The sequence below is a fragment of the Poecile atricapillus genome, chromosome 5 (genome assembly GCF_030490865.1).
Source record: "Poecile atricapillus isolate bPoeAtr1 chromosome 5, bPoeAtr1.hap1, whole genome shotgun sequence".
Classification (NCBI taxonomy): domain Eukaryota; kingdom Metazoa; phylum Chordata; class Aves; order Passeriformes; family Paridae; genus Poecile; species Poecile atricapillus.
The window spans coordinates 25,992,114-26,046,253 of NC_081253.1; the positions used below are offsets into that span (position 1 = coordinate 25,992,114).

The 54,140-nt window shown below is 44.5% G+C and overlaps 1 protein-coding gene across 1 annotated transcript; it reads right to left on the bottom strand.

Annotated features, from left to right (window-relative positions):
* Window positions 1-1,594: 1,594 nt before the first annotated feature.
* Window positions 1,595-41,602, bottom strand: KLF7 (KLF transcription factor 7). Its single transcript, XM_058840511.1, has 4 exons — window positions 41,579-41,602; window positions 41,042-41,295; window positions 10,153-10,765; window positions 1,595-1,728 (listed from the first exon to the last, which is right to left on the bottom strand). The coding sequence occupies exons 2-4, from the start codon at window positions 41,141-41,143 to the stop codon at window positions 1,595-1,597; spliced, it is 849 nt and encodes a 282-aa protein (XP_058696494.1). The 5' UTR covers window positions 41,144-41,295; window positions 41,579-41,602.
* Between the last annotated feature and the right edge of the window lie 12,538 nt (window positions 41,603-54,140).

Here is a 54,140-nt window from a genome sequence, read left to right on the forward strand (position 1 = left end):
CTTGGCAATGCTGCTGGGCAACCCTTCGTGAACCAGGCAAACCAATCTCAAGAGCACAAGGCAACAAGTAAAGATAATTAATTTTACCAGCTAGGAAGCTTCCCCACCTGGATTCGGGAAAGAAGGAATCTTTTTCCAAAAAGGCAACGAAGGATTACCTGTCCTTAGCTCTACGGGGGTTATATGCAACCAGCTGGAAACCACCCACATCATTTATAACATTCCATTCTGGGTAACACTGTGTCTTCAGGGAGAAAAAAAAAATAAATAAAGAGATTTTCTGTATGAAACATGTTTACTAACACACATTCAAAGCCAAACAAAGCCCAAGAAAAAATGACCTTTGGGATTCTACAGGTCTCACAAAAAAATAATGATAAAATATCACTCATATGGAAGTCAGTTTACAACTGAGCATAGCTTAATCTATGCAAGTTAATTTTTACCCAGATATTCACAGCTAGAAGTCTTCTATTATTTTCAACTACATGGGCCAAGTTTTTAGCTAAAATTGTTACACTGCACGGAGTTCTTTTCTCCCTGCCTCTATCCAACACACATACTCCAATTTCTAAAATAACAAACAACCACCATACTGGAAAAAAACACAAATATGGAAAATTTCACTCTGAAGAAGGAGAGGCTTTGCAAACTTTACAGGTGACCAACAAGATGTACAAATGGAAGTTTATATTAAGTAAACTATTAAGATCTCTCTGCGTGTCCAGATGTACAGGAGGAAGGAATAAATCCCTGCTAAGTCCCCAAATGTGCAGGACCATACAGCTGAATACACCTTTCTTTCAGAACTCAGCTGGGCATCAGCTTTTATCGTCTAACTCATGTTTGCAATCATTAGCTTAGCTAGCATGCCTGCAAATGTTTTTTCAACATTCAGTTTTTGCAGCCACAATTTTCAGTTCTGAGTTTTGAAAGCCAGACATCGTCGGGAACAAATCTACCTAACACAACATTTGTGTGCTTATCTGCAAATGGGGACTTCTGGGATTGCAAACCAGCCTGCAGTGTTTTAAAGACTTTGATTCTTATTAAGCCTTCTTATCATGTCTAAAGCTGACCAGTGGAAAGATTTTGGCTCTGCAGTCATTGTCTTGAAGCAGGTGGCTTCACCCACTGTGCAAGAAGTTGATCCACACACAAAGTTGATGTATTTCTTTACAGTTCTGTGCAGAAAGGGGTGCTGGGTGGCAAATCCACAAAGGTGAGTGTAGATATGTTGCCTATTGCTTTAGTGAGAATCTGAATTACTGCACATGTTATGAAGGGAGTAAGTCCCTTTGAAATTTTATATGGTAGACTGTATTCAACTGACATTGTGGTGGTAAAAGTTGATTAAACACATGTGAAAGGCAATGGTATGTTGAGAATGATCTGTTATTCCTTTTACAGGTCAGTTTGTCCAAGACCCTGCTCAAGAGGGGTTAAGATCTTTTGTCAAAATGCATGAATTTTTTGCTTTCCTCTTAACATGGGTTGTCACTTTGCCCTCAAGAGGATTTTGTGTGGAAACATATCATGGCTGCCCAGCTGGGGCACAGCACTGAATGCAGCTTGGATGGAGTCTGGGCACAGCTCACAGTGCAAATCCTGTGGGACACAGTGCCACTCCGCTGCTGGGCTCAGCACCTGCCAGCAGGCATAGCAGTGGGACAGGCTTCAAAATCCATCTTCCCAGGTCCTTCCCAGCTCCATTTTGGCCTTCACTGCCTGTTGGCAAGACAGAAAACATGTCGTGACATCACAGAGCCCTGTGCGACAGCAGCCCATGATGTCACATTGCCAACATGTGCAAGCACAGAGAGACTGGGCAGCCGCTCAGCCCGGAATATCCCAGCCTGAACTCTGACCAGCATGGCAGGCCGAGGCAGCGCACGTGTCAAGATGTCATCCTTGCAAAAGACCAGAATGAGGCTCATCCTGTTGGTCTTGCTGACCATAGTGCTCCACAGGCTGTCTCTGTCCTTCATCGCTGCCACGTATACAGCCGAAGAATGGTCCAGCAGCCTCGACCCTTGCAATCCCAAAGACTGGGTAAGGTTCAGGATGGACATCATTCCCAAGGGTGCAAAGAAACCGCCTGGTGTCACCAAGAGCATGACTGCTGAAAGGACCAGCACCACCGGCCTTTGCAATTCCCAGGACCAGGTCAGGGAGAGGCTGGACATCACTCCTGAGTGACTGAAGCAATCATCCACTATCCCAGAGAGTGCAGCCTTTAGCATGTCCCACCCTTTGTGCCAGTTTTGGAGCCACCTTGCCCCTTGACATGACCTGGTTGCTCTGTACAGCCTGGCAACCTGTGGGGCTGCTCAAGATGGCTTGTATTGCCTTCTGTATCTGGAGAAATGTTGAAGAAACTTCAGGGTCAGGGAAGGTGATGGATGTCCTCATCTTCAGTAGGGACAGACTGCTGGGAAAAGAGCACCTTGAGGTGATTTAAATAGTTCTACAGGGTAGAGGCCAAAACTAGCCTGCCACACAGGACCATGAGGATTTTCTACCACTTCCACATGAAAGAGCTCTTCTAAACTGAGGAACCAAAGACAATTGACAAAACAACCAAGATAAAACCAGATTACAAGGGAAAAACAATGCCAGCTCATCAAACTAGGGAAAGGGCAATTTTGGCAGAGGGAGATTATGACCCATCGACTCATGGCGTACTGATTCAAGAACTCAAAAGACGAAGAAGACTGAGCAAAAGGAGGAAATAATTTAACCAAAAGATTGAATAATTGTTAATGAATTAATAATATGGACTATGACTTGTAGCCAAGGAATATTAATGCCTTTGTTCCTGTCAAATATTCTGTGGGACTGGCTAGACTAATTGGCAGTGCAGAGATAAACCCATGTAGGCTGCTGAATTGTGGCAAGACATTGCCACAGGTAGAGAAGTTGGCTATAAAAGTACACCTTGGAGATGCCCACATACCCAAGAGTCAGGCTACTGAAGAACACTACAACAACAAACAGGTGGATCGGGCTGCTAAGATGAAAGTGTCTCAGATGGATCTGGACTGGCAACATAAAGGTGAATTTTTTTTGGCATGGCGGGTCCATGACAGCTCATCATGTCAGGTCATCAGGGAAGAGATGCAACGTGATGGGTCATCATCTAGGGGTGGACTTAACCACAGGCAGTATCTTCCAGGTCATCCATAACTGTGAAACATGTGCTGCAATCATGCAGGCCAAGCATAAAACCTTTGTGATAAGGGGACAATGGCTGATATATGAGAGGCCTGGCAGATCAGTTACATCACACTCCCACAAACCCACCAAGCCAGGCACTACATGCTGACAATGGTGGACACAACACTGGATGGCTGGAGATGTGCCCCGTGCCTCACGCCACTGCCCAGAACACCATCCTGGGCATTGAAAAGCAAGTCCTGTGGTGACATGGAACTTGAATCAGACAATGGAACTTATTTCAAAAATAGCCTCACAGACACCTGGGCCAGAGAGCATGGGACTGAATAGGTGTCTCATATTCCCTATCCCCATCAGGCCAGTCTCCCTACCTGTGGATGCTTTTTGCTATAAGGCGGGCTCTGCTTATGCCATTCTTCCCATGGTTTTATTTGGGATCTCCACCACCTATGCAAAAGCATGGCCACCTCTGCTGTATTTAGGTCAGCTTCCATGAAGCCTTGTAGTTCATCTGCTCCTGCTTTCAAGTTGCTGCTGCTGGTATGTAGGTATGTGGGACTGTGTCCACATGGGGTGTGAAAGACAGGCTCTGGATTAGGAGAGGTCCCTCCGGGCTGACGGCTACTGCCTGCCCAGATATGACCCAGACTCAAACACCCACACTGTGCTTAGGAAAAGCCTCTAACCCAGCATGTGCCTTTAAGATGAGAGGTGGTGCACCTGGCTTTTCCTGCCCAGAGCACTTGAGGTCTCCCAGTCGTGCCCACCTCAGCCTAAAACAGCATTTCTGAGCACACATCTCAAATTCATCCCTGGCGTGACCTCAAATACTTTAGAAATGACAGTGGTTTTGGACAAATGGACATGAAAATCATAGCTTCTTGTTGTTAACTTGCCAATTCTATCCAGTGTGGGACAGCAACAACACAAAGGGAAACTGGCAGAAGACAAATGGGTGGGTTCTTGTTTGAGACTCTGTTATCTCTATCATTTGCCCACTGGTTGAGTGCTTCACAGGGGCTCAGGAGTGGATGGACAGGCATAAAGAAAACACTAAATTACAAACTCAAGAAGGCTCCCCTGTGCCTTACCAAGGCAGACTGCTGTAACACTTGGAGGCACCTGCACTTGCCCTCCTTCAGCCGCTGAACAGACAGAAAACATCAGTCTCTAGATCCACCTTGTGCCAGAAATCGTCTCACATGGCAAACAAACAAAGAAATAACACCTATTTACATTTTCAAGTCCAAACAGTAAGACTGTCCCATGCTATTGATTTGGAAAATGATGGAGCAGAAACACAGGACTGATAATTCAGGTATTGACAACTAAGCTACGGATGAACACTACTGGTATTTTAAATGGCAAGGGCTGCTTTTGGCAGGGGTCATCCTCCTGCTGCCTGGGTGGTTCTTAAAGATCATTTCCTAAGTCTAAGCCCTTGCTGTAATAATGAAGTGAGGCTATAACTCTCCACAATGAAATCACAACACTCCCCTCCAAACTTGCCAAATGGCTAAAAGGCTTCAAGATCAGAAAATTATAAGGAGCTCAGGATCAAACTGGGCTTATTTTAATCAGCTTTGATAAAGACTTATTCTGTTTTTACACAAAAAACTTCTTAAAAGTCCAACATCACAACAAAACCACATCTTTCCAAATGGCTAACTCACAAAGAAATGCAGCCCTAAATGAAGGTCTTTCATATACCCTTCCTCCTTCAATTCCCTGGCTCTTATTTCCAACAGTGTATTCATCTGTTGCTTCAGCTGCTGCCAGTGGAGCTTCAGGATTCTCTATGTCTCTCCATGTCCCCTTGGCAGGTTTCAGTCCTGCACACAGAGCTGTGGACTCACCACAAAGCTATGGGTCTCTGTACTGCAAAACATCTTGGGCTTTGACTTTCTCCTATGCTACCAATACTGTTCTCCCACATGCTTTTCCCTAAGTCATTATTCAGTCTTGCATCCTGCAGAATTGGGGCTGTGCTTGGCTACTTGCTTTTTCCTTCTCTTCATTGGCTTTCTGTTCACAGATGCTACTACGCTAAAACAATACAGCAATGAAGCTTCCCATTCATGTGCTGCCACTGACACAGAATCTTTATTTTCTCTGTATTCCTTTACTTTGTATTAATCTTCTTTATCTGTCATCCAGCCTAGTCTCCTCAGCTTTGTCCCGTTCAATAATTTCCAGATATTTTCTCTTTCATCTCCAACACTTGGGGAAAGTTTTCTCTATTATTTTATATGCCATCTCAAAAACCTTCCGTTGGTTAATGCTCTTTCTAATCTCTCATGTGTCTCATCTTTTTTTTGCAAATGTAGTACTTTGTTTTCCTGTAGGATGGATTTGTTTGTTTCAGTTACTCTCACCCAGCATTTTGGATCAAAGAACGATATAATTTAAAATAAGATGTCCTGACAATGTGAAACAAACCCCACTTGAAGAAGTGCTATCTTAAGATCTCATGTAGACTAGCAACATCTATTTACATTGGTATTTCCCACTTGTTTAGCCCTTAGAAACCTAAAGATAGATGTGAGGTGCCCAACTGTTGTTTCTCAGACTTGAGCTTCAGTTGATTCCGATTCTGGTTTTGGATGGATAAAATAAAATAAAATAAAATTTAAGAAAAAAAAAAACAAACAAGGCAAATCTTCTGATACTCACAAAATGCAAATCCTAGCAGAACCTCATAAAGGTATTTTTTTAATCACTGTCCCAATCTTAAGGATTTCCTGGGCAATTTTCATGTGATGCATCATGCCCAGTCAGAAAGTATCCATGCCATCTTATACCTTCCCCTGCACATTATTGCAAGGAAGGCTGATAGGAATGGTTTTGTCAGGAGATAGAAATCTCCAGCAGTCTTTGATCTGGGAGACACAGTCACATCCCATGACTAATCTTTCCATAGGTCACAGGCCAGCTCACCCTTAGACTTATTTGCATTCAGACACTCTCCAGCAATATCCTGTTTTCTAATTTAGGAAGTACTGATGATTATACATGGGGTTTGGCTCATTGGAATTCCTTCCCTCTCCACTCTCCATTACATTGACAATTCATCTCCATGCATGTGTGAAGGCAGGATGAAAATTTTCCTCTCTCAAAAGAGAGAAAATACCATTGTTTGCACTGATGTCTGCTCCACGAATAACTGTGAGAGAATGTGCCAGGGTTGAATTACCATGCCAGTCCTGGTTGCTCCTTCTTTAGATGTTTTTACCTTACCCTCACACTGGCAGTGTGGTTTTTCCAAACCTACAGCTCACCTTTTCCTCCTGGTTACAGGCCCAGCTGCTATTTCTTCCCTGAGGGGATTCTTCGCTGCACTCTGACAGTCAGTCCCACCACTGCTCTTAGGTCCTTTACACACCCTTAACTTTAGATGCCCCAGATTGCTTTGAGTTCAGTCAAATATTTTCATTTCCCTTTCCATACAGACAGTGTTTTTCCCTTTCCCTTCCAGATTAAATTCTCTCCCACACAGATGATTGTTTTTCCCTCTCCAAAGGTCATCCAGAAGGTGGTTTCATAACCAGTTCGACCACTGATGGGCCTTATAGTGCTGTCCTGATTCTCTAGCAGATGAGAAGTGGGACAGTAATGTGGAAGATGCCCCAAGTGTAATGTGGGGGTCCCTGGGCTTCCCAGCAAAGTAAAACCCCAAGAGAGGATTGTTTCCAATCTAGCAAGCTGCTATCAGCCTGCATTGCCTGCAGCCCAGCCTGGCTCATCACGCAGCAGCGAGGAACAGCAGCCAGCGTCTGTCTGGTCAGCCTTACATATGAACGAAAGGAATGCAGCCTCCTTCCGCTGCCTTCCACCCCTCACCCGCGCCCCAGCCCATGGTTTCTTGTTTTCATGCACTGCAGTAAATCCCTTTGATCCTGCAAGTGGACTTTGCACGTGCAAGCTGAGTGACCAGCCCACATCTGCCTCTCTGCCTGTGAACCCCACACTGGGAGCTCTTTGTCTGTCGGGGCACTCACACCCGTTTACAGAGCCCACGCTGGCAGACTGCTCTCGCACGACACACTAACAAACCACCAGCCAAAGGAAAATATCTTGCAATCATTTCTGACCCTCTGGCTCAGCCACGGACTAAGCCAAGTGGCTACTAGCCATTGGCACTGCTGGATGCATTCGCAACCCACAGCACATTTAGTTCAGGCATGAAAAAAACAAAGCACCCATGGAGAAAAGGGCTCCTTGTCCCATGCCCTGAAGTCTGCATGGGAAAGCACACAGCCCTGACATTTATAATTCAGTCCCAAATATCCATAGCTACTCCTCTCTGTCCCGTATTTTTACCAGAGGCAGGAGATCCCTGTGGGGAGCCCCACTGAAGAGGTCAGTGTGAACCCATTAAATGTCTTGATTGTACCAGCTCTCATTCAAGGCATCCAACGGTCAGTGTGTTTTTAGGGAACTGAGCATGTAAGCAGTGTGAAGAGCTCTGAATGACTTTGTGCTCCAGACTCAAATAAGCTGTTTAGGTAAGCCTAAACTGCCCTTGATTTACTCAGGTTGCTCCCAGGATGTAAATGTTCACAGGTATTTAAACTACCTGCTTTCCACAGACAAAAATGAGAGACAGGTTTCCTGCTCCTAGGTTCTGCATCAAAGATGTGTTTTAACAAGAATGCTGTATTCAGTCCTCATCACAAAGAGAAACCATGCCTTCTACAAAACTGTGCACAGCTAGGACATGGCAGGGGCAGGGTGGTTTTGCAGCTGTTAGAACAGGAGAGATAATCATTCCAAGTTTGTATTCCCTCTTGTTTTTTGCCTTCCTACCTTCCTAACAACCTATGCTATCTGCTCAGGACATGGTGAACGGAAACAGAAACACTCCCATAATTCAGGGATGTTTAAACCACTGATGGTTTAACAGGCAAGACCAGAGGAGTACTGAGCCCACTAGGTGAAGTGCTGGGAATGGTAGGTCTGGGCTCTGCACCCAGGCAGCTGCAGACACATCATTTGATAAAGGTCTTCCCTATCTGCCAGCAAAGCAGATGTGCCTTTCTCACCACGTCAAGCACTGCTATGGATGGGAAGGCTGAGCATGTCATGGCACCACACACAATCCAAGGCTCTTCAACAGAATGATCACAGGGCCAGTGAGAAACATTTCTCTTCATGGATTAATTGCAAAATGTAACATTCCACATGGCAATGTAGAGGGGAAAGGTTTTGGCCCCAGAAAATCCAACCAGGCCTAAGGCTGGGTTCAAAAGCATGCAAACTCTTCAAGATTTTGACACCAAAGGGTAAAGATGGAGAGATTAACAGTTTTTGCAAGTGCTCCTCGCAACTCCTCGTCCATATCCCATTTGAGTGATAACACCAGAAAAACTCTACAAGTTCACCCTTTCCAGGCTATTGTGTCCTATCCCTGACTAACTTCAGGAAAAGCAGTGTCAGATCCATCACTTCAAGACTGAGGATGAACATGGAGGTTATATCTGAACAGACAAGATCACTGGGTCAACAGCTCTCACACTCTTCATTTGTGCTTTCATGGAAGCTCCATTGTCTGCTGGAAGGCCTTGGATGGGATGTCCCACTTGCCAGCTCCAGCAGGGACAAGCCCTCACAGCAGCATTGGTGCTACAAGGAACCAACATTCTGACCGTGTTGATGCTGATTTTAAAATTACTGTACTACTTTCACTGGCTTTCAAATCACTGAATCACAGGTGAGGTCACTCCTGGCAAGGTGGCTATCCCCAGTAAAAGCACTAGAAAGCCCATATAAAAAGATCAATGCCTTTTATGTCTTACTGTGATTTATACTTCAGACCATGTAACTTTTACAGGGCTGCCCAGTATGTGATGGATGCAGCTCTCTTAACAACCCACATATTTATCTGATTTACTGCAATGGCCCAACGTGTTATTTTCTACCTTGCAAGAACTACCTTGCTTCTAGGAATCTGCCTGCATGATAAGATCGTGAACTAATTGTGCAGTTATTGTAAGAGACCACACATTTTACAGTAAAATTGAGAAAACTGATTATAGCAATCCCTCTGGAAACAAGAATAATCACATGATAAGACAGTGCTAATGGGAATTTATCATCTCTCATCACGTGTGAAGCTTAGAACAAAGCAGCAACGTGTGTGAACTGCATAGCTATTAATGCCAATGAATAGCAGCTGAAAAGCTGCTGGGGACTATGAAGAAATGAGAGGAGGGAACCTGAACAGCCAGCCTAAGCCAATTCCGTATGCTTCTACCAGCTTACACACATATATATATGCAGCATTTGTAAATGTTACCCAAAATAACAGCCTCACATTTATCCATACATCCTATTCCCTCTCTAACTACACCATTTCATTCAAACTCCATGTCATTCTTTTATTTGTTCTCACTATATTTTAGCACTGGAGAAGTCCAAGATCATGAGTATCTGAAGGGTATGTGTATATGAAGGTAAGACCCCTGCATGCCTACACGTCTGCATCTACACACGCTGCCTCATGCACAGATTATTCCTAAACCACATATCTAAAATCTGAAACACATTTCTCTTTCTCCCATACAAAAGGCACCAAAAACCTACCCACGCTATTTTCTATTTGAAGAAAATAACATTTGACTAAACCTTACATTTTTAAAGTCATCTTGGGGAAGTGAGTGCCAAAAACCCAAAGTGACACGCACATAGTTTTAACATGAATGATACATCTACATCTCTTAGGTATCCTAAAATTACACTGTATCAAACCACATAAGACATATGAAACCCCGACAGGTTAATGGTAGATGGTGAACTCCTCTGTTCTACTGAATAATGGGTACATTTGCTGGCCTACCATATTTTCCACGGCCCTATTTCACAGACAGAATCTTGGATTTTCAGAAGAGATTTTTGGTTTTTTCTAAAAGAATAAAAGGAGATGGTTACAGGTAGGTGTCAGGAAGACAAGATGAGAGAAGCATCCTACATAAGTACCTGTATGAGTCCTCTGGTGAGCCTTTAAGTGGGAGCTCTTTGTATAAACTTTCCGGCACCCATTAAATTGACAGCGATGAACCCTCTTCTTGTTTTCTGGGGATGCTTCTGTCCCTGTACCTCCTTGCTCACTGTCACTTTGCCCGCTTTTTATTGTCCCCGCAGTCGCTGTTGCTACACCCACTTTCACAGAGCTGAGTGAAGTTTTCTTGGCTACCAGTTTCAACGTCACTGTGCCATCCACCGCTGAGAGAGTCTGTGGGGTTTTTACAAGGTGGCGGCTGAGCTCCGGAGAGGAAGGGGGGGTTAATGAGGTCACTGCATTGAGCTGGGCCTGGTTGACGGCTGTGTAGCCTTCTGTGGAAGAGCTGGTGGACTGCGAGCTGAGGCACGTCTCAGACAGCAGTTTGTCACGGGAGAGGATAATGTCCATGTTGGCGCTTTTGTCACATGTACTGGTCTCCACTGGTAAAAGGATGGGGTCCAGCCGTCGTATATTGTCCTCTGCATCTGGGGCTGAGGAGGCATGAAGGAAGCAGTCCAAATCCTCACCAAAGGTCTCAGAGATCTTCCGCGGTTCAGTCTGAAGGTATCGCTCCAACTCCAGGCATGTCTGCAGAAGGGAAAGGGAGAGGGGAGGGAGAGAAACCTCTGTTAGAGAGACATTACAGCATAGCTGCCACCAAGGGGAGGAGAACATGGTCCAGAGGCATTCCAAGACAGCACTCATCAACACCAACATCTTCTCTTGAGATGGTCACACTTTGGGAGTCATGAGGATTTGGCACTTGTTTGAGGCTGCTCAGAGATAATCTGCGAAAACCCACATATGGTAGCAGATATTACACTAGAAGTGAAGATACAACAACCAGAAAGCATCCACTACATTTCCATTAAAGTCTGTACATTGTTCCATGAGTACTAGGGCCTTCTCAACTTTAAGTAATCTGTCCAATAATCACTTCCATATGAAACTATCCTAATACACTCATCATCTGGCCACATACAAACAAAAAGTCACCTCTCCAAATAACTGCTTCCTCTTCCTTCACAAACATTAACTTTCTCTCCAAATTTAACTTGGTGCAGTTGGTTGGGGCCCAATCTTCCTTAAACAGCACAAATCTGAAGCATGGCTTTTTAAGATAGGAGGAAGAAAAGCTTCCAGTGAGACCACAGCTTGTTTAAAGGACCTGAGAGAAGGAAAAGTGACAGAAAAAAAAGGATCTACTGTCAGTTTTAGAGGGAGTTTTGGCACATCTGGTCAAATGGAGCTTCCTATGTACAGGACACCAGACTTGTACACAAACATACACACACCTCTTTATTAAAAAGTAGGTGAAGTTGCAGTCAAAGAGGCTGCCATATAAAAATGTGCTCCTGCACCTCCACAGCAGTGATTATCAGCACAAGAATGGGATGAGCCTCCTACGTGAATGTACCTTAATATGAAGTGTCCTGAGCTTGCCCAAATAAAGCCTTCAGCCACCAAAGCACTGCCCCAGTGTCCTCCACAGCCAACATTATAAACTTTTATTGTTTATAGAGAATAATTTCCTGTAGTTGCAGCTTTTAATGGAGTTTATTAGCACTGTTTTTCATTTCTTGCAGCTTGAAAGGACGGCTGGTTTAATACCCACTGTGATTTCACAGGGCTTGGAGAAAGAGATATTCTAACTAATACATTTTAGAAACCTCTAAGAACTACTCCTCAGAGAACACTTCTACCAATATTAAGAAGGGGGTTTTAGTAAAAATTTTTTGATCTACAGGAGCTGGTGACCCAACTACCTCTCAATCTGGTGAGTCCAGCATCTGATGAAGAAATAAAAGCTTCAATATGACCAGAGGGGAGAGAATGACTTCTGCCTTCTGAGTATAAAGGTCCCATCAACAGGAATGTAAGGAGGCCTCACTCATGGCTCTCTAGGAACTGCCAGGTCATTTGAGATTACTTTCAAAGCTTCCAGGAAGCAGCACTGCTGGTTGCAGATACTGTGTGGTGGGATGACTTTCAAGTTCACAACAAAATCTGCCACACTGTTGTTCCTTTTTTAAATAATTGCTGATTAGAGATCTGAGCTGTAGAGATAGACAAAAAGCAGCAGAACAGAGTATGCGAAGGTGAGACATGCTATGCTTCAGCATGTATGTTATATTCAGAGGTACGAGACTGTCTGCACACAGGCCTGGGAGTGGGACACTTAATTGTACTTGCCTTAAGCAACTTTTCCATTTTCTTTATAAGGTGCATTTTTGGGACTATGAGAAACAGCTTTAGAAGGGAATCTGGTCTCTCCCTAAATAAATCCTAATGGGTTTTGGGAGAAGCTTTCCAACATGACACACAGTCTTTCAGTAATAACCCCCACCACCAGGAGAGGCAATGGTTTTCCGTTCTCCACATCATGTAATTTGGGCTTTCTGGTCCACTTAGCCTTCATGCAATGGGGCAGAAACAAGTTTAGGGGCCAAACAAAATAAAAGGCTCCCAAAGAGCAAGCATAATCACAAATTAGGGGTGGAAAGGTTGTGGGGGGTAGAGGGAGGGCAGCAGCAGGGAGACAAGGACTCAAGGCCATTAAATCTGATGACAGTGATGTGAAATTTCAATTGCTGTGGGATCAGAAAGCTGCAAGCCCAGCTCTGGGCTGCCCATGGAGGGGAAGCAAGCAGGAGGTGCTGCTCCTTTAAGGCATCACTACCCCATGACAACAATAGTGGGCCTGACAGTTTTTCCAGCTTCACCATTAATTTTCCATAAAGAGCAGTTTCTCGATGAGCCCTTTTCAGGCAAAGCCTGATGCTTCACAAACCTGTAATTATTCCTGGCTCCCCCCTCCCGCAGCCACTGCACCTGTGCCATTTCAAGACACCAGCTGGTCATGTCTTGCCTTCTGCCTCTGAAATCCAAAACCAGTGGATCAAGCCCATCTCCCCATAGAAGGGGGGAGAAAAACAACTCAAAGAAACAATGTAATGCAGTCCCTCCCACCCACCCCCCTCAGCCTCTCCACCAAGTCAATAGCAGGGAAGAGCCTAGCAACGCTGAGCCAGAAAAGCCCTGCACCTAATCTGCATGGCAGACAAAGCCTGGCGAGGGGTTATGGCCACAGCCCTTCCCTTACCTCCTGCCAGGGCCCTACCTGCTGCTGCACTTTTTCTTAGTGGCAGAAACAAAGCATCTTTCCCCATATGCACTTCCCAGCTTATGCCAAGTACCTTATGCGACCTTCACTCCTTGTGGTCCAAATCTCCCAGGGAGTGGTGAGGAAGGGTTTAGAAACCAGCCTGCTTTCTTCACTCCTGGCCCTGGCATGAAAATTTTTAGGCCAACTAAGCCCTCCACCTTGTCTTGAGCTCTGACCTGGAGAAACCAGTCAGGCTGAGACCACCAAGGTCCCCACTCCAAGCTGGTGGACCACCAGGAGGGGTAGGAAAGTTCTTTGATCTCCATTCCCACAAAGCTATTTGCCACTGAGCACATAAAAAAACTACTGGGGTTATTTTGTTGTTTTGTTTTGGGGTTTGTTTGTGAGAGGAGCAGGATATTGACCACTGTCTACAGAGATACGAATCCAAACTGCTGAATTCCAATGATGGTGAATCCCTCTAGATATCCCACTAACAGCCTCGTAGGAAAATAGTTCAAGAATATCTCAGACAGGAGTGAGCTGCTCTTGTCATGCTCTTATCAAAGTTCTGCTGGACATCCAGCTTCTCCTCATCCCTTGTGCAAGACAGGAAGCTTTGTGTAACAGATGGAGTATGTCACATGTGACACGAATCCCACTCCCCTTCACTTGCTACACTGCAGGCAACATGGTGGGTATTAAACTTTCTTATCCAGCGCCTGTACTATACACAGCAGTAAAGACTCTAAAAATTGAAAAGGGAAGAAGATGGCTCCCTTCAGGAGCAAAAGAAGAAGTTCCATTAGACTGCTGTTGGCTGTCAAGCCAGTTCCACTGGCTGGGGATAAGAAAGTGTGACCCACTAATTCAACCCATCTGTCCTGATTAATGAGGGCCATTCTCCTTGCACCTTGGTCCTCAATTTAACCAGTGAAAAGAAATGATGATTCATGGCAGACAAATAATAGGATGTGACTTTGTGAGACCCTACATACTTGAAGTAAGCCAGTTAGAAAAGGACAACAGTCTGGCACGTGGACAATCCTGTCTGTCAAAGCCTTCCTCTGATTTTTCATCCCCAGTTCTCCCTTCCCCAGCAGAGGAACGTTTCCATCACCTGCAAGAAATGCTGTGTTCCCTCCCAGTAACTCAACACATCTCTTTGCTCCCCATATTATTTTATCATCCAAGTCCTCTGGGGCACATGGAGTGTCAGAATACATGTAAACTGCACACCATGACACCTCCATGTGCAGTACCAGATCCTTCAGACAGTACAAGACAGCCACTGTAAAGCTGTTCTATGCCTGGTAAGGACCTACTTCTTGTTAGTCCTTTCAGAGTTTGAAGTAGCACTTGTCCAGGAAAATTCAGTGTTCGGTATGTTTGTCAACTGAGAAAGTTATGACCTCTAATCTAGTTGGATTCTTACCTCTAAAGCTCATTTACTGAAAGTAAAGATTATTTATGAAACACATTGAGTATGCTCACCACTATGAAATCAAACACAAGGAAAATCCAGCATGTGCCTCTGACAGCAAAGATGTGATACTTGTGTATCATTTTCAGCAGAGCTTAGTACTCATCTAACTCTACAGCCAGCAGAAATCAAGATAGTTTTACCACTAACTGCAACAACAAGACAAACCTCTGACTCTGCAATCCCCACCTAGACCTGCAGATACTTGATTTGGTTCAGAGTCTATATTTTAAGGTGTCTATCAGCTATCCAGGTTAAAGTTGACCCAAAACATTCAAAATCCAGACATGAAGGAGCTGGAGTCACCACTCATGATCCTGATGTTTGACTTCATCCCTCTCCCAGAGAGGAATCAGGAGGAAGGTTCTAGCTGGAACCACCACCATCATCAATGTGCCAGGCCTCAAAGCAGTGTATCTCCCCTTTAGAGAATGACAGGAAAGGCATGCCCAAAGGCCAGGAGCCTTTGCAGAGACACAGGTTTGGTATCTAGGCTCAGGTCCAGACAGCTCTGGAAAACCTAATTCCACCTGATGAACCAAAATATAATCCTAGTTCTCAGGATATAAATTTAAACTTGCTCCAATGAAATGCAAAGATCTAGTTTTGGTTGACAGCCATGTTATGTATTTGAATTTCACCCATACATACAGACTTTTGAAAAATAACAGATCACTTGAGAAGCACCTGCCCATGTTGTGAAGTCTTTAAAGCAGTTAAACTTCTGGATGCTTTGCACAGGTAAATACAGGACAATATTGCCTGGAACAGTATGGTTCTGCCATGGGTAAAAAAAAAAAAAACCCAAACACTTATAATAATTTGAGGACAGAACAGCAGGGAAGGCACTTTATCAATATATTCATTGGCTTCCTCTGTTTTATTGATGCTGAAGTATTTTATAATATCTTGATTCTGAATTTTTCTAGCAGATCATAAGAAGTTCTTATCTGGAAGTGCTAGTTACTTCTAAGTGCCATTTTACTGCAGATATAATTGGACATCAAGCACTGAACTTGGAAGTTATCCAAAACCTAATTAGGAAGTTGGATACTTAGATCAGGCTGTGACAGAAAATGAAAATGTTGAATGTGGCTGACAAGCAGGTCAGATCTACCAGGTCTGTTTACAATACTTGAAAGGATTCTCTTTGTAATTTACACAAGCAAAGCAGAATTACACATGCAATAGTGAAGGCTAAATTTCAACTTCCATCATGACCCCATTGCTTTCCACTGGCATGTAAAAAAAGGGCCTCATCTCTAAAACACAGTGAAAATCTCAAGGCTGCATTGGAGGAGAAACTGTCTTCAACTGAAGACAACCCAAAACAATGACAGTAAGGTCAGTATCGTCGCCATTCACTCACACTCTGCCAACAGTGGCACCAAGTTCAGTGCCCAGTATCAGTGTTTCATTGTGCAGCAGAGCAGCAAAAGCTCTGAGCGACACTGACACTAGCATTGCTGATACCACAGGCAGAAATTGAACTGGATGTTGTGGGGCAGCCATGAAGTTAAGAGAAATACGAGATTCAAAACTTACATGCCTCTCCTGAAATGCCATGCTATTTTTTTATCCTTAACCCTAAAACAAGATTTGAACGATGGATCTTCTTCCCACTGCCAAAAGCCTTCATTACTTCCTGAACAACAACAACAAAGCCCAAAACTCTTGCCCATCTATTCCAAGATTGTCATCTGTTCCCACCCAGCTGCCAAAACCTCCAGCTTTTCCTCTTGGCAACTTTTACCGGGCAGTTGCTAGTCATGAAAAAGCTGCAGCACATCAGAAGCTTAACATTTGGGACAGAATAAAATAAACAGAGTTTTAGTATTAAAATAAGTAGTTTTGCAAAATACACTTGGGAGAAATGGAAAACTGCAGCCTGAAACTAACATATATAAGAAAAAGCTTCAGGCAATAACAAATAATTTCTATTGCAAAGGTTTTAAGACAAAACTAGTCACCTGACAGCACATGTTGCCTATGTGTTATATAGTTCATTGGGAAAAAGAGAGCTAAAACCACTTTTCACATACAACAATAAGATACTTATTGACAGCTAACTTGCAGTAAACATTTGTATACATGTTCCTAATCCCTTGTATATACAACGGAAATGAAGTTAACTGCATGCTCAACAAACAGGCTTTTGCCAAGTGCAAAAAGCAGGGACAGGCACATCTGGCAAAGAATAGTCATATGATATGTAAAGATTTGTTTTCCTGTGGTAACTGAGGCATCAGGCCAGTCCTCCCTAACACCATCTGAATGGGTCACACCGGCCACCAATCTCAAATGGACAAGTCTATTAATTCTTGACTTCCCTACACAGGACTAAAGTCTCTGTTTGCTAATTTCTTCAATACAATAAAAGCCTGTGCCCATTTTCCCTCTTGGTCTCAGCCCAAAGAATGAACTGTTAAGGAAGTGTATTTAGCCAAACCAGCCCATTTACTGTTATTCATGCACAACAGCACTCTCAATACACTCTCCTACCATGATTCAGATGGCTTTCTCCCTGGATCTTCTCTTATACTTCTTCAGAGTGTTAGAAATGCTAAAATCAGAAGCCTTAACTGCATTCAGCAAAGGTAAGTTTAAAGTAAAAATTTGAATATAAAGAACAGAATCACTACTTCCATATAAACATGATTCATCTTCCTGTAGCTCTGGGGCACGATGTAACCAGGGTTATCAAAGATTTTAATCAGACTCTAAAGATCAAAGGTCAAAATCAGCTTTACCATAAATTACCAATTTTCACCAGCAGAAATGGTGGTAACAAATGTCTCAAATAGAAAAAAAGTCAGAACCTCTAAGTCTAGCCAAGGAGTTAAAATAAGGCTTTGTTCCCTAACTTGGTGATAATGAAATACATCTTTATCTAACAAATATTCTTTCGAACAGATAAGCCAATTTTTTTCCCCTAAAAATCTGTGGTATTTGGGCCTTAAGCATAGAGAATGTCAGTGCACTGGTTATGAGATACCGAACAAAGGGCTGCAGCTAAGCGTGGCTGAATTTGATAGGCATCTAGATAGAAAGAAAAAAAAAGGATGAAAGAAATCTGCAAACACTGAACCAGGGCTTTGGAGGGCTTTTGTTATTTTTTGACCGTTTAATAAAGACAGAAAAAATATCTGTGACCAGTCACAACAACAAAAAATAGCATCAATGTCAGCAAAGGATTAAGGATAGCCAAATCAAGAATTCAAAAGTGCAAGCAGTCCATTGTGCTAGTATCAAAATATAATAAAAGCCATGTGTGCTTGTACACCACCACATACCCTGCATGCTGCCATACAGTCAAGACAGCAAGTAGCCATACAATGACCATTTGAAAAATTATATATAAAGTAAGAGTGCTTCAAAATGTTTCTGAAGAGAGCATTTATTTATATAACAACCTCGGATGGCTTTGAGTGAGCTGGCTAGTGGCCCTCACTGCAAACTTTTCTCCAAACTTCATCAAGCCTGTATTTAACCTGTTGTTGCCCAGTTTGGAAGCAGCTTTGGTTTTGCTTTATAAACAGCAAAAAAGCACAATTAGCTCCTTGAATTGTCAGTCCTAGCTCCCACTGAAATCAAAGGATCAGGTTCAAAGCATGCCCCAGAGCATGGTAAACTTCTCACAGGAAATGGATACGCAAGAGCAAATGCTGACGACTGTGGAATGTACAAAGCAGAGCAATATTTTAGGTCTGAATCCTCAATTAAGATTCATCCTTAGAAAGTATTGTGGGGGGGGTTACATAGCAGAATTGGATTCCTTGTAATTACTCTGGTTAGGTTCATGAATGAAAAAATGTATTCTTTAGAGACATTTTATTAACATCCAGAGCTATCTGAACATTTCTTACTCAACAGCTGACACAAACGTACACAGCAGTTGTGTTTGCGCACTCTCAGGCAGCAGCGCATTCATAAGCACAGTCTGTCACAATTAGCTTATTAAACCAAACCTGGAGAAGAGATGTGATCAATACACTCAATATGTGGAACGCTTCATAAGAGTCCTGGGTTGTGAGTCATCTCATCTGCTCTGACCTAAAAACATATTAAACTAGAGGATGCATAACACTGAATTCCTAACCCAAAATGTGCAATTCCTCATCCTGACTTTGGATGATCAACATTTTTGTGCTGGGACGACGGTGTCTACCCTGCACATGATGCCCATTCATTATCACATCTCAGGGCTCAAAAAATCTTTTGTATGTTCCCTTTTGTATTATTTTTGGCTGTGGGGAGGAAGAGGTGGGGACCTGTCTGGGAAACAGGAAGCAGGAGGAGAATGTGTTGTAGAATAAGGGCAGAACAAAAAAGAATAAAAGAGCATTTATACAATTTCTAAATGATAATAAACATATAGGACCAAAGCCTGCCTCCAGCCATGTGGGGGGCAGTGGGCTGTTTGGCTGAAGTTTAGACTTTATTGGAAGCACAGCAACTGTCCAAGTGTATTTACAAAAAGCCATTTGCTGCTTTTTTTCTTTGATTTCTTTTTAATCATTTGGGCAATTTGTTATCTTACAAGAGCAAGAAGATGCGTGTGCTACTGTGATAAATATGCCAATCTGGGCAAGGAAAAGAGAAGACAACAGACTTGAGTTTTGCTGTTGCACCAAGAAAAAAAATTCTGACTTGAAACAAAGTGATGGGAAGCACAACCGGATTCTCAGTTGGGGTAAATCAGCACAGAGCAGCCCTGATTTCATGGTTCCTGTTTACATCAGCTGGGGACCTTGCCAACACTCAAAATCCATGAAATGCTGCTCTTGATTAGCACCACTTAACTCTGTGGCGTACATTAAACGGAATTTGACATGTTTTTTGATGGCTGGAGATGGTTATTTTCTATTTCAAATCTCGTCTACTTTATTAGGGACAGTGTGACCTAAATGGGAAAATAGGAAGAATTTAAAAACAACAACTCTCAGACATCCTGATGCTTGGATTTGTTTCTTTTCTCTATCTCTCTTTTTTTAAAGTTTGGGTCATCTATATGAGGTGTTCACAGAGTTGATTCTGCCACTTCTAGGCCAGAGTTTTCATCATCTGTGCACAGAAACAACATCTTCCGTGCTTGAATGTCCCATTGCAAGTAAATGTGCATCTCCCTGTAAAGCCAGGTGCCTTCCAAAGGATGCTACGTTACAGTCAAAGGTGTTTTTCCACTGCTCTTCATTTCTACACTGTTCTGCCAAGGCTCTTGTTCCAAAACCCTTAGCCACCAGGGATTTTGATCAACCTCAAAATCTCACAGGCAGTGGACTCAGGCTGTTACACACCCTGATAAAAGCAGCATAGTCCTCTTTAACAGCAATCTGTGAGAGAACATTGGTTAAGAGCCTGCCAGTATTGGCTCAAATGCTCAGCAGCAACTCAGGCAGCTGCTCACAGGCATCTGAGATCTGTATCCTCAAAATGCATTAGATAAAAAAAAAAAGAGAGGAGATCTGGCACAGCTTTTTGTGGATATCATTAGCAGCACAAGGTGCGCTGTCAGAACTGGACGAGGCACTGCTCACTCCCTGTGAGAGGATCACAGATCAGCCTCATGTCAGCTCCCAGCAGGCCATACAGTACTGGCTGCACATGGCATGGGAAGCCAGGAGATCCTGTTAAGAGCCCTGCCATTTGTTGACTTGAGAAAGCTCAGCAGGTCAGACCCTAGCTGCTCAGAGTCAGCACACCTCTGTGAGCCAATTGACACAACCACAGCTCACACACTGGCTCACTTTCTTCAGTCTGTTGACTGTGGACACCCACCCCGTTGTTATGATTTTAATATGCTGCAATATGAAAGTGCTATTTCAGGACAAAGTTATTAATAGCAAAGCAGCCAGAAAATAGTCTAGAAGGAATGCAATATTTTGGCATTCCTGGAAGATAGGATGACTTCCCAGCATCCAAGAAACCACCAGGGTTAATTCAAGATGTTTCTATGCACAAGCCTATATTTTGTCACTATATGATAAGCCATTGTGACATAATTTCATAAGACCTGCATACTGCAGCAGTCCACAGAGACTACCATGCAGAAAGACCCAAGAGGTGGTATTTTGTTACTCTAAGTAGGCTGTTGAAAAGCAGAGGCTGGGTGCTGTGACAAAGCATCAGTAGTAACAGGTTAAGAGAAGGTCTATACTTCCTGAAGGACAAGGATGGGACAGAAACTGTTTAAGCCCTTCTTAGAAACCTGTTCTGCCTCCAGGACCTCAGAGAGGCTCTAATTTTCAACCTCGCTTTTCCTATCAGCTGTCCCCTTCTTTATTCACACTGCATTTCCTCAGCAACACTTTACTTGGGCAACAGCCTCATAGTCAAGGCAAGTCACTGTCCCTTCTCAGGTTCTCTTTTAAACCTTCTGTTTCTCCTGGAAAAATATCCTTGGAAATGTATTGGAGAATACTGTGAAAAACACCAGACCCTGACTTGTTTGTGTTGGCACCTTTCCCCCTAAAATTAATTGGAAGGGTTCCCAAATTAATTCCAGGTGCATCAGTGAGCACGACACTCAGCACCAAGTTGCAGAGGTGATACCACAGGAAGGCATCTCTCCACTGGCAAGGCTCTTGGCATCCCTTCTGCCTGTACTCACACTGCTGAGAGGCTCTCTGTGAGGCTTTCAGCTTTCCAGCCCCATCCTTAAGTATCCTCCTTGAGCAAACCTAATGAAACTCAACATTTCATCTTTCCCTAAGAGGAAAAGGCCCAAATGATGATGCCAGGAATTGGAAGATGTCATGTTCACAGCACTACAGCATTACCCACTAAGCCACGACAGAAAGCTCCAGCTCAGTACTGAAAATGCATTGCAGAGAACTGCAGTCCCCCACCATGCTCCAAAAAGAAAACAAAACCCACTTACCAACAAAGAAAAGAGGAAACATATTGTAGTCATTATAAGCCCAGCAGTGGACATGTTATCTGGCATATTTCCAACTCAGATATTTAAAAAAATGTAGCTAGTTTACCTTAAGTATCCTATTTTCCCCAGTTTCCCTTTTCCAGTCTACTGAAGTCCATACAGCATCTCCCAAGATAAGCCTGACTTTATGGGTTGGCTTTATATCACTCCTTCCCTCTATTGTCTAAGATGTGATGGAAGTCTCCAATGTCATGGCTTGGAAGACCACGGCCAGATTCCTTGGCATGGCTTGCAGGAAGGGGATGGGTGGGAACTAAGGAAGGACAGCCTCTCCACCTACAGGACAGGGGTCCTCTCATGGTACAACCAATCCTTCCTGGCATTTTGTTTATCATTAACACTGTTTAACTAAAGCTGGTTTTTAGTAGCCCTCAAAGGTGGAGTCTGCTACCAGCTCTTGTCATCCCAAACACTGCAGAACTCTGTCACCATGCTTTGGTACAATCCCTGCAACTGCAAACATAAACATTATGTTCCTCCAAGTACAAATTACAGCTTTCAAGAATTGCAATTCTATTTTGGTTATAAACATACAAAGGTAGCCTTTATGGCAGCCACAGGCTGAGTCTTTGCTTCGCAAGGACATTCCTGTGAGTACTCTGCTGCTTCACCTCCAGCCAGCTCTGCTTCTCAAGTCCTTAGCTTCCCAAGCAGTTGCACCTCCCAAGCAGCTGCACGGCATCAGCTCAAGGGAATGCCCCAATGCCTTGTGGTGGCCTAGGCTCCTGGATGGATCTGCTTCAGATCCTGCAGTCCAGGAACTGGGACTCAGAGAGAGACCCTAACACACTCAAACTGTGTTTCTTTAGCTATAACCAGCACTACTGGCAGCCTGTGCATCCAGGATAATTTTTCAGGCATGACTTGTGACCTGGTTGTCACTATTGAGCCCCAGCAGGATACCTCGCAGCAATTCTGAACATGTGGGCTCTATTCAGAGCACCTTGGGGGTGCTCTGACCATCACAACAGCAAGCTTCAAGGGATTTCCTCCGTTTCAAGTGCCTCTAACCCTTCCCTGCTCTGCAGATGTCCCATCACTACCCAGCACCACGCTCCTGACACCTGTCAAAGAAGCATGGTATCAAATTGCTCCTCCAAGCCCCCGAGTACCCCTAGGCATTTTAGTCCTCCTGTCAAGCTTGCTAATATGTCCCTTCTCTGCCACAAGTAATGATGCATTCCTGGAAGCAAAAACTGCATTAAAAGTCCTCTTTACATGTGAGCTAAGAGCTTTCTATGCCTCATATCATTTTTACTCATAAATATAATATCAAGGTGATAGTGTTCTTCTCAGACTACTCAGAGTGTTCTGTAAGTAAAACCTGCAATTGGCAATTTATCAGATGGAAAAATAAAAGCCACATTTGGTTTCTCCCTACACTTAAAAATGACCACGTGCAGTCTCTGAAGCAGTCTGATCTTTTTAACAAGGTCATGAATATCAGCTGAGGGCACAGGAGGAGAAATAAAACCATCCTGCACATGTTTTCCCTTCTGTGCTGCTTTCTTACTGAGGTTTTTCTCACTTTCTAAGCAAAGAGGAAGCCTCTCCTGTTCCTGGCACCCCGTGTTTATCCACATTCCAGCAACCAGTGGCTGCTCCTCCAGGTGCTCTCCAAGGGCAAACAACTGGCTCTTGCCATAATGCAATTTTGAACTTGAGCCACATCCAGCTGTGAGTGGGAGTGAGGTGGGAGCCCTGTGAGAAGCAGTGATAGAGGCAGTGGATGACGGGACACCATGTAATCTTTTGAAAATGTTGCTCCTGCAGGCTTAGACAACAAGCACAGCACACCCTTTGCCTAGTGAAAGGCTTGGAAAACGCACTTTAGGAGGCACAGCCTTAGGAGTCAGAATAAATCCTCTGAGATGTCCCTGGTGAGAAAGCAGCCCAATTTGATCAATACAGCAGCATTATTAACACTGCACTGCCTTACGTGAGGATAGTCATATGTTCTTGCCTCAGCTGAGAGTGGGGGAAGGGGTGAAAACTCCTACAACAATTCACAGGGGAAACGTCTCTCAAAATCATTAAGCCTGCACAAAGAATCTCTTACCCATTTTCATGGAAGCTGCTTTTTTGGGAGCTGCTTTTTTAGTTTTTCTGCTTCACTAGTATTGATCAAGCTCGGGTGGAATCCTAGAAATAGTATGTGCTTTATGGTTTTCTCAAAAATAAATTTTGTTTTTAACAACTTAGGATCTCTATCTTTAGGCTTTTGTTTCTGCAGCCATGAATACACTCCATTGTGGGGGCTGGGTATAGACACAAATGTAGGTGGTTAACAACAGAAGGCAGGACTTAATGGTTAGCAATTTTTTAAAAATTATTATGAGAATTAGCAATTAAGTGCATTTGGATTCAAACAGAAATATTAGTAGCAAAAAGGCATATCTCTCTATATAGATACATACATACATATATCTTGCTGCTGCTCCTGAGCCCCAGCCAGAATCATGGCCTTTCTGTGTTTGGCTCTTGACGAACACATTTACAGACAGGCCTGGTAATTTGGGAATGGGAAGAGAACGGGAAGGTGAAGAAAAACAGTCCTAGCCTATCACCTGCTTAACCACAGCCAACAAATCTGAGAATTTTGTAAAAACTAGGTCCTGTGTGTGCCTGGTGACAAATTTGCAGAAAGCTAGAGAGGTATCACCCCTATAGGCCAGGTAACTCAGACTGGGAGAAAATATATCAGAGAAGCTAAAGACTAAGTGTTATAATGGCATGGGAGGAAGAACTGACTAACAATAAGCAAAAGATCAGCAAATAGCCCTTAAAACCACGAGAAAGACCTTCTTACCTACAAGAAGGTGAGACAGGTCTCACCCACTGCCGGAAAAAAATCCCTACCACAGAAATGGTGCATCTGCACCAGCCACATTTCTCCAGCACTCATATGGGACATCACATCATCAAAACCAGAAAACGACAGACTCACTCCCTCTTCACTGGGAAGAAAACCTGCTATTCTCTCCCTCTGCCACCTCTCCACCAAAAAACACTGAGACCATCAAGTCCAAACCATATACCAAGAAGGTTAAAAATGCTGAGTTGAGCACACCAGCCCACCTCCACATTGTGTCTGGTAAGCTTTTCTCACCAGAGAAGTGTGGTGCTGCTTCAGAGCTGCTGGCACAAAGTTCTTCCAGAAAGGGGTGCTGCAGAAGTGTCTAGACAGACTAAAATTAAAAAGAACAAATTATATGACACTGCCCACTGTCCGCACAGCAGGGCCAGATTCTCAGAGGGAGGAGTAAATAGCTGGGGCCATAATCGTAGCTAGTGGAGTCATCTTAATTTACACTGAGCAAGGATCTGGCCCAGAAAAATACTCCTGTAAACTTTGCAGCCAAAAATTCCTCTGCCAGACCACATTCCACCAGTCAAACTGCCAGGGAAGACAATTAAAGAAATAATTTAATTAAAATGGAGATCAGGGAGCTAGTATCATTTTCAAGCTCTGCTCTTGACTTCCTCTCTCCAACAACTGAGAGCTTGGGTGTCCCAGTTTCCCAGCCTATAAAATCGGCATGCTACAGATTCTCTGCTTTCTGAGGACAATGGCTGTGAAGCATCCTATCTGTTCAAAGCCCAACCATCAAATCAAACAGATATCTGAATGCTCTAAACCTCCGTATCTTGGATGAAAGGGCATGTATTTTTCTCTGCTGAAACAGCTCTGTCGTTGATCTTGGAAAATTTGATCTTCAAAAAGGCAACTTGCAAGTTTTGCTTCCAAGACTAGGTGTCAGGTTCTCTGACTTATTGGGGTACTGCTAAGGATTTTTGTTGCTACAGACTGCTCAAACTTGCCAGCACAGTTCTGGTACTGAAGTAAGAGTTAGGCAGAGAGAACTGCATTCCCACAATTTTGTCATTTTATTTCTGAACTTCAACTTTTGTTCTGATTAGCATCATGGAGAACAGTGAATTTTCTGCATATTCAACTCTTTCAGGGAAGTCATTAGATGAAAAAATACACCCAGGATGTAGACAGTGCAATCACATGATCAAGTCATAAGGATGGTACCATGTGATGTCTCATTGTAGCAGGTCCTTTGTTTTCACTCCTCAATTTCTGTTAAAACATTTGGCTTTTTACATGCTGGTCTGCAGAATCATTAGCAATGGTTGGCACTTGGTTTAGGACCTGTTTTTTCACAGTCCTCATGTTCCACACAAAAATCTCTCACAGATACCCACAGCTTAAGAGCTTTTTGAATTAGGAGGGGGGTAGATTACAGTTTCTGAGAGAAGTTTTCACAGAAGCAGAATGAAGCAAGAACCCAGAGAGCCCCACAGCCTGCAGCCAGCTGTGTGCCACACTGCTATTTGACGAGGCCCCACTGTTTTGTTATAACCCCAGCAGACCCTGCATGGAGCCAGCAGCTTCCCTCTGCACAGGAAGGAAAGGGAATCACCCATCTTCTGAAATGCCAGGAAAATATTTGTCATGCAAGCAGCTCAGTCTGACTCAAAGGAGCAGAGATGGTTAAGCAGCACAGTTCATGGACAAACACAGCAGGAAGGCCCAGAGTCCAGGGTGTCCCAACCTGCAAATGGAGAGCACCTCACAGTCTAGTGCAGCTGAGGTTTGTGTGTTCCCCTTCTATCCCTCCCCTGGCTCAGGCAGGCTCCTCTGCCTTACGTGGGGGGCTTTGGCAAATCCTCTTCTACAGTGCATGGAGCCACACTGCTCAAGGCCACTACAGCGGATAGTGGCAGAGTGGGAGGAGCCTCCAGAGGGACAACAGAGGGACCCCATTACTGACCACACAGCATTTCAGGCAGGCTGCTTCCTGTCCACGTTGGAGCAACTCCCTTTCTGAAGAGCTGTGCAGCCCTTGAAAGGACCTCGACAAGCTGGAGAGGTGGGCAGCAAAGAACAATCAGAAGTTCAACAAAGGCAAATGCAGGGTCCTGAACTTGAGAACAACTTCACCTGGGAAGGAACAGCCCCATGCACCAGCACAGGATGGGGATTGCCTGCTGGAGCAGCTCTGTGGAAAGGACCTGGGGATCCTGGTGGACATTAAGCTGTCCCTGAGCCATCAGTGAGCCCCTGTGGCCAAGAAGGCCGATGGGATCCTGGGGTGCGTTAGGAAGAGCATTGCCAGCAGGTCGAGGGAGGTGATCCTGCTCCTCTGCTCAGCCCTGGTGAGGCACATCTGAAGTGTTGTGTCCAGGTCTGGGCTCCTCAGCTCAGGAGAGTCATGGAGCTCCTGAAGCGAGTCCAGAGGATGACAACAAAGATGATCAAGGAACTGGAGCACCTCTATTATCAGGAAAGGCTGAGGGAGCTCAAGGTTGTGGAGTCTCCCTCACTGGAGATATTCAAGAGCCACCCAGACACAATCCTGTGCTATGTGATCCAGAATGACCCTGGATTACACCAGATGACAGACTGTGGGCCCTTCCAATCTTACCCAGTCTGTGATTCTGTGAAGAGAAGGGTAGAGGTGTACTGGGTGGGCACCCAAATTCAAGGGGCCTTTACTCTTTAACTGTGGTCCAGGTTAACCACTGTTTCACATCCATCAACCACAAAGCCAGTGGTGTTTAACTAACTAACCAGCATACAGATACTTTTCCCCAAAACAAGGTCAACAATGCACAGCAGCCCTAACAACTTCTCCTAATACTAATACCACCCCACAGCTATATTTGTGCTTTTAGGCTCTTTGAAATGCTGAGATCTTTCATGACTCACTGTAAAAAGCCAGCACTTAGAACCAGCTACCATCAAGTCATCAACACCAATTTGACTTCATCCCATTTAATGTCTGTTTCATTAAACAAACAAACACAAATTTGGCATCATTTTTTTTTGTTTCCCTTTACTCTGATGGATCACAGCCCTTGTTATAAAAACATGCTTAATAAAAACAAATTGGAAAACTAAGGAAACTCATAAAAAGCTCTGATTGTGAAGAAAAGCAGGGAAAAGAGCTTAAGGACGAAATACTACATTTTTCTGTGATGCCAGCAGAAAGAGGCAGTTTATAAAGAAAACCACATAGTGGCAGGAAATAAATCCTTGAGACTGAATTTGGAAAAACACAAATTAATGCATTTATGGAAGAAACAGCAATACAACATGAACACCTAACACAAAGCAGAGATCCAGTAAGGCTGACAAGAGTTCTAGAACAGATAAGGCACAGAGAAGGCCAATATAGCTTTGAGGACACATTCTAAACATCTGATACACAGGAAAACTGGAGGGAACAGAGAGATGGAAAGTATGACAAAATTCAAAGGGACATGCACCTTTATTAGTATTTGTCGCATCTGTTCTGCAGTCAGAGTTGTAATCTCCAGTCAATGAACAGGGGTCTCATTTCACATTTAGATTAAAAAATCCATGAAATAGGTAATACGGATGAAGGTGGGGTAAAGCATCACAGCTTTGTGCAACTACGAACACGGTGAATCCAAACAGAGCAACGGACTTGCTCATGGAGAATAGAGAGAATATGGGAGGGAAAAGACTTGGGCAGCAAAAGACAAGTCTGTTAAATATTCCTCCCCTAAATTAGGTTTTAGCACAGGCTTCCAAGGAATACAAGGCTTCACACCAGGTGGATTTCAAAGGACACTGGAAAGCACCACTGAGGCACACATTAAGAAATGGCACCTGGGCAGAATTTCATTATCTAACAGTGCCAATTTCCAGAATTTGTTTGTTTGTTTCTGGGCCAAATCTGCTTATATGCAGTTTATTGCTGCTGGATGAAAACAGAGACCAAAAATGTTTTTCGTCATGTGCACCCTGCTCTTGAACCTCATTTGCCTTCAAAATTAGTTATTAAAACCCACTTGCTGAACACAAGGTCTTCTCTGACCCTTCCCTAACCTTAGAGACCAAGCTGCAGCACAAATGTGCCCTTTTCCCCCATGACATAACATGACACAACACAACACAACACAACACAACACAACACAACACAACACAACACAACACAACACAACACAACACAACACAACACAACACAACACAGACTCACATTGCATTCCAGCCAGAGGAGGAAGACCCCACTTCCATGAACCTGGTCTCTCCTCTGAGATGTGTTTCCAACCTGACACACAATACACATGTGACAGATTCTCAAAATGAAACCTGTGTGGCCATCCATATGTGCACAAAGAGGGACCTTCATGACTCGCGTTTATACTACAGCATTTCAACATCAGTAAAACAGAGCAAAAAGGCCTCAAAGAGGACTTGTGTACAGAAGTGAATTTTAATGTCAAAAAAGGCCACTCTGATAATTTAGTCTCACCTCTGGATGACATGGTTCACTGAAGTGCACAAAAAGCTCCCTTGAACACTCATTTATAACCGCTTTCAGGTTGGTTTCCACTGTTAGGTATGAAAGTCTGAGGGTAAATCAGAATGGGAACCTCGCTTCTATCCATGCATTGAGACTTTCAAGAGACCTCTCTCACCTGTCATCATTTCACAGATGGGTATGACTGTCCTGGGGGAAGCTGTGCCTACACCAGACATTATCCTACCTTGCACTGTTGGGGAGGCCACATTTAGCTCTTAGAAACATCTTCTAGTTCCTTCCCACACCCACATTTTCTTCATTTATAAAACCAGTGAAAACAAATCATGCTTCACCCTCAGTTTTATAGAGGGCAGCTCAGGACCTCTCATTCCTTCATGGAAAGAAAATTTCTTTCTGTACAGTTTCCATTATTTATTAGCTGAAGGTCGAGGGAGAAATGGTATTTATAGGATGCCTAGGGCCATGCACACTATAAAACAGAGTAAGTCAATATAGCTACAGCACAACTCAGTGGCCTGTTGTGCAACATTTTTAAAAACGTACTCTTGCTTTACAGCACTTGAGAATATCTCCTCCCCAACACCAGTGAAAATACATTTATGAGAGCTATAGAGCAACAAGATTGTTTTAATCGAATCATTAACATGGGTGTGCTGTTTTCTGCCCACATCCTGATATTTAGTCCACATCCTGACAAGATCTGGGATTTGTATAGACTATTCTCCTGAAAGGTGTTGAGTGACTTTGTGGACACTGGGCCAGCATAAATTCACTGTAACTTCGGCAGATCTGCACTCACTGACTGATCTGAAATCCCCAGTGTGATGTGGATACTATTCTTTCCATTTACAAAGAGAAAAACCATTCAGAACTGAATGCCAAAAGTCTCCTTGACCTTTTCTACTTAAAGAAATGGAAATGAGACATAAATTCCCACCTTACACCATATTGGAACATCGCCTGACCAGAGATATAGCTTGCTCAAACAAAACTGACTGAATGGTATAAGGCATAGCTCTCATAATTCACATGAGACAGTCCCAGTGAGGACAAGCCTTCAACCTAGAGCATCCACTCAGTGTGCAGCTAGGGCACTCGGGACTTGGAATCACATACACTAGAGGTATTTGGGAGTAAGAAACCACCCACGCCTTGCTTCCCTTGCTCTCCCTCAAATGTATTCTTATAAGAAATGCACTTCTCACGTGAGAAAAAGAAATCTCAGTGCAGCCTTTGTAGAGCTGTGTGCACCTACTGGCATTCTTCTCAGCACTCAGAAACAATGCTAGGAAGTCAACCAGACAGTCACCTGTCTACAAGTCTCTCACACCAGAAAGTAACTCCGCAGTGGAATCACACTACTGGGGTTTAATCATGTTTTAAACAAACCCCAAGAATTCAGCCCAAGACAAGTTAGGCATACTCAGTAAAAAGTGTTTAAACTGGGCATCCTGAAACTTATTTGCCAGCGTCCAAGAAAGACTAATAAAAGAATCACTCCCAGAAAACAGAAAGCTGTCTTGAGTGAACAGAAAATCATGGCTGCCTGAAAAGAAAGCATGAGCTTTGCAGCCAACTCAGAAGTACAGTGTGGTGCCAAGGTCCTCATATCACCTTTTAAACCCCCAAATCACCCCAGATTCTGAGGGGACTTTATTCAAGCTCACAGCTTCATCCAGGAGGCACTGGAGACAGGTGTTTTAGCCTGTGTCTGGAAGGTTTCAACCTGTAATCAACATAACAAGCACCAAAGCTCCCCCTGACGTTAACTGACTCGTTCCTTCTAAAAAAGCTCCTCATGTGTAACCAAGTTGTTCTGTTTTCAAAGATTGCCTACAAGAATCTTTCTTTGCATTTTAAAACACAGGAAAGGTAAGAGAAGTACCTGAGAAGTAAGAGAAGTCTACAGTGTTTCCCTGCAGTAGAAAGTAGGAAACTACTCCAGGTGACATCCTGAAATTCTCAACCCTGAAAGAAATGCACCTTACAAGCTCTTTCACTGAGTTGCATCACTTAAAGCAGTCTGGCTTGCCCTCCAAGATACTGGAGACCTCCAAAACTCTAAGTGCTTTCTTCCTCTGGTCTGACCAGACAGAAAGATGCCTTACTCTCCCTATTTGACTTAACCCCCCACCACTCTTTCACAGGTTTCTTAGAACCCCAACTCTCAGAGACTTCTGCTTACATCAGAACCACCTTTTTCAGCACCAAAGCCAAGCTCTAAGTTTCCTCAATTGTGCAGGAAAGCCTAACATAATTCAACACTACCCTGAGAGATCAAAACCCAAAAACAAATAGAAGAAACACATACCTTGGTAAGAATCTGATGTACAGCAACCTTCAGATGACCACAACCACTCTGAGGTGCTGGTATAGGTTATGAACAACTGGGGGAGGACTGTGATACCACCAGAATTAACTGGGACAGCAACATCAGGAGGAGCCAGAAAATAACTATTTCACCCAAAGGGGCTGTATTCTCATATCAGTCCAGTGCTCTTTGCTTCTCCCTTATTACCTTAAAATGCAGATAAATTTAAAAAGAAAAACAAGAGACTCTGAAGTCCATCCCCATCTGATCTAGACACTAATGAGGGAGGATTTTTCCACTGGCACCGATTTTCCATTGTGCAGCAAATACAGCCTCTCCACCATCCACATGTCAGAAACAAAGCCACTTCTGGCCTGATGCATTCCATATGAAACACTAGATCCCATCTTTCTTCTTCCCTCTGCCTTCCTCCTTTCTATACTTAATTACTCACACAGCAGCTGTAGTAGGTTACCGATGAGCAGAATGCTTTCTTCAAAGCAGCACAAATTTTCCAGGCTGACAGGGAAGGCAAAAAGAAAGAAAAGAAAAAACAAAACCCCAACAAAAATTATTCAGTACTTTTCACCAGCTTGAAGCAGGTAGCAAGCTCTGCAGGGCTGGCACACTTCAAACCACTGCACAGCCACAGGAGAAGAACAAAGCCCCTGAGCTACTCAGCCCACCCTGCACCCAGGGATGTGGGGCACCTCAGATCCAGAATCCAGCAGTAAGCCAGAGGTGCCAAGGCAGGGCGAGTGCACCGACTCCAAACCAGCAGAGAATCCAGCAGTAAGCCAGAGGTGCCAAGGCAGGGCGAGTGCACCGACTCCAAACCAGCAGAGCATCTCACCAGCAGCAGCTGAGCAAAGGAGACCAACAGCTGCAAGGAGACAAGGAACACGTGGGACTGCACTGCTTTTGTTCATCTTGTGTATCAACAGGCCTTGCCAGGCCCTTCTCTGAGGAAGGGAGAGCAGACACCCAGGCAAAGAGTCCAGAAGTATCCAGAAACTGCCCACGGCATCGCACAGTGTTGTGGATGCCGTTCTCCAAAGGTGCAACAGTCACAGGATAAAGTCTGGGTACCTTTGACTAGCCAAATTGCTAATAGCTGGGAAAAATTAATCAACTTTTAGGGGCACAAGACCTGAAATGAAAAGCTAAAATGGACAACAAAGTAGAAGATGTCAGCCAAACTAAATCTCTCACACTGAAAAGTGCCAGGCCCTCAGGAAATTCTAGGAAGTACAACTCACTGAAAGATTTCTACCAAACATTCTCAGGAAAGAAATACACTCTTGCCCAGTCTTTTATTGGAATATATATTAATTTCTGAGTCAACATGTTATCCACTGAAATGTCACACATCCAAGATGTAATGTGTAAGGGCTTGAATCAAGCAACAGAGTGACTCAATTCTGGGACTCACATCTAAGTGCTGCGATGTGCATTTTGGGTGTAAAAAGCAAGCAGACAGGAGTACCTCTCATGCCCCTTCTACTCTGCCACCCAGTGCACAATTTTCACCGTGGCCTTTGATCACTAGAACCTTTGTTTTCCTTCCAGCCCTGGTGGAAAACAAAGGCAGGCGATTAAAGGCAGTCCCCTACTTCACCCCCACTAGCACAAAGCAATTCAGCACAATGCTGATTTCCCTCCTGGGCTGACGGCAAGTCAGCAGAAATTGCAAATGTTCAAAACCCAAGAACTTTCCTTATGTATCGAAGTGGACTTTGCCCACTCGAGAGACAGGATTAAAACCAAATGCCTAACACCTAGTAGTAGTGAAAGCATTTTTTAAATCTAATTTACTTGTCCTGACACATGCCTTTCTCCTCACTGCACAATCTAAATAAACATTTATTTTCACTGTGATTTCCAGTCACTTCAGTTATACCAGAAGAATGCTGCAGTGATAGAGCTGCAATGGCAGAAGGTGGGCCAGATGATCCTGTCCAAAAAACACAAACCCTGTTTCCAAGGCTTTTTGGATTATCTAGGTGGAGATACTTCCATTGATTGCAGTTTCTTTCAGAATATGCTACCTTACAAAGGTCATTTATGGTCAAACATCAACCCTATGTCAGCATCCCTTTAAAACTGACCTTCTGAGGCTACAGGTTTAAAGGGCAGGATTTATAAATCAAGATTCTAATTGGAATGTCTCAGAAGAGCCTCTCACAAGCCAGTGTCCTTCTCCTTCGCATCCTTTCCCATAAATCACGCTGTCTCCCAAGCCTGCCTGTGTCACTGTCTACTTCTCTATCCCTTGCAGAGTAGGAGCTGTTGACCCCATGTATGATTTAAACTCCAGCTTTGCACTCAGGTCCACAATACTGGGAAATAACAAGAGGATTAGGAGATGTGATACATTGCCTGTAAGCATCATGTTCAAAACTACTATAACAAATAAGTATGGTTGGTGTGCCTTCAGCAAGCATAAATGACATGAATGTCTCTACGTAAATGACTCGGACTCTTTGCTGTGTGTTGTATGTACTACACAACTCCTAACAGTTCTCCAGAAACTAATACATGTAATGAATACAGTTGCACTGAATGGAAATGCTTTGGATTGGAAAGGATCACGCAAGAAGAGGGAGTGGATGGGTACCTGCTTCAAAAGGATTAATAGCATCAGAGCAGCTTAATCAGAGTTGATATATTAAACCTTTAAAAGAAAAAAAAAATTAAATGCCTTCTGCCCAACCTTCCTACACTCAACTCCAACCCCTTTTAGAAACTTCAGAAGGGTCAAATCAGTGCCCCGCACAGGTTGTCACAAAGACAACCCAGACCTCTGGGAAGGGGTATTTAAGCTTACCTTTCAGAACCTTCTTTTGATTTTTTTCATAGAGGCAACACCACACCCCGCCAAGGACTTCTCTGGTGGCTGGTGTGGCAGGATCTGGGCCCACAGCTGCAGAGGGGCTGGCTGCCCACATCCCCATGGCCTCACACAACCCTCCCTTGCCCCAGCCACTGTGCCCAAGCACCACAAACCCAGAACAGGAATCCCCACAGTAGCAGATCAGAACACAAAAGCTGCCAACACATCTTATAACTGAAGAACTGAAAAGCACAGGTTTGTCCTGATTAAATCCAAGATGTCTAACTATCTTTGAGCATAAAGGCTGAAACATGAACTCACAGGCAGCTTACTCTCACAGGCAGCCTAACAACCTGAGCAGCAAAGCAGTCTTCCTCACCAGCTGCTGCCAGAACAGGAATGGTAAACAGCCTGATGACCAAAGCAATACATGAGCTTCTTCTGATGTACACACCTATAAATGCCACAGTACTTCCATTTTCTTAATGCTGCTGGAATTGAATAAGAATTAGAAATCTGAGGTTGTTTGGGGTTCTTTTGATAATAAAAGACAACAAACCAAATCTTCAGTGGCTCAAATGCAGAGAAAGTATAAAAGAATATCAAATTAAAAAATAAAAAGGTCTGTGACTTTAAAAACAATCTCAGTGTCTTGGGAACCAGGCACAATTTCTTAACTCACAATGGCAATGTTTGGAGGAGGCTCTTTTCCTGGCAGGTTTGTTTTGTTTGCTTGCTACAGAATCCGCTGAACTCTGTAGTTCAAATGAATCCACACTAATTTTGACCAATGCAGAAGCACCCATAGTACAAAAAGGACATGTGGGGAGAAGAAATTCAGTAATTCAGGTGAGTGACTCCTGCAACGTCTGTCTAAAAGACATCACAAAAATGGCACTCCCAGCTCCTCGAGCTGCCAGGAGTTTGGAAGTGGTGGGGCCATTGTAGATGTAGGGAATGGACAGGAGGCACTTGAGAGTCCAGGGAAGCAGAAACAGGAACTCGGCACTACTCTTGAAAACACCTTTATTAATTCTCAAAAAATTCACGTTTAGCATCAAAAAAGAAAACCACCATCAATTGCAATGCCTGGGCGTAACTTTTACTGAGGTTTTGAGCACGATGATCAAAAGTCTACAATTTTTCTTCCCCTTTGCAGAATGTGACAAACTTGATAGGAGATCAACCCACTACTAACCCATTGCTTAATGTACTAAACAGCAGTATTGCTCAGTCAGTGAGCAAAATCCCTTTGCTTCATTAGGACAGCTGCAATCAAGGTCGTTCGCATGCAGCTACAATCAAAGAGAAGCAGCCAGCTTCCTTCTTGCTTCCCTATAATGTTTCCTAACTCAGAATGGAGAAAAAACACACTGGATGTTTCTCAGTGGAGAATCATTTGATAAAGCCTCAAAAAATTCCCCAACAATATCCAGAAGATACCATTTCCCTCAACCCTGGAGAGCTTAAGTATGAAATTACTATCTGGAACTGAAAACCTGCCATTTCTACATGGAATTATCACACTGCAGACTGGCTATGTATCATGATTTTCATGTAGCCTACTCTAATTTATGCACTGCCTATTCAGTAGGACATACAGGAATGTACCGGCTTGGGGGAGGGTAGATTTAAGCATCCCAAGCAAGTAAGAGAAAATATTTTCCAGCTGAGTACCCACATTATGATTGTGCATTGCTTAAAGGTATTTACCCCATTTCAAAATCACTTGATACAAGTCATTCACATAATCTGCTATTTTAAGATCTATAACATGGATTGTGAGACTCTATGCTTTCAGAATGCCAAGAAATAATCACTTTTAACAATCGATTCTATAATTAAGAAATCATGTAACAATAGAGACAGCAGTTTCAAGTTTATCTTTCCTCTCTTTGTCCATTTTTTTCTGCAAGGTGACAGGAGCATGCTTTCAGCACACGGAGCAAGCAGAGGGACTGCAGGTATAAATGGAGTGGCGTTCAGAGTCTGAAATACACTGCATTACACATGTGGCTGTTCTTGGAAGTCAACCATTTCTGAAAGTTATTCTCAAGAGGCATGATGTACTATAAGCACTTAAGAAATGTGTTACACTGTGACTGGAACCAAGATGAAATAGCAATATTAAAAGAGATGGTTTAGTTTATGTAGTGGCCAACTATGCCATTAAACTAGAACAATGGAGACGATGGGGAGGCAGGAATGTTCTTCAGTGTGATTTATTCCTTTCCAGTAGGAGTGGAAATTTTTCCTATAGGCCTGAAAATGACCCCATCTGCCAAGCAAAAGTCAGCATTAAGATATAAAAATTCCGCTAGATTAGTCACCTTGGGATACTCTGCTCTCACACAGCACAGGGATCTCAAAGCCCCCTTCCAGAATGAGCCAATACTCAGCCTTCATAACTCCACAAAAACCATTAGGCCTTAACATTGCTGTTGTCTGTCACTTCAGAAAGAGGGAAACTGAGGCTTGAAGAATGGATTAAAAACAGGCAAAGAAGGCTATATGAAAGGATCAACAGAAATACAAAGGCTTCCTCCATCCTATGCTTTACAGGAAATGTGCATCTTTCTTGAAAGGATCATTGTTTGCTGCAGCTGAGAGCAGCTGGGTCAGTCAAGGCAAAAGGAAATGTTATCAGCCAATGGTTATCAGCAAACAATATAATGCCATTTCCACTTCTGCCAGCCAATTAGACCTGTGCTGCCTGCTGACACATGTGGGAAAGGCTATCTCCTCCAGAATAAATGAGGGTTTGGCACCTAAACCCTGCTAGTTTTATACAGCTGCAACAACTACACATGATGACTGTGCATCCACCTGCTCTTTGTGCTCCCATATTCTGACATTATGGGAACTACCATGCTAGAGACTGCCCTACGCTCTTCATGAATATGAAAACAGCCCCAAAACATCTCCTGATCAGACCCCTGCTTCACAATAAGACTGTGAGTTCTGCGTCCATCAAGGGGCCTATGGAGGACAATAGGGATGTTGAAAATGTCACCCCTTGGAAAAGGCTTCTCTGATTAAAAAAGATGTCTTCTCCACCCTGATTTTTCAATGACCCCCTAAATGACATTGTGAAGGCCCAACAGGAAGAACAGAGTAAAGTCCCATGTTCACCCCTTCAAAATTCTCAACCCTGCTCTCCCCATCTCTGCAGCCTGGCACACAAAGTGGGACCACGTGCAGCTACACAGGCTATGCTCCTCAGTTATCTCCCTCAAAAACAGCCTCCTACCCACTTCCTTCCTCTGCAGAGTAATGAGGCACTCTTCAGCCTCGTGCTGCCTCTCCCAGCAGTCTGGTTCCAATCTCAGGGATGCCACATGAGACAGCCACCCCAGAGCAGTGGCATATGTGGCCAGAGGTCCTCCTGCAGCAGCACAGCGGCCATGCAGGTGCTGAAATCTCCCCCCGCTCTGGTCCTGAACTGCAGAGTCAGCTCACAGGGACAGAGAGAACTAGGACAGTTCAATCAGAGTCAGGATGAAGCACCAGGCAGAAACACGAGGTACCAGCCAGCTGACTTAGAGCAAACGACTCATTTCCCGATTCACACAGCCCACTTCTTCCTTTAATCTCTCCTCAGTGCCACGGAGGCTCAACACTGCTGGCAAAGCTAAACAAAGTTCTCTCTCCTGATGAAATTGTCCTATTGATTACTCATTAGATTCTGATGTCCCCACTCCAAGAAAAATCCTCCTGCCCTCAAAAGTGTTTTGCCTGAAGGAGTACACCCAAAGCTCAGAGAGGAGCTCAGCTTTTGTTGCCTAAAAATCAAGCTCTCCCTTCCCAACATGTGTTTTAAAAAAACATCAAACACATCACAGGTTCATTTCCAGCTTCCACTTCAGATATTTCCACTTCCACAATGCAAACTATGTCCAGGGTGGAATAGGGGTTTCTTTGTATTTTTGCCTTTTAAAACAGAAACCTACACAAAAGGAGACAATTTGTTCCTACACAAAATCTGTTTGTTTTGTACATATTGCTGGGTTGCACTCATTCAGCTCCAATGCTAATTGTCAAAAGCACAGATACCAAACTTGCTCACGTTCCTCTTGCTGTGGGAAGGAAAAATGAGAGATCAGCTGACTGTGTGCAAGCATTTAGCAACCTGCCTGTGCTGTCAGTGCCCTCTGTGAGTAATGGGTGTTTCACAATCCGAAATACGAGCAACTGGCCCAGCTGTATATTCCTCAGCCAGCAGCTACCAGACTGTTTGCCAGGCTCAGGAGAAAAGGAAGACAGAACTGTGTCAATGCTTTCACACCAAGGCATGTTCTGATTTTCAGTGGGGCAGGTGCATCTTCCATGGTATCACAGTAAGCAGTTTCTCAGAGCAGGACCTGGCACTGACTAGCCTCTGCACATCATGCACTAGTAGCTGCTGATCACAAAACTGGAGCTCACAACACAATAAAGAAGCTTGCTCTTAACCCACACATCTATTTTCCCCATCAACTCCTGCCTTTTCAAGAGACTGAAGTAATCTCTTGGGGCACTGCTTTGCTGCTGAGAGAAGCACTGCCCTGGAGCCTCTGTAACATCTGTGGAGCAGAGGCAAGACTTGTTCAAGTGTTTTTACTCAAAATTAAAGCTGCTGTTTCCCACTCATGACACATCCCATAGGGATCAGTCACTACCCTGCCAGCTCTCTTCCCTGGAGTCTCAAATACAGACTTTAGTTTTAAAGGATACTTTAGAAACACACACATTCTTTGCCTCAAAGTTGCTACAGTTTGCCTAAAATAAGTAAATCCCCAAGACCTGATTACATTGCAAGTGATTTAGAAGAATCAAAATGGGGTCTCTGTGTCAGTGGGTCTGCCAAGCTTGTGTAACAGCATGGTCTCTGCACAGCTGCTCCCACCACTGACACATCAGTTTTGCTGCCTGTTGTTTGCAAGGAGAGTCCAGGCAGCAACAGGGGAACAAACTGTAAATACAGGATACATTATGAAACATTGGGCACTGGTTGCAGGATTTGAGAGGAAATAAGGGAAAACGTAGCAAATTATTTTCACACCGTCTCTTTTCAAGCATAGTGGAGAATCAGTGGGGTTTAACCAGGAGCATGACTTTAAATTCTGCGATGGTAACAGTGGGATTGGGTAGGTACATGCTACTGTATAAAACAAACTGCTTCTCTTCCACACATAAAAGAAGGCAGAAGGAGACAGAGTATCACTCGCAGCACTGCCTGAAGCATGCTGGCTATGTCAACACACTATGTTGCTTTGGACTGTTTGGACTGTTAGTAATATGCAACCGATCCAACAACAATACTATGAAATATTTTTTTTAAATTAAATTATATTAACCTCTTCAGTTTAATTAGCGTGTTAAAAATATAAAAGGAAAGCAGATGTGACCATCATGGATGTGTGCACTGAATATTAATAACAAAAAAGCATCCCCTCCCCCTTGGAGGATAAAGCAAAGTTGGTTCGGTCATTTTGCAAAATAAGCCCTGAATGTGTTCATCCTGTAGCTGACAATAAACCTCTGCTTTGTGTGCACACACATACAAAGCTGAAGCCAAAATGATTTTACTATGGTAAACCTTTGAAGATCCAGCCCCGGTCCAGCTGGCTGACAATGCTACAGCCTGAATACTCCCCAGCTCTGCCATCCACATTCCTACCCCTACACACTTCTAAGGAAAAATGAAATGAACATCTCAAAACTGTCACTTACTGGAGACCTAACACGGGCTACCCTTACACTAACCAAGACTCAGGTAAAGGCTGGCAAGATGAAATCCAGTGGCTCGTTATTCTCACACTGATAGTGCCACGGGTCCGTGCGCTGCAATAGCACCACATGTCATCCCAGCCACACTCCACTATTTCTACCCACCAGCAGATGTTTTTTTTTCTTTTAAAGAGACACCAGTTTCCAGAATTTCACGGGGTGTATCACCTCCACCAGAAAATCACATCAAGAAACAGGACTACCTCACAACGTTTGGTCATACATAAAAAATGCAGTCTTTCCTTTTCCCTCAATATCCCAGCTGATAACTATTTATAGTTCACAACTGTATTTTATACAGCTCTTCTCTGTAACCTACTCTTCTCCTTGGTCTAACTTGTATTCATGCTACCAGTCATCATTTTAATGCATTTATAATACTTGATTTCCATCTTTATCCTTATTCTGTCTGCATATTAGCCCTACAGTGCCTCAAAACATACTGGTTTACTGGAACCAGCCTAAGGCGTCATTGTTTCAAGATAGCAAGAAGTGTGCGTTTCTACTCATCCTCCAAGAAAAAAGGGGGGGAAAAAAATAAGAAAAAAAAAAAAAAAGAAAAATAAGTCACATTCCTAGTTACTGAACTTAGCCTTAAAGCTTTTGCTAATGCTTCCACATACCTGCCCACCCTCCACGTCCGACTTAAGCTACGATTTTTATTGACATATACTAATTACCTGAAAATAAGAATGATCTATTCCATTTCCACCAGCTACCAGTTGTCAGCACTGGCTAGAAGTGAGAAGGCTTGTTTAAAAGAACAAAACAAAAGCAAAAAACAAAAAATCTAAACTCAATAATAAAAGAAATAGTAGTCATCATAAAAACGAAACCCTAAAGAATGCCACCAGATCTCAGGTACTGTCGGGTGTGCTCGAAAGGACTGAAGGCAGACAGATTTGAATGGACTGCTCAGTTTGTCACGGTAAAAAATACAGAGATTTAAAGGTCTACCCACGCGGAAAAAAAAACCAAAAATAACAAAAAAAAAAAAAACCACCAAAAACACCCAACCCTGAATTAAAGAACAAAAATAAAATAAAGTCAGAAATGCAGCCTCAATGCATCGACTGTCTGCGCTTAAGAGATTTACAGGAGTAATTTAAATGATTCACCTGCTGCCAGTTTTCCTCCAAGGATGGCAAAGCTGAGAAGTAGCCGGTGTCGTGGACAAGCTGGAGTTCCTGGAATATACTATAACTAGCCAAGACATCCATGCTGCTGCTGAGCAAGACCCTTTCTTTCTGCTTTTGTGTGTGTTTGTTTGCTCGGGTGGGGGGTTGTTTTTGGTCATAAAAAAAAAAAGGAGGAGGAAAATCAACCAATGATAGATCCAGCGTCCCTTTGGCTTTGTTTTGTTTCAGTCACACTTTAAAAAAAGAGAGAGAGAGAGAGAGAGAAAAAGGATCAGCGCGGAGGGACAGCGAGGTTCGGGGGCCGGGCCGAGGAGGACGAGCGGCGCCGGCGCGCACCGAGCACCCCGCGGCCGCCGCACCGGGGCACGTCCCCGCCGCGCTCCGCGCAGCCCCGCGCCGCGGCCATGCGCGCTCGCGACCGCCCTCCCCGCCGCCCCCTCCCCTCTTTATTTTCGGGACACCACATCCCACATCCCGCCCCCCCTCACGCCGCTTCCCTCCCCGCTTCCCTCTCACCCTCCCTCAGCAAGCCCGGCCCGCCCCCACCGCCCGCGCAGCCGCGCGGCCCCACTCAGGCAGCGCGTGGCCATGTAGGGTAAACGGCGGGGCGGGAGGGGCGGGCCCGCCTCGCGCCTGAAGACGCTGCGGTCCAATGGCGGCGCCGCTCCATGCGTGGGGGGCGGGGCCTCAGAGCCGACGGCGGCGGCGATTGGCCGGCAGCGCTGCTCCCGCCCCTTCCCCGAGGCTCGCGAGGCGGCGCGCGGCGAGCTATTTTTAGGGCGCTATATAAGAGGGCGGCGAGGCGCGCGGCGGTGGCAGAGCGCGGTGCGCTGAGGGGCGGTGCGGGGTGTCCGTGGTCGGGCTGCGGGCGAGCCGCGGCCCGGCCTGAGGCTGCCCCGCAGGCGGTGGCTGCCGGACCCCCCCTCCCCGCCTGTCCCGCAATTTGTGCACCCCTCTGCCTCTCTCTAGCCTCTAGCGCTCGAGTCCCCGGGGTTGAGGATGGCCAGACCCATCGCAGATGACCGGGGAAAGATGTGCGGCTTATGAGGGTGTTGGAAAGGAGTAGGAGTGGGAATACACCCCGAGCCGGAGTCGCCGGCATCAGGAGCACGTGCAGGGTGCCTGTGTGGGCAGACCGCAGGAGCTCAGCTTCTGAGTGCCGATCCAGCCAGGCCATCCCCAGAAATGCACGTGCACTTTCTAAGGCATCTAGCACGGCATTTAATCAGGCTGAGATGTGGGCTGAGGCCTCTCTGAGTGCTAGTTTGGGTTGGCTAATGAGCTGTTTGACCTTAAATGGTTAGTGTGGTGCAGAGCTTCCCCAAAATCTCTCTGGCACTGGGCAGAGTTGAATTTCTGCTTTTGGAAGGATTGCAGAACTGAGTGTGCTCATTTGAAGATGATGGGGGTGGGGAGGGGCTTCCAGTAATAGAAGAAATATATTCTCTTTGTTGCTCTCAAATTCAGAGGGCCCTATGGTCCCATCAGTTGCATAGCCAAGGTTGTATCTGGCCACCAGGCTGCGGGATGAACATCCCTCTGGTGCCCTTTGATGGTGGGTTGTCAGCACTGTAAGTTGGACTGGGTACCAGAGCAAGCAGATGCTGCCACGGATTGCGAAACTGTCTCCTTGTAGAGCAGTTGCATCACACTTTCTTGGCCATGACTAAGATGTCTCTTCTTGCTTTTTTCTTCATTTTGCACCTGGATGAGTGTGCCAGGGCCTGGTATATTAATTGTTGCAATGTCAATAGCACAGACGCATCTCTTCCCAGATGTCCCAGTCAGACTGATGTGAAACTATGAGGCCGTAGAATTCATCCGTGGTGATTAGTTCATGGTATGTTTTCTTTCTTGGCAATGAAGACAAATTGCCTTTTCCAAAACTCTGTGTTGACAATTTTGAAAACCGTATTTGAAGAAGACTTGTCAGAATAAACCTCTACAGAAAGCCCAGATAATGGCTGCACCATCCCAAGTTCTTGTAAGTGCTGTGAAGATGAACGAGGCAGAGTCAGCCCCTCTCGTCTGCTGGGTCAAAACATAGAGGGAAAAGAGCAAATGAAGCTGTTGGTGAAGAACTGCAGTAATCGGGACATAGGCAATTTTCTCAAATAAATGGTCTCACCACTAAAAAAACACTCTGTGGTTGCATTGAAGAAACAGCAGGATGACTAGCGGGAGCTGTTGCTCAGGTGCTGACCTGAGGCTGCAGGTCTGGACGGTGCAGGGGTAGCTCCCTTGAAGTTGAATGTCTCCTGTGAGCTGCTTGTGAAAACGATGCCATCCTCAGCCTTCACCTGGAGAGCCATAGGTTGTCTGAAACAGGACCATTCCTGGCATCTTTAGCTTAGCGGAGAAGCTGTGTGTGAGGCTGGACATGAATAATAAACTACTCTTTCTCATAAATATACCCATAAATGTGTAAATGTATATGTTAGTGGGAAGATGAGAGGGAAGGTTAGCACAGCAAGCACTGCTGGAGAGGTCTTGCAGACCGTTGTTACCCATTCCAAGCATGCCTCAATTTGGCAAAGCAACACCTTTCCTGGGCACCTTGGGAAGGGAAAACTTTTGAAGACTGTAGAAGAGAGAACTTGACAAAGGTGGTCGGCTGTGGAAAGAAGCAGCGCTTGCATATCATAATGCACTCCTGTACTGAGAGGGTTACAGAAATACCTGCTTCAGAAAAAGCTGTCTATAAGCATTTATCCTTAACAGCTTGTCAGAACAAGGCCAAATGCATATGCAGAGGCTTTTCTGACCTAGGCAGAGAAATAAAGGACACAAGCAGTGAAGGTTTATGCTCTCAGCTACTTAAATATCTAAATGTCTTAAGCTTTTGGTCTTTGAATTCTTGTAATTTTCATAGCTGAAAAACATTTTGGTGCTTTATTTCTGACCTTGTTTAGCATAGCTACCATTTTAATATGTAGAAATGTTAGTGGTTTGATGTCCAAGCTCCCCTCTAACCTGCGCAAGCTGTGGGTTGCTTATGCTTTGGTTTACTGCAAAGCTTGATGTACACACAGCCCAGGAGTCCTCTGCTTGATAGTCACCTCTGCTTGCCGCTGAGTAGCACTCATTTGAATAAATTAAAATCTTTCTAGTTGTCTGTTTTATCCTGAACTTTCTGCTGAAAGCATGTCCTGTAGGAGCTGCCAGCTTTCCACCCTCATGGAGGAGGTTATTCTCAGTTGTGGAGCTCAGCTGCTCTATACCAGCAAAGAGCCCAGACTGTGCCCAGGCTGCACTGTAACTGGTGGACAGATCTGATGAGCAGATGCTGCTCTGCTTCTCTGGCTGGCTTCAGGAGGAATTGTGTCTGAGGGCAGGATTTTGGCTGTGAGCCTTGAGGTGAAGAGCTGGGCTACAGATCTGGCCGCTTGCCTGGGTGGTTTCCAGGCAGACATTGCATTTTTATTGTCTCAGATACTCTGCTTTGGAGGTCAGTTGAGAAAGCAGAATGGGGTTGTCACTTGGCAGAAGTAGAAAAGCCTAGACAAAAAAAGAATGTGGTGGTACGCTGAGTATAAAACTGTTAGTCCAGCACCGGAGGTGGCATCTACCTGTGCTAACCCAGAGGTAACGGAGGTCGATTTCTGCCAAGCTCTCATTTCCCAGGCTGTACTGACCTTTCTCCTGGCAGATCGCCACTTTCCCTACTCTGGCCCAACCACGCCACCCATCACGGAGAGCAACGCAATCAGATGTGGAGGAGGAGCAATATCTCCCCACTGCTACACAGCTGGGCTCAAGGACATAGAGGACTACACAAAAATTCAGGCAAATGGAGCAGGCTGGACCTGCAGGGAGTAAGGATGGGCATTTCAGCCAGAGCACAGATCTGTCCCATAACAGGTGAAGAAAATAGCTTGCACGAGGAGAAGGCTTCATCATTCCTGTGACTTGCTGAAGTGTCAGAAAAATGCAGGGAAGTGGCATGGCTGGTTGTGCTATAGCTCCAGCTCTTTGGCACCTGGAAGGGGGAAGTGGTTATATTTTTTACATTAAAGGGCAATGAGAACAGTTAATCCTTGTGAAAAGAAAGAAAGAAAATATTTCCCTGCTCCTTCTGCTCTTCAAGAGAAAGAGGAATCACCATTCCTCTTGTCTCCACTATTTTCTCTGAGAAGCTTGAATTTATCACAGTCTGACATAGGTCCTCTGGCAACAACCTTTTCTACCCTCTCAAAGTAAGGAGTGCAAAGTCACTCCCAGTACTTTGCTGGGTCCCTGCAAGGCACTGGTGTGCACAGAAGCACAATTTTGGTTGCTCTGATTGCTTTCCCTTGTGATATTTGTGTCCCCACTGCTGCAGAAGCAATGGCAAGGGATGCTTAGTGGGGACTCACTAGAGAAGGCTGATTTGCAGGGGATTTTTGAATGTTGATTTTGTGTTTCTTTGTATTGGCTTGGGCAGAAACAAGATGCCATAAAGCAATCATATCAATTCATACTGTAAACATTTCATTGAATACACCTTTGGTACCAATGATGTTTCAACAGCTGCCCTGTATATAACTCATGATGCAATTGTAAACCCTATGGCCTTCTGCGTAGTCAACAGAAGTGCTAAAGCACTTTCCCTGCTAGGACGGATTGGTCCGGGTGTCCAGGCTAGCAGTTTCTTCTGCCATCACTTTTGAGTTTAGGCTGCCAGCTGCATCTCTTCCTCTCCTCCATCTCAGACTGAGCTAATACAACTTTGCTGTGCTTAGAGCCTGTGACAAGGTCATTCAGAGGTGTTGATTCTTCAGGCTGTGTCCTTCCTGGAGAGGAAGAGGTTGTGCCTGCAGTTTGGTAGGGTTGAGGTTGCTATTGGTTGTAAAGCCTTGCAAAGATCCAAGAGGGAGAAAAGTACTGATAAATGCACTGGAGCATGCTTGGATCTGCAGTTCAGCCTCTCCAGAAGTGGATGCTCCGTAAGCTGCTGCCAGGGAAGTGAAGGGTTTGTGGTGGTGGTTTATGGCCAGGTAGCTGTGAGAGGCAGAGCAGAAGAGCTCAAAGGTGATCCTGCTGTTCAGCATTGCCGCTTCCTGATACTCTGATATGCCTGTGCATCTGTATCCATGTCCACATCTAATGAGAAACAAAATCCTAACAAGCACGAAGCAACAAAAAGGGAGACAACTTCCTTTCCTACAGTGAAGCACTTCTCTGTAGGCCTCAGAAATCCCCCATTCCTCCTTCAGCTGGATGCCTCACTCCTTCCCAACCTCTCGTCTCCTTCAGACCTCATGTTCCTGGAGAAGGGTCGATACTGTTGGCCCCATGCCTGCACAGCAACATTTCGGTGACATGGAGCACTGTTCAATATTTCATGCTTCCTTCTCGCAGATGCAGCCCAAGACACAGGGAAGAGGTTGTTTCTTTTCCGGAGCAGCATGGCTGTAACTTGCAGCCATTAGTGGCACTTGATTCTGCCTGGACAGGACACACTGAAGCAGGGTGGTGGCATCTCTGTGCTGGGTGTGAGTGGATGGAGGTGCCTCCTGGCCTCCAGTGAGTCACAGGCTGTTCCCCAGATCTTCAGCGACAAAAGGAGACAAAAGAATATGGCACAGCAGGTTCCTGTGCCTCCCCTCCTTCCAAAAAGCATGCACCTTCTCTTTCAAATCAGTGCCCCATGGACATTGTAAAGGGCTTAATTGCAGGGCAGCTAATGAGCACTCTCCAGGGTTGGAAATGGAATGGGTCTAACCCAAAATCACAGCTTAGGGCACTCAAAAGTCTCAGTGGACTTTGCAAGTTGATCACTGGCCAGACACAGAAGATGCTTGATGGGAAAACATGACATGCCATCCTGAAGCAGGAACATCCAGCTGAGTTCTCTGGACTGAGGAGAGGGGGGGAAGAAACCCAAAAAAGACCCAAAAAACCAACAAAAAAACCCCCCACCTGATTCTTCAAGGGAAATTTAGAAATCATAGTTGAATGCATCTGATCCAGATCTGTCATGGATTTTTTTTTTTGACCCCCTCTCCTGAAAAGGCAGCGAGCATGCGCAGCGTGTAACAGGATTGAGTTTTCACTGTGGAGAAGGAACCTTCATGTGCTGTGGTTTGTTCAGGTGCTCTAGGGTTTTTGTATTTCTTGTAATAATTTTTACCTTATAGCTGTAGCTGTTTGCATTATGATCAGTCTCTGTTTCCCAGTTTTCAAAGCCAGGACATAAAACCATACTGAAGAAGAGCACTGTGGTTGTGCATGTATGATGGTGGGGCAAAGCTTCCAAAGGCAGAGAGGTGCAACCCCAGTGAAACCAGTGGGAAATATGATTTCCTTTGGGTCCCACCAAGAACTCAGAACCCATCTGGATCTAACAACTCTCTGTGCTGTCTTTCAAGTCCTCTTTTCTGCCCAAAGTGATCTGTATGTTTCTGAACCACTTGGCAAGGGCAGTTATCATTGCTATTCTGTTGATGTTCAGCATCTGACATAAAGAGTCTCTGATCATATTAGTAAGCTCTCAGGTGCTTCTGCAGTACAAATAATAAATAATAATGAGCTGCAAGGAAGCCCTCGGAGTCTCAAGTTCAGGCTGGGCTCCTACAGCTTCCATGTGAGATGTCCACCCTGTAGACCTGGGCTGCTGTTGCAGTGCAGTAGTGCTGCTGGAGAGTGGCCTGGGCTGGGGGTCCCAGCAGCCTTGGGAGATGCTGTGCAGCTGTCAGCAGACACACTTGTGTGCTGCATCTCTGAGTTGGTGCCCTTTTAATGAATGGGTCAAATCACACTTTGGTTGTTAATAGGAAGTCTTACAGCAACACATGAGAACATTGGCATGGTTCAGTAGATGGTAACTGGGTACCTGCTTGTGTTATTACCCACATTACTCAGGACAAATGTTGGTCTGACTTGGCTTCAGCCCTGTTAAGAGCTGAAATCACAGCAGAGGTAGCATAAACAGAGGGGGCCTGCTGTGCACAGCTCTTCTGCAGCACTTTAGAAAACACCCACAGCACATGAGGCCTATGAGAAGAAGAAGGTTCTCTGGAAATGAGCTTGAAGCAGCATCACTGGGGGTTTCTCCATAGATTTTTTTGTAGAGGAAGGAGATACAATGCATTAAGAGCAAAGCATGTCTTTGGCTGGAAGCTGCAAGACTCACAGTTCTGTTTTCACATCCTCTTGGGGTTTCCCTTTAGTCCTATTCCTTACGAGAAGCTGCTGAAGATGTGGCTCTCACAGTCAAGTGCGGATGTGTGAATTAATAAGGAAATGTTGGCGTGCAGGGAAGCAAGCCCGTGCTGCTCGCCTGCTGGCCAGTTTGTCATGTTCCCCAGCAGAGGTGCATGGAGAGTAAAGTAACTGGCTTGGCAAAGCAGTGGCCAGGATTCATACAAAAATACTGCAGTCAAACTCTGCTCTGGTTTATGAGTTGGGCTTTGCTGGCTCTGTTGGCATGACACAGGAGCATCACCTGGGTACCACAGCATTTCCCCCTCTAAAGAGCATCTCACTGGGGACTCCTGTTATGAAAAAAGATGAAAACATATTTTTCCTTGGGCAGCCTCTTCCCATCCCAACAGCAGCTGCATCTTCAGGGCTTCTCCCTCTCTGCATTCCTATCCTGCTTGAAGAGGGACCTCTGAACAAGGCCTTGCAACACATAACCTGTGAAAAAAAATTCCTCACAAATGAACTCTCCTGGGGGCTCAGTCCTTGTCTGCTGGGCAACTCTGAACTGCTGAAAGGAAAGCAGATATTGTTCAAGAGGGAGAGTCAGTCTTTGGGCTTCTCTCCCACTACAGTCTTTGTTTCTTGGCTTTGATTTCCCTTGAGGGTCTACATGGCTCAGTCTATAGCATGAACAGCACTTGGCAGATCATCTCATTCAGTCTGTGGAATACTGCTGGGTGAGACAGATACCTGTCTGCAGGAAAAAAGACAGTAACTCCAAGAGGACTCCATTATTCCTGGGGTGTTGGTTGCGGAACACAAGAGTTTGTGGGTTAAGCATGAGAGACAAAACTTAGTTCAAAGTGACAAATCATCAGAACCCAGACAGAAACCCATATGCTCTCAAATTGCAGATTAATGCACAGTGGCCATCATACCTGATTCCCTCTGAGTTCTCTCTGGCTGGAGAAGACTCCTGGCTGCCCAACTTGATTTGGTAGTTGAGGAAGCTCTGTTGACCTGTCCTTTCTTCTGGGACAGTGCTCAACAGGGAGCCAGCAGTTTGTCATCCCTGCCCTTTGTACCCATAGTAATTCCTGCTGACGGTGCGTAACTGTTATTATTGGTAAAGCCACAGGGAATGTTATGAGATTATTTTATGAGGAGTGGGGGAAATAATTTTATAAAGTGGAAGTTCCCTGCAGAAGCTGAGCTGAGAAGTTGTTCTGAGGAAAGAAATCAAGAGGTTATACAGGTGATGAAATGGTAGCCAAGAAGCTCTGAGTCTTGTTCTGCAAACTCTGCCTTGAGAGCTGGTTTGTGGGTGGCCAGGCATAGAGATGCTGAGTCTCATCATTCCTGCCAGAGCTTTGCCAAGCAGAAGACAGGTGCCTTTCATGCCAGATGGATCCCTGCTGATTTCCAAAACCAGGAGTTGAGAGACAGAGATGCAGAACTTTGGAGGAGCAAAGGGTGAGGGAGACATCTCTCCAGAAACTCTTACAGATTCTTGGAAGCAGGTGAGCCAGCTCAGTGGCTGCCTCAGTCTCTGACATCAGTTTTCCTCTGTGGTAACACTCAAAGACATCACTGAGTTTTTGACAGGGGTGTCTCAAGGGCTTTCATGGCCTGCATGGGTGACATACAATGCTGCCATGCCCTTGCTGTCAGTACCACTCTGTTGGCAAACGACCCTTCTCCTGTTGGGATAAGAAGGAAAAGCACTGGCCACAAACTTTCCATCCTTTGGCTTCTCTACCCTCCAGTTCACCAGGGGCCACCCAGGGAGACCAACTGTGGGGTCTGAACCTCTGCCCTCTTGCATTTTTCAAGCATGTTGTTCTGCTGCAGAGAGTGTCCTGAGAAACCATGACAGATCCCTTTCTGGGCAGAGTCACTATAGCATGTGTATATACACTTTTTCGTAATTTTTATTAACCTGTTTCCTGAATTCTGCACAAGTTCAGGAGTGGTTTTCATTAAGTTGCCATAATAAAGGTTAGCAGAGTATTGCTGAAAAAAGTTTCACCCAGCACTTGTGGTGTTAAATGTGATTTTATAAGCCAGCAGGATTGCTCATGCCTTGCCAAAACTGGGGATGCACAGCCCTTCTCCTTAAGAAGGGCAACTGCTGCAGGAGCTCTCTCTGGGTCCCTTTGAAGTCAATGGCAAATTTCCCATTGGCTTAAGTAGAAACATGTGTTTCAAGAAATGAATAATGTGAAACTTGAAAAGCAAGGGGTGGTGTGATCAGGACATGGCCTGGTTTGACCTGGAGACTCAACTTGTGTTTTACTGCTACATCTGCCTCCATCTCTCAGCTGTACATTAAGCGGTACAAGTTTGATTTGTGTCAAAGAGAACTACATATTATCATTAGTAAATATTAGTAAATATTATTAGCATTAATGGGATTAAGACTGATAAACTAATGAGTTTTCTTTGTTTTCTACCGGTAATTTCCACTTTAAACCGAGCTTGGACAGACTGTATGTCAGGGCTTATGGCCTCTGTATTTGTCATGCATGTTTTGTTCCTGCTTTGAACAAGCTGGTAGAAAAGTTAAGGAGTACAAATGAGAGAGATCTTTGGAAAGAAATCCCTTAATAGAGGCTTGTTGAAGCAGCTGCTATTTTCTTTATCAGAGCAGAGTAAACATTTAATAAAATCACGTTGCTGTTACTGTGATGAGTTGATGCTTAGGGCTGACACGGTGCTTGGCCCCAGACACAGCTCTTGCTGGCTGCAGGAAAGTGGGTGAAGATTCCCTGAGCCCCCAGAGAAGCTGGCACTTTAGGAGGGTTTTGGTGCAACTGTGGTCCCCAGCCTAGCCTGCGTGGTCACCCCATGTGTCTTTGCAGGACCTGGGCAGAGCTTGGCTGCTGCAGCACCAGGAGGCAGTGCTGGGAGCTCTAGCCAGGCCTAACTTGTTTTAGTAAAAGGCATTGGTGATAACGTCAGGGATTTATAAAACAGCACTGTCTGTAGTGTGGAGCTGTGGCTGTACAAGGTGTGGGACAGCTCAGCAATGCTCTGCAGAGCGTGTTGGTGGAGAACCGTCCATGCAGGACTGCAGAAAGGATGTGCCTGTGGGCGGCAGCTACAGCTGCCCAGTCTCAGAAGGACACCGGCCACCTCAGGTCCAGCTGGGAAGCCCTGCAGGGTGAGACCCCACCTGTGCAACAGGCATGGCACAGTCCTCACCAGCCAGAACATCCTCAGCAGGCCAGGGGCTGCAATCCCCTCAGGACCCGCCGCCCCGGGGCCGTGTCCTCCCCACTAGACCAGCAGGGAGGCTGGACAAGCATCGCCATGTGTCGTGCCATTCACTGCAGGACAAATGCTTATTGAAATAATTGCCTCTAACAGCTTGGGAGAGGCCATTAGGGTCTGCCCGGGCAGTGATCTACAGATAATGACTCCCTCCGAGATTTTCTCACTCCTGCAAGCCTCATACCAGGTGCATTAAAGCTGACCTACAAAGAAAAATGTTTTTCTCTTTGTCTCTCGCCTTTGTCTTTTTTTATTGTTTTTTTAAAATTCCTTGTAGAGTTTAATGAAATACTACTGTTATCGGTATATCGCTCATTGCTTCTTAGGGTTGCACCAAAGGGTGAGCCTCGCTTTGTACAGAGTGGGAGACAAACTTGCTGATATTTTACCTTAGAAACAAGTGGACTGTTAAGGTGAGCCTCCACTGAGCAGAGGATTGTATACAGGCAGGTCTCAGGAAGGGGATGCAGACCCTTAACTGGAAGGACAGAGGTGCCAGGTGTGATGAGAGATACCTGTTCTCCTGAGCCCTTCACTGGCAGTGGCTGTGAAGGTCCCCAGCAGAAGGGAATTTTCATCTGAAGAACATGCAGCGTTTTTTCTAATTGAAGCATTTTGTGAGAATTTGCCAATCTGGACATAATTTTCCACAGGAAAGTCAAAGTGAATTATTTGGGTTTTTCTCTTGTTTTGATAATGGTGAAATGTCTTGCTTTGATTTCCATGATGAAAATTTTTTTTTACTTCCACCTTCTCATTTTACTACATTTTCTGCTAGCTATAAACACACTGTTCAAAACAGTTAGTGATTTATCATTATCTTTTTCTAGATACTATTTAATATCATATCTATTTTTTAATATGTGCTGTCATGTTTTGACATCTAAACCAAGTGCCTTTTTATTTTAGTCAAATTAAACAAAATTAAGTTTAAATGCCAAGGCAAAACAATTCAATGTTAATTGGAACTAAATATTTTCTTAGGTTTTTTGGGGGTGTTGGGTTTTTTGCTCTTTTGTTGTTGTTGTTATTGTTGGTGGGGTTTTTTTGGGTTTTGGGGTTTTTTTTGTTCATTTGGTTTCTTGTTTTTAGTTTGGAGGGTTTTTTAGTTTTCCACTTTCTGATGGGAAACTATATTCTAGGTGTGAGGCTGCTGTGGAAATCACCTGTTTTCAGTCAGTGTGCTCTTGGGCACTCAAATCAGAGCTAGCAATTAAAAAGCAAGCAAGCAGGTTAAAAAGAGTATGAGAAAAAATCATTTCCCTTTTCAGTTAATGAGGTTTCACGTGGAAGAAGAAAGAGAGGATGAAAGGCTTTGGTGTGACCTGTTGTGTAGCAGTAGCAGTGCTTAGGAAATGACTGCAGGATGTCCATGCTTGCTTCTGATCAGCTCCCAGGCTGGAGTTTATGAAGCTGTGCCCAGAAGCAATGGAGAAGGTGGTGCAGATTCCTGAGGTAGAGGGCAGTGCCTCTGCCTGGCACAGACATCTGGGCTGGCTGCTGAGGATTCTGTTACCAGCATTGCTAACTGGTTGTATGATGCTTTCACATTGGGCTGTGGTAATGGCATGTATACATCACACTTCAGAGATGCTTTTTATTGACTTAATGTGAATATTATTGTCATCGTTTATTATGGGGAAGTATCTCATAGTAATTGAAATACAATATGGTGCCATTAATCACTCTGAGTATGAAATGCTAACTTTTAACTGTTTATCGTGTATTAAATGCTCCTCTAACCATAAAACAATTTGACTTGCAGTCGAAGAGTTTACAAATGGCCAATGTTTAGGATTTACAGTGATTGACATTTATGTGACAGTGTTCATGTGCTCAAGTTCCTGAACAAAGTACTTTCTTTGGGATTTCTGTGAAGGTATTGGGATTTGCTGCTTTCCAGTTCCCTGATGCAGAGATATAAAAGGATGCACACTGCAGGTATGACCGTTGTGTTTTACAGCATGTCCACTGTAAACTCGAGAGATGTGTGACAGTCTGGACTGCTCAGTGGGCCGTGTGCTGTAAACATCACTGGCCACATTCCTCAAGACTCCTGATGAAGGAAAGCAGTAAAGAAGGAACAGAAATTCAAATAATGAGGTTTTAGGCAGGTACTGCTGAAATGAAACCCATTTGCTTTCATGGGATGCTCTTCTAAATTCTCTCTCCTGTATTAACTAGAAAGGAAATAAATGCTTTTAAAAATAATTTTCAATTAAAACTTAATCTACCTACCAAAAAGGAAAAAATAATTTAAACTGATACCATTGTAAAACAATGACAGTGCCATCCACAGTGCCTTGGTGATGTGATAATTCACCTCCACATCTGCCCAGATTCTGACCTCCACGGGCACAGAGTACCCGTGGGGAGGGGTCAGGGGCTGTGTGCTGTGCAGATGTGTGCACCGACAGGCTGGCCTGGCACAGCCTGGCCCGGAGAGGGGTGGGCTGGACAAATACAGTATTTTAGAAAGCTCAGACATTTACTGCTGCTGTGGCTGTGAGGAGCACTGCTATTAAACCACTTACAGGAGCCTTACTTTTTACTGCCTGGTTTAAAAGGGTTACTTCAATGGCATTCATAGGAGGGGAGAAGATGTGTAAGGTCATTTCACAGGGCACATGTTTAAAGATTTTCCAAGAAGAGCAGAGCAAGATTTTTCTTCTGAGGAGGG

What these genes read in the sequence shown, in the direction of transcription:
- KLF7 (XM_058840511.1), bottom strand. Translation starts at nt 41,143, where the DNA reads ATGGATGTCTTGGCTAGTTATAGTATATTCCAGGAACTCCAGCTTGTC. An exon ending in TGGAGGAAAACTGGCAGCAG is followed by an intron (nt 10,766 to 41,041) that starts GTGAATCATTTA and finishes TCCCTTCTGCAG; the next exon opens with ACATGCCTGGAGTTGGAGCG. An exon ending in TCACCAGAGGACTCATACAG is followed by an intron (nt 1,729 to 10,152) that starts GTACTTATGTAG and finishes TCTTGCCAACAG; the next exon opens with GCAGTGAAGGCCAAAATGGA.